Source organism: Bidens hawaiensis, unplaced genomic scaffold (genome assembly GCF_021521415.1).
Source record: "Bidens hawaiensis isolate Kalapana, Puna unplaced genomic scaffold, B.hawaiensis_p1.1 tig00004682_1, whole genome shotgun sequence".
Lineage (NCBI taxonomy): Eukaryota > Viridiplantae > Streptophyta > Magnoliopsida > Asterales > Asteraceae > Bidens > Bidens hawaiensis.
Genome location: NW_027491286.1, coordinates 62,879 through 134,967, shown reverse-complemented (window position 1 = coordinate 134,967; position 72,089 = coordinate 62,879). Strand labels below are relative to the sequence as shown.

General features: G+C 34.0%; 2 protein-coding genes and 1 pseudogene across 3 annotated transcripts; all 3 read left to right on the top strand.

Annotated features, from left to right (window-relative positions):
- The first annotated feature begins 53,555 nt into the window (after nucleotides 1–53,555).
- LOC143627399 (acyl carrier protein 2, mitochondrial-like) lies at nucleotides 53,556–55,056 on the top strand. The gene is made up of 2 exons (XM_077097229.1): nucleotides 53,556–53,783; nucleotides 54,640–55,056. The coding sequence occupies exons 1-2, from the start codon at nucleotides 53,577–53,579 to the stop codon at nucleotides 54,814–54,816; spliced, it is 384 nt and encodes a 127-aa protein (XP_076953344.1). The 5' UTR covers nucleotides 53,556–53,576; the 3' UTR covers nucleotides 54,817–55,056.
- Nucleotides 55,057–56,471: 1,415 nt separating this feature from the next.
- Nucleotides 56,472–60,432, top strand: LOC143627398 (putative metallophosphoesterase At3g03305; annotated as a pseudogene). Its single transcript, XR_013152589.1, has 4 exons — nucleotides 56,472–56,727; nucleotides 57,541–57,782; nucleotides 57,946–59,471; nucleotides 59,992–60,432. The product of XR_013152589.1 is annotated as a putative metallophosphoesterase At3g03305 (transcript).
- Nucleotides 60,433–61,284: 852 nt separating this feature from the next.
- On the top strand, nucleotides 61,285–70,076 carry LOC143627397 (putative E3 ubiquitin-protein ligase ARI8). The gene is made up of 15 exons (XM_077097228.1): nucleotides 61,285–61,440; nucleotides 63,030–63,154; nucleotides 64,223–64,325; nucleotides 64,409–64,499; nucleotides 65,091–65,263; nucleotides 65,967–66,071; nucleotides 66,177–66,265; nucleotides 66,974–67,081; nucleotides 67,169–67,259; nucleotides 67,350–67,439; nucleotides 67,937–67,984; nucleotides 68,305–68,376; nucleotides 68,471–68,570; nucleotides 68,662–68,791; nucleotides 69,722–70,076. The coding sequence occupies exons 1-15, from the start codon at nucleotides 61,285–61,287 to the stop codon at nucleotides 69,993–69,995; spliced, it is 1,755 nt and encodes a 584-aa protein (XP_076953343.1). The 3' UTR covers nucleotides 69,996–70,076.
- The last annotated feature ends 2,013 nt before the right edge of the window (nucleotides 70,077–72,089 follow it).

Below are 72,089 nucleotides of genomic sequence, written 5' to 3'. Positions count from 1 at the left end.
AATTTGATGGTTTGTATTACAATTATTTAAACTATTTAAGTTTTTTGTGATTTTAGTTGGTTGTCAATCTACACTTTCTTTTGATTATGTTTTTAGTTGGTTAAAATTTGAAAAAGTAATTAAAAAAATTACCAAAGTTAGGACCCTCGGCAATGATATGTCGCCACAAATATATAAAAGTTATTTTAATAAATAATTAACTTCAAAGTAAAAAAATGGGGCCAACCCTATATAACAACATATTATCACTATAGGTTGGAATATATCTTATTAAATGTTCAATTTTATTTTTCAGAGAAATTGGGGCTGATTCCTATGGACGATATGTTGTCACTGTAGTAACAACCTTTAGCGACGACTTCTGTAACAACAACAATTAGGGCTTTTAGCGTCTAAGTTGTGCCGGTGGATATGTTGTCACTGTAGTAACAACCTTTAGCGACGAGTTCTGTAACAACAACAATTAGGGCTTTTAGCGTCTAAGTTGTGCCGGTGAACCCTATATGTCACAGCCCCGACCCCTATACAACGGGAGGGGAGCCGTGAACGTTGAGTGGTGGTATCGATGTTTATTAAAATAATTTGCAGCGAAATATTTCATCAGAACCGTAGTTAGGAAATTAATCAGAGTTATAAAAACACCATAATTCTTATTTCATAAACTGGGATAAAAACCCATTTTTATACAAACATAAGTTTCATAGGGATAAACCCTAATTTACAAAACACGTTTTTTTATTCTGGTGACAAGCCACTTATTTAAGCTGGAAGTCCGCAGGCATCATTCCTTTATCTCTAACAGGTCACCTGAAACATGTTTAAAAATATTTGATCAGCAGGAAATACTGGTGAGTACATTCATTTATAAATGACACATTTTACAGTTACAGCATTAAGATATTTTTACATCTGCCTGCTTACAAATTACCGAAAGGTACTTGTCACTCGACCGTATCTGTGACTGTGGTCATATTACTTATTGGCTAACACTTGTCCAATAAGTAACGTGTAATAGCCCAGTAGGCAAGTCTTGTATACAAAACCCCACAATACCAGTAGTAACCATCCCGTAAGTCTACAGAGACTTAATCACTGTAATGTATTTAAAATCGTTTGAAAATATTTGGACTATCTGTCATGAGTTTAATAGATTTAGAAAAGTATCATGACAGCATTGGAAAATCAGTTGTCTCACGCAAATGTGAGTTGTACAAAAACTCGAATGTCTCACCTTGCAAGTTTATATTTAACAAGCATTCTGATGTTAAGCACCTAGATTAAGCACAATGTAGTGTATCTATATTAGTATAAACCCATAATTATAACGATAATCACGAGACATGAAACTTTACACGATGGTACAATGTCATACCTTGTTAAGGTAGAGCTTTTGGATTCGTGATATAAGTTCCTTTCGATCGGAGAGGTACCGTTACAATTACTCGGGTATAATACCAATTTTTAAGAAGAGAGAAAAGTTTTGAACGAGTTGTGAAGTCTAGAAATCTGCCGTATTTATACTTGAATTTGAGCATCTTCGCATATCGCGAAGGAATCTTCGCGTATCACGAAGTTGCAATAGGGTTGTCGAGTCAGCCCTAGCTATGCCATGTGGCTCGACACGTGTCAGGTGACGTGTCAATACTGCGTAACTTTTACATCACATCTTCGCGTATCGCGAAGAAGCTTAAGCATACTCCTTCGCGTATCGCGAATGTGCAAAAACACTAAGTCGGCCCTTAAGCGGCTAGTGGCGATGCAAGCGTGCGCCACATTGCGCCCATCGCACTTCGCCCGAGCCCATGCCCGAGCCCGTGCGCGTCGGGTGCTTCGCACCCTCCGATAGGACTACTGGGTGTGATTTGGCACACAAAAACATGTGAACTCTCTTCCTTATAAAGAGCTTACAAGTTTTGTAATCTAGCGATGTGGGATAAGAGTTAGAAATCCTATTTATACCATGGTGAAAGCCTTCCATTTTCTTTCCTCTACCAATGTGGGATAGAATTTTCCTTTATATTTTCCATTCTTCCTTTTAATTCTTCTCTTTTCTTTCTCATTTCTTCATTTCTTTCTTTGATTATTTTATTCTTTATTATGGTTTGTTATAGTCTCTCCTCCTTATTTTAAATCTCGTCCTCGAGATCTATTGAAATAGGTGTGGGTACTTCCGCTTCATTTCTGATTCTAATTCCCAAGTATATTCTGGTCCACGTTTTGAATCCCATTTTACTTTGACCAGAACTATTCTTTTATGCTTGAGATTCTTGATCTTCCTATCTTCAATTTGTAATGGTTTCTCAACGAATTTCAATTTTTCGTTTACCTTTATATCTTGAAGGGGTACTTTTAATGATTCTTCAGCTAGACATTTCCTTAGGTTGCTTACATGAAATACATCATGTATACTGGCCATTTCTTCTGGTAACTCCAGCTGATAGGTTTCTGATCCAATTCTTTTAATAATTTGGAATGGTCCAACAAACCTTGGACTTAACTTTCCTTTCTTACCAAATCGGACTACTCCTTTCCATGGAGATACCTTTAGTAACACTTTATCTCCAACTTGAAATTCTAATGGTTTGCGTCAATGATCTGCATAACTCTTCTGACGATCTCGTGCGGTCTTTAATCTTTCCTTGACTTGAATTATATTGTCAGTAGTTTCTTGTATGATTTCAGGACCTGATAATTGTTTTCCTCCTATTTCTGCCCAACACACTGGTGTTCTGCACTTTCGTCCATAAAGTGCTTCAAATGGGGCAGCATTAATACTTGTGTGATAATTTTTGTTGTAAGAGAATTCTATCAGTGGTAAATGGTAGTCCCAATTTCCACCAAAATCTATGACACAAGCTCTTAGCATGTCTTCCAATGTTTGTATGGTCCTTTCACTTTGACCGTCAGTCTGTGGATGGTATGCTGTGCTCAAGTTTAACCTTGTTCCCATGGCTATTTGGAAACTCTTCCGAAAATGAGAAGTAAAACGACTATCCCGATCAAATACGATGGATACTGGAACTCCATGTAATGAGACAACTTTGTCTACATACAGTTTAGCTAATTGTTCCATTTTAAAAGTTTCCTTCATTAGTATGAAATGAGCTGACTTTGTTAATCTATCCACAATCACCCAGATTGTGTCATTACCTCTTCTCGTTGTAGGTAATTTAGTAACAAAATCCATTGTTATTAATTCTCATTTCCATCATGGCATTTCTAATTGTTGAAGTAATCCTGATGGTTTTTGTTGTTTAGCTTTAACTTGCGAACAAGTTATACATTTCAAAACATAATTAGCTACGTTCTTTTTCATTCCTATCCACCTACAAGTTTTCTTTAAATCTTGATACATTTTATCTTTTCCGGAATGCATCGTATACTTGGATTTATGAGCTTCTTCGAGAATCCTTTCTCGTAAATTTCCAATGATTGGTATCCAAATTCTATTCCCCATTCGGAGGATCTCATCATTTCCTTTTGTCAGTTGGTTAATTGTACCATTTCTTTTTTCATCAACAATGTTATTTCCTTCCATTGCTTGTTTTTGAGCATTTTTCACTTCATCAATTAAATTGATTTGAAGTTCTAATCTTAGAGCTCGTACTCTTTTAGGTTTCTCGTGCTCTTTTCTGCTTAATGCATCGGCTACTACATTCGCCTTTCCTTCGCGATATTGGATTTCACAATCATAGTCGCTAAGAATTTCCATCCAGCGTCTTTGCCTCATGTTAAGCTCCTTTTGCCTAAATATATAATTTAAACTTTTATGATCTGTGAATACAGTAAACGTACTGCCATACAAATAATGTCTCCAGATTTTTAGGGCAAAAATTATTGCTCCCAATTCTAAATCATGTGTTGTGTAATTCTCTTTATGCTTCTTCAATTGTCTGGATGCATAAGTAATAACTTTTTCACGTTGCATTAATACACATCCCAATCCTGACTTGGAAGCATCATGACAAACTATGAAATCTTCAGTTCCTTTTGGTAATGCAAGTATTGGGGCATTTGTTAACTTTTGTTTCAAAGTTACAAAAGCTTCTTCTTGCTTATCTCCCCATTCGAACTTAACATTTTTACATGTTAACTTTGTTAACGGAACTGCTATTCGGGAAAAGTTTTGAATGAAGCGTCTATAATATTCTGTTAATCATAAGAAACTTCAAATTTCTGTAGGAGTTTTATGAATTTCCCATTTAATGATCGCTTCTATTTTGGCAGGGTCAACATGAATACATTCCTGATTAATCAAGTGACATAGAAATTACACTTCTTGTAACCAAAACTCACACTTTGAGAATTTAGCATAAATCTTCTCTTTTCTCAATTGTGTTAAAAGTGTATGAAAATGTTTGACATGATCATCACTAGTTTTGGAATAAATAAGTATATCGTCTATAAAAACGATCACAAATTTATCCAAATACGGTTTACATATCCGATTCATCATATATCCATGAATGCAGCTGGTGCATTGGTTAAACCAAACGGCATAACTGTAAACTCGTAGTGACCATATCTAGTTCTGAAAGCAGTTTTAGGAATGTCTTCTTCCTGTACCTTTAATTGATGGTATCCTGAGCGTAAATCGATCTTTGAAAAATAGCGAGCTCCTTGAAGTTGATCAAATAGATCATCAATTCTCGGTAAGGGATACCGATTCTTAATTGTGACCTTGTTTAAATCTCTATAATCGATACACATACGCATCGATCCATATTTCTTTTTAACAAACAGCACCGGTGCTCCCCAGGGTGATGAGCTTGGTTGTATAAAACCTTTTTCTAGCAAATCGTCTAACTGCCTTTTCAATTCTAACATTTCTGTTGGCGCTAAGCGATACGGCGCTTTAGCAATTGGTGATGTTCCTGGGATCACATGAATTCTGAATTCTACTTCACGATCAGGCGGTTGTCCCGGTAAATCTTCTGGAAAGACATCAGAATATTCTGATACTACCGGAATTTCTTTTAGCTCCCTTCCTTTGGCGCTAATGATGACAAAAATCATATATACTATACCCTGCTTTCTTAAGAAATTTGCCGCTTTCATTATCGATATAAACTTCATAGGTCTAAGAACTTTGTCTCCTTGAATTGTAATAATCTCTCCTGTTGGCGTACGAAACTCAACAGAATTCTTATTACATAGGATTCGAGTATGATTGGCTGCAAACCAGTCCATTCCTAATATAACATCGAATCCGACCAAATTCATTGGAAGCAAATTTGCTTTAAACTTGTGACCTAATAAGTCTATATTTTCTCCTTGAAGTACGTCATAAATATAAGTGGAATTTCCATCGGCTGTTTCTACTATGCAAACTTGTTTAAGTTTGGTTAATGGTTGGTTTAGGACTCGACAAAAATTCTTGTTTATGAAACTTTGATTTGCTCCGGAATCAAATAGTACTTTAGCGTAAATGTCATTAATAAGAAACGTACCCGCAATGACGTCTGGAATCATTGCTGCCTCTTGTGCAGTAAGCTGAAAAGCTCGTGCGTTCCTCTTAGGTCCATCCGTATTCTTAGCTTTGCTGTCAGGCACCTTTATCAACTTGGGATATTCTGAACGGATGTGGCCAGGTTCTCCGCAATTATATCAAACACGGGTTTCTTTTCTTCTACACTCTTCATCTGTATGACCAGCCATCTTGCAGTAGTTGTAGAATTTGGTCTTTTTAAAAGCACATCTTCCTGAATGCCTCTTTCTGCAGACCTTACAGAAAGGCTGAGCATAGGATTGCCCTGCCCCTTTCTTTCGGAATTCTTGGGAAATCTTCTGGGCTAAATCCTTCTTTTTTGTTTTCTTCCTGTGTTCGGATTAATCCGTCTATCATGGTATTGGCTAGTTCGACTGCTTCCTCAATAGTTTGAGGTTTAGCCGGTTTTACCAGATCACGGATTTCACTTACTAATCCCCAAATATAACGAGAAATTAGTACTGTTTCTGGCGAAGCCAGAGCCGGTACCATTCTTGCATATTCAAAGAATTTTGTCGTATACTCACGACATTTCACACCTTCCATCTTGTGGTTCAAGAACATAGTAGCAATCTTTTCTTTTTCATGTGAATGACAAAATTTTGTTTCTACTATTTCTTTGAATTCACCCCAGGTCATAATGTAAACTATGTTGCTTCCTTTTGCCTGGAGGATTGTATTCTACCATTCTAATGCATCATTAATAAAGAGATTAGAAGCATATAATATCTTATCTTCTTCAGCACATTTACTAATTCTTATAATAGCTTCTGTTTTCTCTAACCAGCATAGTGCTGAAATAGCTCCTTCATTTCCAGAAATTTCGGTTGGCTTACAGGCCAAGAAATCTTTGTAAGTACAACCATTAGTTTTTAACTTTTTAGGTTGTTTATTTTTATTTCCTCCATTCACAATATTACTAGCTTCAGTGTCAGATTTCCGTTTATTGCTCTCGGTTTTATATCTAATGACAGTTACTGGTTGTCTAATAGCTGCAGCAATTTGTGGGATTGCTTCAGCAATTCTTTGAGCTCGTCAATAGCATTCATATTCAGAGCATTTTCTTGATTGGAATTTTCATGATTATTTTCACGATTGTTAACAGAAACTTGATTTGACATCTGAATTTCAAACAAGAAGGAATATTAATATCATAATTAAATAATAAAATAAGCAAGGTATTATCCACACATAAGCACAAAACATGTTAACACATAGGCACAGAATATGTCAAAATCGTCGAGCTTTGCGACATTTAGGGGTGTTCTTCGGGTTTTTTTTACGGGTTTCGGGTTTTTCGGTTCGGGTTCTTCAGGTTTCAAAGTTTTAAATCTTGACTAGAAACCCAACCCAAATCTCTCACGGGTTTTTCGGGTTTGGGTAATTCGGGTTGGGTTAATCGGGTTTCGAGTATACTAGAAAACAAACAAACAAAAGAAAAAAAACACAAAAACACAAAAAAATTTAAAAACTACAATGCTAAAATTAAAACAACATATACTTTTTTGCTTATAACACAAATAATCAAATAACAAACCAATATAACTTGATAAAACAATTCAATAGAAGAGTAAAACTAACTCACGTCTTAATCGTATTCAATCGGGTGTGATTTGGTTGTTCGATTTCGGTTGCTATTAGTAATAAACGAAAATCATAAATTAATAATAAATAAGTTAGAATGACAACAGTCAATTAGAGCTAGATTATGATAACTTTAGTGGCTAAGACTTAGCTTATTACACCTAAAAATATATTTAATTTTAAAACTAAAAGTTTATTCGGGTTTTTCGGGTTGACCCGAAACTTATAAATCAAACCCAAGAACCAACCCAAATTAATTCGGTTCGGGTTAGGGTTAGTCTTTTATTGGGTTTGGGTTCTTCGGGTCGGGTTAGTTCGGGTTCGGGTTTTTTTTGGTCGGGTTTCAGGTAAAAGTGACAGCCCTAGCGACATTTACTCTTTATATATATATATATATATATATATATATATATATATATATATATATATATATATATATTTATACATATGCGTCACTTCTATATCTAATCTATATATATGCATCACTATATTTTATACAACACACCATATTTTTTTTTACAAAGAGGAAATTATGGTAATTAACATATATATATATATATATATATATATTATTTATATTATATATAGGGTTCTCTATCGTAAAAGCGCCAGATCATGCTATCCCCGATGTTTCTCAGTTGGTTGGCGGTTTCATTAAGTTCTTCCCCGTAATGACGGAGTTGTGTGGTCAGCTCCGGTGTCATTATGGGGTAGTTGGCAGTTTCCGGCTAGAATGGTGCGTACGAGTTTGTGGTCATTGTGTGAAATTGCCAATCGTTTGTCCACCATTCTTCAAACTGAGATTGGTTTATGAGGTCATCAGGGGGAAGCGGGTTTTCTTGGTTTTGGTTTGGGTTGGTCGAGGTTCCTGCTCCCATGTTGTTAACTATTGGTTGGAAGAACTCACACTGATGTAGGCATTGGCCTAGCCTTTCTTCCTAGGGAAGTTCAGCAATGGGTTGTGTTGGAGGGGGTTGTGGTTCAGTTGGTGGTTGAATTTGTGGTTGTGGTTTTGGTACTGGAATCATAACTTTTCTTTTTTGTTTTCTCATTCCTTTTCTCCAGTCCATATATCGTTTTCTTCTTTTTGGTTGATTTGGGGTTGAAGTCGAGGACTGGGAAGTGAATACCATTGGTTCATTTGGTTTTTCTTCAGTTGTTAGGTTTACTGTCTCCATCTCTTCCGTACTGACTAATATGTTCTCAAAAGCCTCTATAAGCTCACTCATACTGTTTAGGCAAAAACAATAAAACAACAACTTCCAAAAGAAAATCATATTATTTATATTTATGTGTAGTTAAAATTTAATCCATAAAGTTAACACATAGGTTAATATATTTATTTCCTAACACTTAATTAGGTATTGTTAAAATACCTATATTGCTTAAACTAATGGCACTGATACCACTTCAGCTGTCACAGCCCCGACCCCTATACCCCGGGAGGGGAGCCGTGAACGTTGAGTGGTGGTATCGATGTTTATTAAAATAATTTGCAGCGGAATATTTCATCAGAACCGTAGTTAGGAAATTAATCAGAGTTATAAAAACACCATAATTCTTATTTCATAAACTGGGATAAAAACCCATTTTTATACAAACATAAGTTTTATAGGGATAAACCCTAATTTACAAAACACGTTTCTTTATTCTGGTGACAAGCCACTTATTTAAGCTGGAAGCCCGCAGGCATCATTCCTTTGTCTCTAATAGGTCGCTTGAAACATGTTTAAAAATATTTGATCAGCAGGAAATACTTGTGAGTACATTCATTTATAAATGACACATTTTACAGTTACAGCTTTAAGATATTTTTACATCTGCCTGCTTACAAATTACCGAAAGGTACTTGTCACTCGACCGTATCTGTGACTGTGGTCATATTACTTATTGGCTAACACTTGTCCAATAAGTAACGTGTAATAGCCCAGTAGGCAAGTCTTGTATACAAAACCCCACAATACCAGTAGTAACCATCCCGTAAGTCTACAGAGACTTAATCACTGTAATGTATTTAAAATCGTTTGAAAATATTTGGACTATCTGTCATGAGTTTAATAGATTTAGAAAAGTATCATGACAGCATTGGAAAATCAGTTGTCTCACGCAAATGTGAGTTGTACAAAAACTCGAATGTCTCACCTTGCAAGTTTATATTTAACAAGCATTCTGATGTTAAGCACCTAGATTAAGCACAATGTAGTGTATCTATATTAGTATAAACCCATAATTATAACGATAATCACGAGACATGAAACTTTACACGATGGTACAATGTCATACCTTGTTAAGGTAGAGCTTTTGGATTCGTGATATAAGTTCCTTTCGATCGGAGAGGTACCGTTACAATTACTCGGGTATAATATAACGATAAGCACCTAGATTAAGCTCATGTAGTGTATCTATATTAGTATAAACCCATAATTATAACGATAATCACGAGACATAAAACTTTACACGATGGTACAATGTCATACATTGTTAAGGTGGAGCTTTTGGATTCGTGATATAAGTTCCTTTCAATCGGAGAGGTACCGTTACAATTATTCGGGTATAATACCAGTTTTTAAGAAGAGAGAAAATTTTTGAACGAGTTGTGAAGTCCAGATTTCTGCCCTATTTATACTTGAATTTGAGCATCTTCACGTATCGCGAAGTTGCAGTAGGGTTTTCGAGAAGTGCGCCATCAAAGCGCCACATTGCACCCATCGCACTTCCCTCGAGCGCGTGCGCGTCGGGTGCCTCGCACCCTCCCCTAGAACTACTGGGTGTGATTTGGCATATAAGAATATTATCATGTGAACTCTCTTCCTTATAAAGAGCTTACAAGTTTTGTAATCTAGCGATGTGGGACAAGAGTTAGAAATCCTATTTATACTATGGTGAAAGCCTACCATTTTCTTTCATCCACCAATGTGGGATGAAATTTTCCTTTATATTTTCCATTCTTCCTTTTACTTTTTCTCTTTTCTTTCTCATTTCTTTATTTCTTTCTTTGATTATTTTATTATTTATTATGGTTTGTTATACTATAGCAACGACATGTCGTCGTTATAGGTTATGCCAACGATATAAAATGGTGTGCCGTCGCTACAGGGTCGGCATATCAGATAAAAAATCTTGTAGTGCATGACCATTCTAGTTTGATAAGTTGAGCTATGGTTTACATAAATAAGAAATGAGTCATAAGCGGTGTGTTTACAAACACCACACCCCGTTGAGTTATTCGATCACGACAGTGTTGTTTTTCTAACGTATAATTAGATAAGACTAGCAAGATGAAAACAGTGACAATGTGACACGATATCGTCAAGTATTTTACAACCTTGCATGCTGAAAATGGTTTAGCTTGTGTAAGAGAATCACGTCTCTTGTAAGAGAAAACAAATGATTGACCATTTTTTTTTGTTAGATTTTATGGTTGTTTTGCTTGTATGCAAGTATATTCAAAGTTTTGTTCTTGACATAATAGTTTTTCTTTATCATAGTATATATCTTGAATACGTATTTAGTTTTCCATAAAGATGATTCAGTTATAACCGAATAACTCTTACACCAACTAATATATAATATTGTATGTTTTACTCATAAAGAACTCTATTTCAACTAATAATTTTTCTAAAACTTTTCGACATGTTCTGAAAGTTCATATATCTAGTAGAAATAATACACCATACACACCCCATACATACATAATATCCCTAATTCATTGCATAGCACAAGAATAGGATTGCATTGTTGAGTTGGACATAAGTCGATGTCAGAAATACAGCACCTGCTGCCACTCCCTTGCAGAGAGAGAAAAGGATACCCCCATAACCATATCACATTTCAAACATCCTCCCTTCGCCTTTATTCTCTTCTTATATTTTATTTAAGACATGAATTAGTAGAAACAATGATAATAATTAGATACTTTTAACGCATTTTTTTATTAAACAACACTAAAAGCTACCTAAATTACAAGGATATACATAGAGATATTATCGGAGTATGTAAAAGGTACTAAATTAAAGTACCATTCAACTATACCATTTTTTTTTAAAAAAAAACAACAACCTTTAGACTAGCAGCATCAAGGATTAAAGAAAACTTTGTTACTCTATGGGATTGTGTGTTCAAGTTCCGTCCTTGTCAAAAAAATGTGTAAATTAGAAGTAGAAGTGGAGGGTATCTTAGTTAACGTTTAAAAAAAAATCAAATCACGTGCTGAAACATATCTGCAATGACTTTATTATTAACTAGGTTAGATCCCGTGTTACATACGGACGGAAAATATAAATATAACAATGAGATATAGTTAGAATTTTTATTAAACCGCGCATTTAGTTTAGCAACAATATAATCCAAACCTCGTGACTTAAACCACCATTTCAATTCTAACATACAGTCCAAACATTCATCAATTTTCCCGAAATCCAAAAAATATAAAATAACAACGTATCAAAATTAAAAAAATAACAATGAAAACAATGAATTGTCTTTATTACTCAATATATGATGATTATAACAATTTATTTTGAAATTTTCTCCAACTTAGAAGTTAATGTTTAAAATTAATGTTCAAATTAACATGTGGAAATTATATAAATAAAAAATTGATGCATTAGAGGCCAATGTGGACATACTAGTTAAATGCCATATGGAAACCTTGTATTGCTTTAATAGTATAGTAAGAAGTAAAATATATAATAGATTATTTTCTTTATTTTTCTAGCGTACCTCATTTAAACCCTTCTATTAAAAAAAGGGTATTCTAAATTAACCACGTTGCTCCCCTCTATCGACTACACAACCACAACTTCATCATCATGACCTTTTGATTGTTGTTTGTACATATCAAGCTCTCTATTAAACTGTATTACAAAAATAGGTGTAACCCCTCGATTTTTCAGCAGTATTGAATTTGATTTTAACGGCAAACTAACCTTATACCCTACTTTGTTTACTATGAAACTTAAACACTCACTATTTAGGAGAGACTCCATGTTATTTAACACCTTATTACATTGGGCTACAAACCATTTGGTTTGTAGTAATGACTAGTTGAATTGGTAATCTCGTCAACAGGAGAAAGAGTTTGATGACCTGACCGTGTAAAAGTTAAAGCACCATGTCTTTTTAAACCAAAAATTATGAAAACATAAAGCTTTAATAAAATTCTGAATTTAAAATGGAATTGTGGTAGCAATCTGCAAAAACAAAAGCAATAATACAAAACAATACATGCATCAATTTTGACATATTGTATTTGGATTCTAGAAATGTGATACACACATAATTAAGTATCTACATGTATGTATCTACTATTATAATAAACAAAAATATTGTTGTGTCAAGTGGCACCTATTTGGCACATCTTTATGACACTTGGCAAAACATTATTTAACCACCTTAATTAATATCATTTAACCACCTTAAGTATTTTTCATTTTTTTTTTAAATTTGTCTTCTTTTGTTTACAAGTTCTCAAATTGAAATTAAAAATTATTATTGTTTTCTTAAACTATCTTTGTTAATAAGTATTATTAAATAAAAAATTAATATTATTTTTATGATTTTAACACCTTTGCTTAACATGATTTTATCCCTAATATTTAATTTTAACTAAAAGAATTGTTTCTTAATGGGTTCCTTTTACAATATTTGTTTTAAATTTTTAATATAACATTCCTTTGTTTTTTACGATTTATTGACTTGTACAAGATAATAGTCTTTTTTTACTATAATTATAACTTCTATTGTATTCCATAAAAAAAATTAATAATAACATGCTCAAAAGCTTAGAAACTAATTTTTATGTAATCTTACTATCCTATGTTTTTTTTATTAAACTTGGTTTATTTCACATAAAAAACAAATGTTTAAGTGTTATAAGTTTTGGACAACCATCCAACAACAGTAATTTTCATTATCGGTCATGTGAAGCTTTCAGGAAAAATACACGTCACTGTGACCAAAATATCTGACGGTTTCTACTATCCAAAACCTATAATGGTTTAATGTTTGTTCGGGAATGTTGTGTTGCTTTGAAAAAGTGAATCCAAAATATCTGACGGATGCTACTATCCCAAACATATAATGGTTTAATGTTGTTTGGGATGCTTTGTTGCTTTGAAAAAGTGAAGCAGTTATTTATATTTAAGATAATGTTTTTTATGTTTTAAAGTGTCTTTTCAATTTTTGTGGATCAACATTGTTTTAAACTCTTAGAATCCGGTGTGTCGCTTATCTTTGTTTTAAATCATTTCAATTTTATTGCTTTATAATATAATGTTTTTATTTTAAATTTGTGTATTGTTTATTTAAGTATTTGTATGACTTGTATCAATTTTTTTAAACACTATTTTTCTTAAAAAAATATAAATCCCTATATCAAATTAATATTAGTACTAAATAATTTATGTTTTTAGTAATAATCGTGTGTTATTAGTAAGAAAAGTTTGATTAAATAAATTTTAAACATTATATACAAGGACATATTTTAGAGATTTATGTCACATTTTCTATATTAAAACTTGAGATAGAGTCAATCTTTTAATATTCGATGAAGAGGGTAACTAAAAATGTTGTATATAAAGAAATTTTTAGAGATTAATTAAAATTACCATTAATTTTCTTTTTCTTTTTTTTTATTTTATTTTATGAAAATTTTATTTTATTCAACGTTGTAAGACATATTTTTTATTTTATGAAAATTTTATTTTAGTTTTATGATTTTTTTTATTTTATTCAACGTTGTAATACATTTTCATATTCATTCAACTAATACCAAATTAGTACAAATATTTCATATTGTTTTATTCTTTTGTTAATGTAGTTTGCTTAACCCGTGTATACATGGGTATTTAACCTAGTGTATGTATGAAAAAAGTAAGTGATTTAAATAAAATTAAGTCAGATGAAGTAGGTTTTCATCAATTATAATGTAAATCAGCATGATGGAAAAGAGAGAAAGTCAAATCTAGAGAGAAAGTCAAATATCTTCTTGCATTAAAAGAAAAACCAAAACAAATTTTGATCTCCCTCGTTCTCTTTGTTGGACTCGGTATGCCCAAGACACATATTATTATTGATGTGGCTAGTACGTTATGATCCAAGTCGGGTCATACTCAATAACAAGCTAGACAAACACCAATAATATTTGTTTATATATGATATGATCATAAAAAATAAATATTAACACTTGAGTTATTTGGAAAGGGGTTTCTAAATACAATATACTTGTGAAATAAATAAATCATATGGATGATTTATACTTTGAGAGAGAGCATTCCATAGTGTTATTTAAGATGGTTAAATAACAATATGTGAAAATGGTTACCAAGCATGTTACCTATATTGTGTTATGTTTATTTTGGGAAATAACACAATTGAGTTTTATGATATAAAAGAAAAAATAATAATAATAATGATAAAGGAAGAGAGGGTGCCCCCCCCCCCCATTCTCTCCTTCTCATGTTATTTTATATTATTATTGTTTTTAGTGGGTACATGCATTTGTTTTGGTTGGCCAAAAGATGAGGTGCCATTTGAAAGACTTAATTTTTGGTCAATCTTTCTCTCATAACAATAACAACACAAGTAACAAAGAAATACATTCCTCTCTTCATTTTCTCTCCCAAATTTTCGGCCACAAGGAAGATCATCAAAGAGGAGTTGATTTTTCAAGTGAATCCTAGCTAAACAAAGGTGTATTATCGAAGACTTGGGGTATGCAAGCTTGACGAACTACCTATTGAAGTTCTAGCCTACTTTTCACCATCTCCTTCAAACGTTTTGGTTTACTTGAAAGGTAGTATTAACATGCATGAACTTATAGTGACATGCATGTGTTTGATAATATGTATTTCGTATTTGGATCCGGGATTAGGTTTTGCATGTATAAAATTAGTTTTATACACTATATACTAACAAGATTTAAAACTTATATCCGCTGCGTTTTTCATAAAATTGGGATTTTATGACTTTGATAATCTTGTTAAAACCCAACAATTGCATCAGGAGCCGCTTATACGAATGCATGCTTCATTAGACCCAAAAATTTTCGGTTTTATGGTGGGGTTTTACCATATGGCCGAAAATTTTTAGGGGTTTTGGTTACCCATGGTTTTTCAAAGTTATACTTTATATGCATGTGGTAATCTTGAAAAACTAAGTCATTTGGATGATTGTTTATTTTGTTTGGACAAAACCCGAAAACTTTCGGTTTGGTTGTTATTTGGGCCGAAAGTTTGATGGAAAGGGGAACCTATTTTTGGGTCTTGGATTATTGCATATTTGGATGTGTAATAGATGTTCATAACCTAGCCATGGCCTTGTGTTTGGTTGAATGATTGTATTGATGTGTTTGTTCATTCAAGTGGTTGTTTGTTCATTCAATATGGTTGTAATATTTATTTGGGTTTGTAATCTATTTATTCATTTCATTTGGTTTGTAATAATAAGTAGATTAGATGCATTTCTTTTACTAGAAAAATGTATCAGGATATATTTTTGTAAAAGAAGATGCAAGGATGAAAGCCCAAATAAAGTGGAGACCACAACATGGGGGTGAACACTTGGAGCATTTGGATGCGGGATCAAGTGGGAGTTCACCGACACAACATTATGTCCTTTCGGGTCCCTTAGGAGAGACTTTTTTGACACACTTGTCTTCGGTCAACAAGTGTAGTCAACATTAGGAGGCTATGGTTATGAACTTGTGGTTGTTTATTTTATTCTTGTGTGGTTGATTTACTTTTGTTCATGTTATAGCAATATGGATTGTTAACAACTTAAAATCAACAACTTGCATAAAATTGGTTCCTTAGAAATCGTTAGGTAATAAAATTGGTTTTATTAAGGGCTAATGATTTCGCAATAAAATGGGTTTTATTAATAGGAACTTTAATCAACAACTTGCATAAAATTGGTTCCTTAGAAATCGTTAGGTAATAAAATTGGTTTTATTAAGGGCTAATGATTTCACAATAAAATGGGTTTTATTAATAGGAACTTTGAAAATGGGTTTTTCAACTAAGTACCATACATTTGAATGCATGCAAATGAAAGGTACATAAAAAGTTTTCCAATCTAGAATTTAGAAAACTAAAAATCCCTTTTATAAAATAAGTCGAACACCATCCTTTTATACAACACTCGAATCACTTGGGAACTCGATATAGGATAAAGGTCACCTAACCATGTTGGAGGAAACTTGTGAGTTTGTGGAGGGTTTATTATATTTGTGGGATAAAGGTCACCTAACCACTTGTATCTGTAAACTCACATGTGTAGGACGACTTAAATTGGAAACCATGTGAATAGGGTCACCGAAGCATGGTGTACAATGGTGTTGATGGGATTAAACATGCCGACTAAACATAAGATGTTTAATCGATCCCATAAAACTAGAAGTTGCAAAGGGTTGCAATCATCAAACGTTGACTACCTTGTTAATTTAAATAGTAGGATAAAGGTCACCTAACTACTATTTGAATGTAACGTTGGGTTCTAGATTTTAATCATTAATTGTCTTGAAGACATAAAGGGTATTAATGATTAAAATTAATTGATATCGAAAATACTAAAATTAAGCCTTGTTATATTTGTAGATGGCCGCAATCAACAATCCACCTAACGTTATTATTCCACCCGTCAACAACCTATCACTAAGATCTATTCTTGATAAGGATCGTCTAAACTATACCAACTTTATGGATTGGCATCGAAACTTGAGAATCATTCTCAAGCAAGAAAAGAAATACTACGTAATAAACGAGCCTATTCCCGATGAACCTAGCATTGATGATGCCGAAGACCATAACAATTGGGTTAAGCACAATGAGGATTCAGTAAAAGTTTCTTGCCTCATGTTGGGAACTATGATTCCCGAAATTTAAAAGGATTTTGAACTTCATGGGGCGTACGACATGATCACCCAACTTAAGGAAATGTTTCTTACACAAGCTAGGGTAGAATGCTTCGAAACGCTTCGAGCGCTTCATGCATGTCGTATGGAAGAAACCCAATCGGTCTCAACTTATGTACTTAAGATGAAAAGCCATATTGATCGTCTCGAGTGCCTTAATTGTCGCGTCTCAAACGAGTTTGCCACGGATTTTGATCCTAAACGGGCTAATCAAGAAATTTGAGACTTTTATTATGAATTATAACATGAATGGGTGGGACAAGAGCATTGGTGAGCTTCATGCAATGCTCAAGACGGCCGAGATGGGAATGGGTACAAAGGTTTTACCCGTTCTCACGATCAATGAGGGAGGCAATAAGAAAAGGCATCACCCGGAACCAAATGCAAAGGTTGCTAAAGGTAAGGGACAAGTCAAGGGCAAGTTCAAGGGAAAGGCGAAAGTGGAACCACCCAAACCAAAGAAGCTAAAGGTTAGCTTGGAGGATCCATGCTTTGGATGTGGGGAGATTGGGCATTGGATGAGGAATTGTCCAACCCGTCTCAAAGAGTTGAAAGCTAAGAGGGATGCGGGGCAAACATCGGGTACAACTTTCATGATTCATGTTGATCTTAATATTATTTTCTCTAATACATGGGTATTGGATACCGGATGTGGAACTCATATTTGCAATTTATTGCAGAGGTTCAAAGAAAATAACGGATTCAAGAAGGGAGATATTAGTCTCTACATGGGCAATGGAGCAAAGGTTGTTATCGAAGCCCGAGGGGATTACACATTGAACCTTCCAAATGGTTTGGAAGTTATTTTGAAAGATGTTTTATATGCTCCTAGTTTCACTAGGAACATTATCTTCGTTTCTTTGTTAAGACAATATGGGTTTGATTTAATGTTTGTAGACAATGGTATTTGTGTTTTCATGAATAATGTCTTTTATTTTAAAGCAGTGCCCTCTAATGGCATTTATGAATTACTTCATGATAACACATCCTTAGATAACATGTTATACCAATCAAGCACCAAGAAACTCAAAATGGATTTGAGTAAGACTTATCTTTGGCATTGTCGCCTTTGTCATATAAACAAAGATCGCATACATATATTTCAAAAGATGGTCTTTTGGAATCAAGTGATAATTCATTTGATAAATGCGAGTCTTGTATGTTAGGAAAGATAACCGAGGACCCCTTTAGTGGAAAAAACGAAAGGGCAAAAGACCTATTAGGTATCATACATTCGGATGTATGTGGTCCTTTTAAGGCAATGATGTCACACCCCGACTAGCACAATGCTGAAGCGTAAAACGGGAATGTAACAGACACCTCTGGTATCAACACATTGTTTATAAAGAAACATTACAAACTAATTTACAATATATTACATTTCTTTGTTCTATCATTGTTTTACAGTCTAGGTGATACAAACAAAACTAGTTCGTTAACTATACATTCTTACTACTAACGCCTTTGCTTCTATTCACATAGCATCAACCACACACCTCAAGCAAGTAACAGTTCACCAAATCATTCTGCTTTAGGTACACCTGAAAAGCAGTTTAAAACGGGTCAACTACTAGAGTTGGTGAGTTTCACAAGTTTCAAGAAAATAGTAATGAGTATTCACAAGTCAACACTCGTAATCATGAAATAAGTATGTATGTATGTAAATGATGTATGTGATGTAATTATGCTAAGCTATAGTAAAGCCTTGACTGTATATGCTGCGTGCATCCATTTCCCACGCTCAATCAACCACTGTGGCCCCTTTCCGCCCACAACATGCCCCGGTAGCTATGTCTAACACTACATAGCCTGTTTGTATAAATATGGTCATGTGCAAACAGCGTATGTGACACGGCAAACAAGCCGATTCCGTTTGGGTTTGTCAAACCAAGAGTACTATTCACAAGCCACCGGAAGTTAATCACTGTGATCGTGGGGACTTTCGTGTGTTAGCACTTAGATAATTCACATCAATACACGTTCTAGGTATGTATAATGAAATCAAACATGCTTTTCACCCCAAAAGTTCGTAAAACTGTTTAAAGAGTGGGGTCATGAAACTCACGGTTTAGTAGATAATCAGTACTGTATCAGCTCGTGGTTTGTTTGGTCCGCTATCAGTAGTTCCTATAATCAATATTATAATAATATAAATATTTTAATATTATTATAATTTCAATACTAAACTGGGCTGTATAACTAATCTGGGTATAGCTGGAACGCCCAGAAAGTGGCAATAGGCTTAGGTTGTGATGTTGTTCAATTTCTAATACTTAAAACTGGACTTGGCTCAGATTCCCGTTTTCCCAGCTGGGCCAAGTTGTTCGTTTATGCGTTCAGAAAGCAGTTATGGGAAAATAAGCTTGGGTAAATGTATTGGTTAATAAAATGATTAAGTTATAAAGAAGGATCACATACTTGGGTCCCGAATTAGCCACGGGGCCCATTTCCGTTTATTAAGTTTGATTTGAGAAGAAACGCGCACAATCCACCCGGATTGTCCAGGTTTCTCATAGAAAAGTTCGTTTTCACTTAATTAGTCCAAAAATATGATTTTTGATCACTCTTGGTGTTTTGATATTCCTGCAGATTCGCTAGTAGCAAACTTGCCGGTTTTTATAAAAACTGAATTTGTTTAATATTCAAATTAGTATAATTAATTAACCGTTATTCATTAAATTATGAAAATTTAACCACTTATCAATTAAAATATGTATATTTTTATAAAAATATTTCTGGAATTTATTTACTGACTTATTAATTTATAAAAATTCATTTTATCAGCTATATTTCGCCTGAAAATCGTTCGTTTACCCCAAACAATTTCCAAAACTTCCACAAAAATTCCTGAATGCTCAATTCATGTCCCAAATCAACTTGTATCAATTCCAGAATGTAAAAAGCTCATGCGATATTCTTTTCGGCCCAAATTCGACTATAAAAATTCACACGAACGCAAATAAACAAAACACCTTTAAACTTCTTCAAATGATCTCAAAATTCATATGTGATCAAAATACATCAAATCTAAGTTCCCAGAAAAATTTCATAATTTTTGAAGTATTTTAGCTATTTTTCCCAAATAAACGTCCCAATTCGGTAATAAATTCGCCAAATATTCTCGGAAGGTCAAAAAATTACCAAATTTAAACAGGGACTCATTGACATGGTCGCTGATGTCCCTGCAAAATTTCAAGGTCTAACAATATGCACATCACAACCTTAACCTAAATAGCCCGTAAGCGAGTGTTTCGACATTACCTTAGCGGGTTTGGCTCGTTTCCGACTTTCTAACCAAGTTTTCAGGTTCTTGTGCTTCTATGAAAGCTAAATACAAGTGCTATATCACAAACCAAGAAGGTTTCATCAATAGAACAGCCCTTTAACTTAGGGTTTCGGCTAGTGCACAAAAACGAACTTTTAAACCGTAAAAACGCCGTTTAAACCATTTAATCCGTGTTTATGGCCAAAAAAAACTATCAAACCAGGTTCCCTACCATGTTTATGATCCAAACATGTATATGGACCATTTTTAGGATTTTTACACGGTTAGGAACGATTTTTTAGTAATCAAGATATGTTTAAACGAGTTTAAACAAGCCGAAAATCGATTATTTAAGACCTCTTTACCTTGTTTCTTGCTGGTTTTGGCAGGAGGAAAATGATGTTAGAAATATCTTATATCTAGTTTATATGTGAAAGAACTAAAAGGGGGGGGGGCTGCTGTTGCGATCGGGATTCACATGGGCCCACCTTAGGCCCATTTTGGCCCAAGTTTCTGATTTCTCAAGCCCAAATACGAAAAGCCCGGTCCAAATTTAGTTCGGGTTTGGTTTTTGGCACGAAAAACTTATCGGGTGCATTAAACAGCGCGAAAACGAGTGTTTTTCGGCTAGTTTTGTGTAAAATTATAAAAACATACTATATGTTTGTAAAAATCAAAAATATTTTCACGGATCGCTTAAAACATTTCAAATAAGTGTTTGGCAAGTCTTTTTCGGCTTAACGGATGATACAATGCTTGGTTTGTAACTATCTTTCGCGTTTAAATCTATAGCGGGTAGTTAAACGAGCATGTTTTCGTTTAACTTGTTTGCTATCAAACTAAGGCCATATTTCTAATATTTTAGCATGTATAGATCGTATATCACTTATAGATGGCCCCTCGAGATATCTGGGTCATAACCCGACCCGTTCGGTTAATCGTTCGTTTGTTACGCAAAAGGCGTTTATTTGCTTAATCGGTAAATACGTACTGAGGTGTACCTTGTTTTGACTCAAATGTCACAAATGACAAGGAATGGTGAGAGATACTTCGTTACCTTCATTGACGACTATAGTCGTTATGGGTATATGTACTTGTTAAGACACAAAGATGAAGCTTTTGAAATGTTCAAAATCTTCCAAAATGAAGTACAAAATCAACTCGATAAGACCATCAAAGTACTTCATTCGGATAGAGGAGGTGAATACCTAAGTGATGCTTTCCAAAATCATCTTAGAAGTTGTGGGATCATCTAACAACAACACCATCCGAGAGGAGAAATCGAACTCTATTAGATATGGTTCGATCTATGATGGCTAGAAGCACATTGCCTCTATCATTTTGGGGTTTCGCTTTGCTCTCTGTGGCCCGTATTCTAAATATGGCCCGAACCAAGAAAGTGGACAAGACACCTTTTGAAATATGGAATGGAAGGGCTCCATCTTTATCATATTTAAAGGTATGGGGTTGTGAGGCTTATGTCAAGAATAACACCCAAAACAAACTTGAAAGTCGATCCACTAAGTGTATTTTTGTAAATATGGCCCCAACCAAGAAAGTGGACAAGACACCTTTTGAAATATGGAATGGAAGGGCTCCATCATTATCATATTTAAAGGTATAGGGTTGTGAGGCTTATGTCAAAAACAACACCCAAAACAAATTTGAAAGTCGATCCACTAAGTGTATCTTTGTAGGATATCCCAAAGATTCTATGGGATATTATTTCTACAACGCAACCAAGCAAAAGGTATTTGTTGCTCGAAAGGCCGAGTTCGTGGAAACTAAGTTCCTTATGGAAGGTACTAGTGGAACTCGAGGAGGATCGAGAACCACAAGCCGATACACGTTTGGTTGATACTAACAATCAACAAGAGGTTGTTGAGAATGATCAAAGGGTTGATCAAGACACACAAAACGTTCGCAAGTCCGATAGAATTAGTCATCCACCCGAAAGATATGGATTTTTCATGGATGGATGCTATGTGGTAGATTCGGATGAACCCACCACATACCGAGATGCAATGTCACAATCCGATTGTGACAAATGGCTAGAAGCCATGAACGTTGAGATGCAATCCATGCATGACAACCAAGTATGGGATTTGGTTGTACCACCTCTTAATTCCAAACCGGTTGGAAGTAAGTGGGTTTTCAAGAAGAAAACTGATATGCATGGAAACTTGGATACTTATAAAGCAAGACTTGTAGCAAAAGGTTTCACTCAAACTCATGGGGTTGACTATGATGAAACTTTCTCTCCCGTAGCAATGCTAAAGTCTATTAGGATATTGTTTGTCATAGCCACACATTATGACTATGAGATATGGCAAATGGATGTCAAACCGCTTTTCTGAATGGGCATCTTGAGGAAGATGTCTATATGGTTCAACCCGAAGGTTTTTTCGATTCACAACATCCTAATAAAGTATGCAAGTTAAAGAAATCAATCTATAGATTGAAACAAGCATCTAGAAGTTGGAATAACCGTTTTGATGAAGAAGTTAAGAAATTTGGATTCATCAAGAATGGTGATGAAGCTTGTGTGTATAAGAAAGCTAGTGGGAGCATGATTAACTTCTTAGTATTGTATGTTGATGACATACTACTATTTGGGAATGACATTCCAACCATGGAAGGTGTAAACACATGGCTTGGAAGTTGTTTTTCCATCAAAGATCTTGGTGAAGCCGCCTATATTTTGGGAATAAAGATCTATAGGGATAGATCAAGGAATTTTGATAGGTTTAAGTCAAAGTGCATACATTGACAAAATCTTGAAAAGGTTCAAGATGGAGAACTCTAAGAGAGGTTTGGTACCTATTCAAAGAGGAAGAATATTGAGTTCATCTCAATGTCCAAGCTCAAAGGAAGAGCAAGATAAAATGAATGGAATCCCATATGCATCGGCTATTGGATCCATCATGTATGCAATGGTATGCACTAGACCGGACGTGTCATGCGCTTTAAGCATGACAAGTAGATTCCAACATAATCCGGGAAGTAGTCATTGGATGGCGGTTAAGAGTATATTGAAATACCTTAGAAGGACTAAGGACATGTTTCTAATATACGGCTCGGGTGAGGAGAAACTCGTTGTGAAGGGTTACATGGATGCGAGTTTCCAATCCGATCGAGATGATTCTCGATCACAATCGGGATATGTTTTCATTATGAATGGTGGAGCAGTCTCTTGGAAGAGCTCGAAACAAGATGTGGTAGCATTGTCTACCACAGAATCGGAATACATCGCCGCCTCATTGGCAGCTCAAGAAGCTGCGTGGATTAGGAAATTCATTGCCGACCTAGGGGTGGTCCGTACCATTCAGGACCCTCTAGAAATCTTTTGTGACAACGAGGGTGCGATTGCTCAAATCAAGGAACCCTGTAAGTCCCCCAGGGGCGTCGCCGATCGATACGAGATCCGCACGAGGTCTAGGAGTGCGGAATCCTCCTAGACTCGTTTATTGGTGTAAAGATGAAGAACACAAACACGTACACGAACAAATACACGAACAAATACAAGAACGGGATAATCAAATCTGCAGATTCTTATATAATAATCAAAACACGTTACATACCGTAACCAAACAGAAAACACGACTGACCCGAGGTGAGCTCTACCTCGGGTCGTCTCACACGACTCTCCTTGTCTCTTACTCTCTCTGGACAAACAAACTGCTCAAAACACACACTAATTTCTGGATTCCCTAAACCTAAACAAGACACACGTATATATATATATAAAACATTCTCGGGCCTGGGCTTCAGTAGGCGAAGTTGTTATAACTTCGCCTATGGCGAAGTTACTCTAACTTCGCCTATGGCAGAAGTTGTTACAACTTCGCCTACGAAGTTGTTCTAACTTCGTACTTCGTTTCCGCTGATCAGAATTGCATAGCGACGGTCACAAAATGCACCAACAGTCTCCCCTTTGACCGTTGCTCTCAATTCTAACAAATACAAAAGATCATCTGTTACACGAGATGCACCAACAAACCCCGTGCTCATCAAAAGACGAGGCACATTGAGCGGAGGTTCAACTACATAAGGGATGAAGTTGAGAAAGGAAAGATATGTATTCGCAAAGTTCACACCGATCAAAACATTGCGGATCCACTCACGAAGCTCCTTGAAAGGCCAAAACATGAGGGTCATACTTGTGCCTTAGGACTTCGATATTCTAGTGATTGGATATGATCGAATTTTGTATTTGGATATCGGAACAATTGTTATTTTGACTCATTCATATGATTATGGTTTATGATTATGACATTTTGAGTTATGTTCCATTTTAGCATGTTTAAATCCATGAATAAGTTACTGTTCTAAATGTCCGTAGTCGCTCATATTTGTCGGAACAAATATGAAAGTAAGACTATTATGAACTTGGATTGGTGGATATTCATAAGGAATGAATATAGAGCAAGGGTTGCTGCCAAGGTTCATAGATATTTATGGGATATAAATATTGGATGACCCGCTCTCAAATGTTACTACATGGAATCTTTGTGATTGATCATAAGTAAATTTGAGTAAAGGCGAATATCATAGTATCCTCCGACCTGAGATACAAATTGGGTCTTAATATTCACCAAATATTATACTTTGACTTAGTTCTTCGCTGCTCTGAAATATGACAGTACATAAGTCTAAGATCAGGTATGGTGCTAGGTGATTGTGAGAGACGTATGTAATCAAGAGGGGATTTGTCTCTCTTATTCGTTGAGAGTGAGATGTCTAAGGCCTGCAAAGTTAAATCAACAGAGAATGATCACTCTATGTCTCTGGATTTGACATGACATCTGTGGCAAAAGGATAAATGATAGATTCACCTAAATCATTTCAAGTAAGGGACTTGAAGGAGATGATGTTTTTGAATGGCACTTCGTCATGCGTATTAGGGGTAGTAAACCGTAGTTAGGCGGTATTTGCTACTTGCATCAATCTTCTAGGTATCTTGTGCAAGTGGGAGATTGTTGGACTCGGTATGCCCAAGACACATATTATTATTGATGTGGCTAGTACGTTATGATCCAAGTCGGGTCATACCCAATAACAAGCTAGACAAACACCAATAATATTTGTTTATATATGATATGATCATAACAAATAAATATTAACACTTGAGTTATTTGGAAAGGGGTTTCTAAATACAATATACTTGTGAAATAAATAAATCATATGGATGATTTATACTTTGAGAGAGAGCATTCCATAGTGTTATTTAAGATGGTTAAATAACAATATGTGAAAATGGTTACCAAGCATGTTACCTATATTGTGTTATGTTTATTTTGAGAAATAACACAATTGAGTTTTATGATATAAAAGAAATAATAAAAATAATAATAATAATGATAAAGGAAGAGAGGGTGCCTCCCCATTCTCTCCTTCTCATGTTATTTTATATTATTATTGTTTTTAGTGGGTACATGCATTTGTTTTGGTTGGCCAAAAGATGAGGTGCCATTTGAAAGACTTAATTTTTGGTCAATCTTTCTCTCATAACAATAACAACACAAGTAACAAAGAAATACACTCCTCTCTTCATTTTCTCTCCCAAATTTTCGGCCACAAGGAAGATCATCAAGGAGGAGTTGATTTTTCAAGTGAATCCTAGCTAAAAAAAGGTGTATTGTCGAAGGCTTGGGGTATGCAAGCTTGACGAACTACCTATTGAAGTTCTAGCCTACTTTTCACCATCTCCTTCATACGTTTTGGTTTACTTGAAAGGTAGTATTAACATGCATGAACTTATAGTGACATCCATGTGTTTGATAGTATGTATTTCGTATTTGGATCCGGGATTTGGTTTTGCATGTATAAAATTAGTTTTATACACTATATACTAACAAGATTTAAAACTTATATCCGCTGCGTTTTTCATAAAATTGAGATTTTATGACTTTGATAATCTTGTTAAAACCCAACACTCTTTTCAAGATCAATTCCACCTAATGACATGTGTTTTTTGTCATCATTTGGAAAAGGTTTTGTACATGTCATAAAATACTTATTTCTCACAAACAAAATGAGAACATAGTGACTACAGTGATAAATAGCACAATCTGACTTTAAACCGACCATGGAAACTATGGCGGATGCACGATCCTTCTTAGGACATGGTGTACTACATCTGGATAGATTTGTGTTCTCTCTACATTTCGTTGTTTAAACATCACTCTCTTCCACACTTTGACTCGAACTCTTGAAAAGCCTAAAACTAGAAAATGTATCATTCTTCAATGGATATTTTAATCATAATCCAAGCAATTGGAGTGAAGTAAAAGAACATGATTAAGAGCAAAAGCAAGAGATTCAACAAGGTGAGTATGTGTGATCGTTCATTCAACACACATATTACCAACTTCTTATGTGTAACTTAAAAGGGATGAGATCACTACCCGGCTAGTAAAATGTGTATAGATGATCACTAAGTTCAATAGTGAGATGTTTAATGATTAAACCGATACTCGTTTAATGAGACATTAAAGGCGTGAACACTACTTGATCAGTGAGATGAATGTAAAGGTAATCACTACTTTCTTGATGAGACGTTGCAACGTTGATCTCTACCGATTTAAAAAGATGATTTTGGTGGAAGACAAACTCTCAGTTGATGATCGACAAGTGGACGTTCGGTTCATTTGTTAACCTTAACTAGGCCCCCTATATATCCCGTGTTATTTGTTTTGTTTGATTCAAATGCATAAACAAATTATAAATTATATGTTGGAACAAAGTATGGATAAATATAAATTTAAAAAAAAAAAACCCCAAAACATGAACTTATTTTAAATAGCGTACACCCTATTACACACTAGTAATTGCTTCCAATCCAATACCAAAAGAATGGTTCTTTATTCCTCATTGAACTTCAAGAAGATTAGTGGTGGTTTGGATGCGGGTCACCCCGGATCCATGATCCAAGAATAGAGTGTGCTGGGATGTTGATTATAAAAGAGAAAGGGTGAGATACATGGCATAGGGGGGGTGACACCACCCTTGTCTTCCGCTTCTTGGAACTATTTCTTCCTATGGATTTGGTGGACAAATTGCATCCGGATCTTCACTCCTATGTCGACCACACTAATTTCCACTTACTTATTAAACATATTAAACACAACCATTACGTGTTTTACGAATCTACCATTATAGAAAATTAATTGTTAAATATATTTTGTTGCGACATATATTTTTTTTATCTATATATTATTATTGTTATTATTATTATTTTATCATAATTAATTTTATTTGAATCAGCATGAAGTCTATTTGTTTTTAAATAAATTTCAAAAACAAAAAAAAAACATTTTGTAGGCTTTCGTTCGTCCAAGACATCCAATCAATATGTATGATGTAGACATATAGCCGTCAAGAATGGAGGCAGTAGTCCTTGTATTCCGTTTCTTGAGCCTGTTACACATTTACACTGTGCAAGATTTAGGGACAAATTAGATTAAAACCTTCAGTCTTTACCAATACAAGTTAATTAATTAACTTCTATTTTAACCATCAACTTTTAAAATAGTTTTGTTTTGCACTTTGCTGGGGTGGTAAGATACTAAGGCGTTTATGGTGTAAAATAGGAGGTCAAGAGTTCGATCCACGTAGAACGTAACAATGTTAAGTCATTAAAAAAAAGAGCCATAGGGAATGAGACTGGCTTGGATCGAGCTAAGTATATATAGAGTCAAAATTTGAGATCAATAACCTTGTATATAAAACCTTAAAATTAAAATTGCAAAACACACCATGTCACCATATATATGAGGATCACAAGATTAAGATCCATACAAAATAACTCAAACCATCGTATCATGCAAAGTAATTACGTGGCAGACTAATTAATATTGACAAAATAACCAAATATCCATTGCTATTATGGCATTTTTAATGCAAAGTAAAGATTACACAGAAGTTACAACCAGCTATATACGTACTAATTAAGATACATTTGCCTTGAATCAACATGACTCGTTTCAACTTAAAACATGCACCAGATTCACCTTAATTTATCTACTGGACGACGAAATTCATAGACGGACATACCATATGATGCTGCAGTTTTTTATTTTTATATGTAACATATTTTATGAATTTTCAGCTTATCCCTGAGATTTTTAAACGCCGATCCTCGGCTTTTTAAACTTATGAAAATATCAAAATATATATGAGTTTCAAATTCGTTTTATCATTTATTCTTTCTAAATGGTTATTACGCAACTTGGTTCGCTTTCATGCATGATCACACCAGGAGCCGTACTCCGCATAATAAGCATTATGTTCAATGTTCGATGATTGGTTTTGGTAACAGCAAACACACAATGGGCAGCTGAATTATAGAAGCCAAACACGGAACAACTATCTAACAGATAAGATCAGATTACATGCATGTGTTTTGGTTAACCCTATTTAAACAAATCGGCCAGGAGCGCGAAGGTCGTTATCACAACAATATAATCACAACTGCTTAACCGTCGCTTGATAAACTTCCACAACGTTTAAAGGACTAACCTAATCTAATATTCAGTTCCCAAATGTTTGTTTTAAGTCGTATCCGACCCATACATAGGTTTAAACACAATATTACTTTTATCAAATGAAATGAGATACCCTCTATTATCAACAATTTGATTAGTGTTAAATCGTTCTTTTACCAAATTTTAATGTTTACAAACTGTTGGAATATATCTAAGTTCAATTTGTGATAAGTATAATAAACAATTTTATGTTTTAGTTCTAATTCTTTGCCCGTTTTAGTTGTTAAGGAGGGTTGGATATTTGACAATTTGGGCTTGGACAGCAGCTGGTGGACTTGGACCATGCTTGTGCCCGATAAATATTGAAATGCACTAAAGCGTTAGGAATTTACAAGTAGGGCAGGTACATCAAAGTGGTTAATTGTGGGTGCTTGTGTCCGATAAATAACGTTAATTTTATTACCATTATGTTACTATGTGCAATAACGAAAACACGAAATATCATTTGGGTGGTTTACACACTCCGGTCTCTAAATCTGTTTCAGAACTAAATTAAAATATCAATCGGTTTGGTTTCCGACAGATTAATTTATCTACTTTTCTTAAAAACTGAAAAGACCAACTAAAGGATGTTTAAACCAATAACGCCAGTGGTGCAAACATGTTTTCACACCACAATGGGTAACTTGAAAGTTAAAAGTATATGTTTACTAATTGGTAACTACAAAAGGGCATATGATATGTGTTTTGGATTCTTTATGGTAAAAAGATCGAACAAAAGAAACAATGCATGTGACCATTTTGACTTTTGACCGTCTTTTGATTCCTTTTTCCACGGTCAAAGTTTTTAATAAATATTATTTTAATCTATTTTATTCCTTCAAGATTTTCGTTTTGTTTTTTTCGTAATAGCAAATTTCACACACCACATGTCCGTACTACCCTTCCACATTCACTGCTTTTGCTTCGTTTCACTAAATTTTGCCTTTCCATACATAGAATAATGTTGCAACTTTGATTCATGTCTGGATCATATAAAAATTATTGGCTTTTCTTGGATTCAATATTTTTATAGGTGATCAGGATTCAGGATTTCTGACTGGTGTCATTTTTTTTAAATGATTGATGGAATTGGTGTCACTTGATTGTTTGAAACTATATAACACATATCACATCTATGTAAATCCGGCCTTGAGATCAATAAGAGAAACCAATAGTACCTAAGATACATTTTGGTTGTATGGTGTTTTCCTCTATAGTAGAGATCGATGATTCAAATCCTACAAGTGATTAATATGAGAAACTCAATGAGAAAAATCTTTAGGTAGAGATCTCAAAAATATATGTTATTAAGACCAGAGCTTGTGTCATGAACTTCAACCATGTTTAATTCACATCAAAGTAGAGTTTGTCTCATACTGCTGTGTGAGAATTTCTCGTGCATTCACAGAACTTGTGGGGTTCGACCAAATTGCTCTAGTGCATCTCATAATTCCTTAGCAAACTTGCAATGCTTTAACCCTCTATAGACTTCATTTGGGGTTGCCATGGCAAGCATCGCATGAGTTTTAGCATCCAACTTAAATTTTTGGTGTCTTTATCAGAATAATCATTGGGATCCTTCTTGATAGTTTTGTTACCATCTAATGGTTTAATTGTTTCAGGAGAATGAGGCCCGTGAACAACATACCTGCAACAACTAGTGTTTTGGTTGCATAGATGATGAAGCATTCTCTAAGCCCATATGTTGTACTGGCCTTGTACCAGCATGGGTGGTTCTGAAGTTGAACGATGTTATGAGGATCCTATGCTATCAACATGATCTCACTCTTACTGATTTTCACCAAAATCAGAATACACAACAAAGTTTTGCTTAATACTTGATTCCACAACTTGAATTATCAAATTAAGCTTAGAATTTTGTTTATAAATTGATTGTTAGATCATTGCAGAGATCCAAAGCTCTGATACCAATTTTTGGGATCATTTTAACTCAACTCAATCAATGAACATAATAAAACCATCAATTAAACAGTAAACAACTGATCTAATCCTTTAAATGAATTAGTATCACATTAATTGAATTCATATTGAATTATGAATCAATTAGTATTATCAAAGTGAAATAGCAACGGAATTAATCAAGCCATATAAGGTTTCATATAAAATAACAGTTTTGTATTAATTATAATCAAATGATTGCAACCTACTGTTCCCCCTCAACCTTAGCTCATTATTCACTGATTTTTGAATATGCGATGGGTAAAGTATTAATGAAGAAGAGACTCTTTTCTTTATTTTATACAAGTGCTAAACTATTGATGAACATAAGAGGGAAAGCGACATCTAACAAATTTTGTTACAAACTACTAATGAACTATTCTAAACAACTGACTATTAAAGAATCCTATGAGAACTACTGATCTTGTTGAAACAACTGATGTTTGATCCATTAGTTGTTTGTCTTCAGTTTTGGATCTTCAATAATTAGACGACCAGTTGTTTTGTCTTTAGTCTTATATCAGTTGTTTGACTTGGTCAAATGTTTAAGAGCAGTAGTTTGGTAAAAACCATAATGAAGAACAACTGATGTTTGAACAATCAGTTGTTTGGTTTCTGGCCATCAGCTCTTTGCTAGGTCCCATATGATAATTCATGGTTAATTAAAAGCCCCAAATTTATTCTTAACATAAGCCTTAAACGGGTTTTGAATCAATTCAACTTGAAAACCTCTCAATCTATTGTAATTGAATGAGGGCGTTCATTACAATAGTAATAAATAACATAAAGAAGTTCAAAACATACCTGGAAATTAGCTAGAAAATGTAGAGCACCCAAAGCAGTTGACTTTAAAAGTTAAAGTATAAAGAACAAAATAATTATAGAACCCAAATGTAAATGCAAATGAAATTGAGTTAGGGTAAACATTGAGTAAGAGGTAGACATTGTTTACATAGGTTTAATTGAAACAAAATCGTTCAATTGGTAATTTAGACACACCCCAACCTAATGACGGAATATGCTGGGGCGCGACGCAATTTGTATAACTACTCAAAAGACACTAAAAAATACAGTGACAATAACAAATTAATTTATTCAAATTAAAGTACACATTGTCTCAACAAGGAAAACAAAACCACAATTACATCTCCAAAACCAAACATTTTTCTTTATTTTTAATTTAAAACCTAAGGTCCCACTAGGTCTTGCATCTTCCATTATCTCAAACAGTGACATGTGATATGCGTAAAAACAATATATTTTGTCAACATAAAGTTGAGCGAGTTACCACAATTTTATATATGTATAATATATGAAATAACAACTCCTTGCGATATGTGAATTACATTAAATAGCATAACAATAAATATAAAAGAGCCATTTCCCCACGACCCAAACATGGTGTCGAGTTACACCGACAACGTATAAGCATACTACAAGGATAAGATACCAACCAACCAAAAAACAGTAAACACATTGTCACAACACAACCTACGGCGGAACATGCCGGGGCGCGATATAATTGTATCATAGCTCAAAGACGCTAAAATAACAATAATTATTAATATCTAAATTTATTTATTCACAACAATCGTACACAAATAATTCAAAAGAAAGGAAATTAATACAACATTTAAACTTGTATAATTATTTTTAGCCTAAAGTCCAATCTACGTTCTCCACTTCAAATCATCTTAAATAACAATCTGCAAATATGCTTAAAAATAATTTATAAACAACATATGTTGAGCGAGTAATTCACAATTTTGTGCAATAATAATATTGAGAAATAAAGCAATTCCTTACGTTAGTGAATAGCATCAATTAATATAAAACAAATAGATGTGTCATTTCAACATGCCAATAGATTCGGACATGTGTACTCAGATAAGTTCACAACAAAAAGTGTGTCTTTTTGAACATGCCGCTGGATTTGGGCATCTCTACTGGGATGACATATGATCATACTATGAAGATGAGGATGAGATACTCAGATACCAACCAACCATAAAAGCAGTAAACACAAAATCATATAGCATATAACAGTTAATCGAGCAAGATTACAACCACGCAATTACTGGAACTGTGTTTTGAGCATAAATATATATTAGTATACAATTTAGTACGCATACTACCCCCAAAACAAAAATAGGAAAAGGAGGATATGATTACTCACCTCAAATAAATAAAGGCGGAAACGAGAAGATTGGTAAAACAGACTAGTCAGTTCCACAAGAAATCTGACGATTTAACCTTAATTTAAAGTGTAAAAGAAAATAAATATCAACAGATTAAGACACGAGATAATGAGGTTATAACAGAATTGACATTGATAAGACGTTAAATATATTTTACCTTAATTTTATAAAGTTGCATTAAAAATGTAAACACTTTAAATATTACAATATCTTTTTGATTGTAAAATTCTAATTTAATATTATGTATGCATTTCTTTATTTTTTATTGAAAGCTTTGTTTTTGAAAATTTAGTGATAATCGATTCGTTTAGACGAGTAAAACTATTTTAGTTTAATTATCTCTTTTAAAAGTTTGACAATGTTTGGTTCGTTAAACGAATGAGAATATTAGTAATTATGATTTAAAATAAAAAGAAAATAATTAAAACATGAGAAAAATTAAAAAAATCAAAACCGGGCCTGGGGGTACTCGAGTCTGCGGCCCAGGCCGGTTCAAACCTTAAAGAGTTTGCACTTACCACTGCGACAGGTGTCTTGCTTGTTTAAAATATGAAACAAATTTAATATATACGTAGATCTAAGTTTCGGCTCACTTTCAATTTTTTAAAAAACTTCTTATTTCTTTCAATATTTAACAACTCCATGTTTATAACCACCTATTTATAAAAATATTTATTTACCATGTGTATATTATCTTTTTTAATTTATGTCAAGATTAGAATACTACTACTATATTATTTGTGTAGAACACCTTAGATCATATGTAGTCATAATTCATAACCCTTCCAAGAGTGTTTTGCAACACGTAGCATCACATTCAACAATAGTACATTTTATAAAAAAATAATAATGATGTAGTGATAAATGCCACTGCAATCATTACTCAATTAATTTTTTTTATTTTTGTTTCTAATTTTTTAATAAAAATAAAACAAATAATATTTCATTAAATAACTAAAAATTACATTAAAATTTAAAAATACACTAAACAAACATCAGCTTGCTTAAAAAAATATTAGTGCTCAAGCTTGTATCTTTTGTGTCATCTTTTTTTATTTGGGTTAGAGTCCGTGTATGAGGGTCGGGGTCGGTGACCTGTTTCCTTAAAAAGTCGAGACTTTTGTCCATTTGCCTCTGTTTCAGTATACTGTCAACCTCCTTATTAACTTGAGAATTTTCTTGCATTAGTTGAAGACTTTGACACCCGCACTTGCCCCCGTCAACGACGACCCAATTCCTTTGCTCTTTCCACGACTTCTTCTACCTCCTGGTCAAGGGATTTCCAAATCCTCCACGCTGATATTCATGAACTAATTATGATTAAAAGAGTTCGTAGGGCCAGGTGGCTTCTATCAAGTGCGCCAACTCCTTATGTCAAGGTAATTATCATAAAAGGGATTTAAAGTTTGGTGTGTGTGTAGGGGGGGGGGGGGGGGGGGGGGGGTTGATGGTTTTTTTAACCTAATTATCTATTAAATAATTTTACCCCCTAGTTACCAACACTGCTAGCTAAAAATATTAATTTTTGTGCTAGTTGGTGTTTGATGGTTTTACGGTGTGCGTAGCCAACTTACTCGATTCGTTTCCAGTCGAGCTGAGATTCCCATTCGACTCGATTCGTTTCCATTCGAGTCAAGTTTCTCATTCGACTCAATTCGTTTCCCGTCGAGTCGAGTTTCCCATTCGACTCGATTCGTTTCTAGTCGAGTTGAGTTTTCCATTCGACTCTATTCGTTTCCAGTCGAGTCAAATTCTGACTTGATTTAAAACTCGTTTTTCATGCCTTTCAGCTCTTTTCATTTTCCTTCGTCTCTTGAAGGTCCGGTTTAGTATTGCAACGAGTTATGGGCCATAATAACTTCATTTTCTCGCTTTAACAAGATCCGAGCGGCACTAGTTTGTCCCGACTCAACCCAAATGTGACATTTGTCAATTTCGGATCATTTTATACTTGTATTCTTAATGTAAACCCGACCCGTTTTGTATCCCGAACCTTTTGATATTATCAAAATGATGAATTTTATGTTACATATTTGTTTTATAGTTGTCGGATCTAAAAAAACACCCTTTTCGGTTCTTAAAAGGCCCCGAAAACGCTCAAAACGAACTCAAGGGACAAAAACTACCAAAATGGAGACTTGAAGGACCCATTTGTAGTTTGTGCTTTCTTGGGTCTATAACCAACTCATTTTCATGCAACACCCTTTATGAAATACCCATTCAACTTACCCTATATATACACACACATCTTCTTCATTTGTGCTTGCTCATTTCCTCATTTATCCTCAAATTCTTGAATTCTAAGGTTGTTCTTCATAGTTTGACTCTCAAAGTCAAACTAAGCTAATCTTTCATTTTAACTAACTTCTCGATACTTAAAGCTTGATGTTACAACATATACAACATATATATAATATACACTCCTTGTTTACCTTCGGCATTTCATTTCTCCGGTCTCGGCCGGTTGAAATGTCGGGCTAGTAAGGCAAGGTTACATGGAGTACTTTGTAGTCCTTGTTTATATATTTAACAAATCTAACCATATAACTTGTTATTCTTGCTTAACTTCTGAATATTTTAGTTTATTGTTCATATTTGTCAAGTTCCATGGTATTGGATATGTGGTGACTAGCCTCGGTTTCATCCCGAGTTGAGAACCGAACCAAAAACCGAACTTTTGTTTAAAAGCTTGATTGTTAACTTTTTGAATGTAAGACTTGAGTATTATTATTTATAAGTTATTTTACAAGTTCCATGGTAATTGAGTATGTGGTAACCATCCTCAGTCTTATTCCGAGTCAAGGACCGAACCAAAAACCGAACTCAACCGAATTCACTTGCTTAAGACACACAAGTGTGTTTTTAGCCACCAAAACTCATATTTTTCTTCAAGATTATATTTTAAATCAATTTTAGTTAATTTCTAAACATAATTGGCATGTCGGTAACCAACTTGATCTTATAACAAGTTCGGACCGATAAAGTCGTATACTCGCTTAACGAATGTTAAGGTTCTTCACAATAGAACTACATTCTTGGTTAAGTCTATTTTGATTTTATTGAGTTATCTCATAACATTTATTATTTTGGGAAGTTAACTTTGAGCTTGGTCAATTATCAAGTCTCGAACCGACAAACCCGAACACTCGTTTAAACCTCGTTTTGGTATTCTTATAACCAAGGGTTTTGCAATATCGCATTTTAACCCACATTATTACTTAACATAGGTTGAGTAAAAAAAGAAAAAAACTAATGAATAGAATACCGAGACCCGGTTTCGAGTAAACTTATTTTACAAAACTCGTTTCTTTAATTTCTCAAATATTTACATTTTAAATCCTAAACTTTATTTATTTACTTTATTTGTCATGTATTTTATTTTAAACCCTTCCAAGACTACCTACTAACACAAGACCCGTTTAATATAGGTCTTGCTCGTTAAACCGATCTCTCCGATTATTCACGACACTATCTTTCAAGTTATTTGTTAATGTGAGTACTTTTTCATCCCCCGTTTTCTATCTTTCGTTTTGGGGGTGGCATTGCATACTTATTCAAATTCAAATGATTTATACTTGAGTCTTAAACCACAACACGTATTGTATATGTTTACTTAAATAAATGCTCGATTTGGTGTTATATGCTTTACATGATTATGTGCAAATTCTTGAATGCTAAGGCGGGTAGCCTCTTGAATGCTAAGGGGGGTAGCCTCATCAAAGTATGATCATACGCTAATTACGAGTATATATGGTATCCCCATATAGAAAGGTGTCGTCAATGTATTCTTATTGACGATTTCATTATTGTCGTCAATGTATTCTTATTGACGGTTCGTCAATGTATTCTTATTAACGGTTTTATTATCTAAATTGTTGCTATTATTTATTGTTTTCATATACTAGTTGTGGATTTCATACTATATACTTATTGTCCAAAACTATGAAAATTGCTCACCAGCCTTTGTGTTGACAAACTCTATTTTATGCAATGTTACAGGTTTGATGTTAGCTTGATTAGATTACTTGAAGAAACTTATCATCTTGGCTTTAGGATATTAGAAAATGAAAGAACAAGTTATTTGTTTATCTATCTATTTGGCATTTTGTATGAACAACTGTTGTGTTATTTATGATGATATGGATTTAAATGAGTTGTTTAAATATTGTAAATTTATAGTGTCGTTGTGCAATGAGCAATCATGTCGCGCCTCGACGTTTCCGCCTTCATTGGTCAAGGTGTGACACCAAACAACTTGTTTACTAAAAATTTTATGCTTTTATTACACTATAAGGCCTGATTTGCCTTCATATCAAACCTTAAGACAAATCGATGTCTAAATTCTAACCTTTATATCACAAACATACCTTTTAGGTTTCGGTTCGGTTCAGATCTGGGCCAACACGTGATCTGGACGGGTTCTTGTTGTTTGGTGATGCTTGAACACGAAATATATCTTTCCTTTACCCTAGATTTGAATCCGAAAAGAGAATGGCGTGTTTGTGTGTATGGAGGCTAAGTGGTGGAAATGAGAAAGTTAGGGTTTTAGGAAGGTTTAAGTAGTTTAAATACTCCAAGCCAATGGACCTTACGCCCGTAACCATTTTCAAGTCCATATATTATTTCTAAGTCTACTACTCAATCCAGTTATTATTTAACATACTTAAATAACAACACATATTTTAATAATAATACTTTCTTTATTTATTATTCCAAAAGACGGATGTTACAGGGTATTATTAATTAACTTGAACACGACTTGTATCACAATAATCTAAGGGACCTAGGATAACTCACTCCCGTGTAATTATTACCCAAACCCACAAAAAAACAAAGATGACACAACACTAAATTGCATTCTGGCCTCTCTAGAGATAGAATAATAAAATCTAATCCGCTCTCAATAATTATTCCTATGAATATTTCGACCATAAATCGCAAACAAGTTGAAAACACAAAGTAAACAACCTAATCATGCATCTAACATCACCAATGACTATCAAGCACAATTGGAATAATGATTAGAGCAATAAATCTTATTTTATTACTCATATATATCATGAACAAACAATTAAAAATTTTACCATGATATTAAATCAACTAACACCAAATAATAATTTGTTAAACCATCCATCAGTCTAACATATTACTCAACCAAAATCTAGGTAGTATAATAATTTAGTTACTCATAGAAAAACAAGAAACAAAATTAAAATATATGTTTTACTGTTCATAAAATAAGGTTAAAATAATTGAGCTACTGGTAAATAAATTCACATGCCTGTATACTTCTTTTATATTCAACTACAGCCTTTTAACCTCTAGCTGCTTTCCGAATTATTTTTCCTCGGTTTCTTGCTGTCTCACGAGCTGCTCTAGAAAGAAGATTATTATTCTTGGCCAGCAACAAATCTTGTGTCCACCTCCCTATACTTGCGGCTGATTCCTCCTGCTCCCAAACCCTCAAAATAATATTTATATTGTTGTTTTAGGGTTTTTTTTTTCTAAATTGCCGACTCAACACTTTCCAATTATTTTTCTTTTCTTCCAACAAGCCTCCTTGATTTCCTTTGTAATTAGCTGACAAAGGCCATCAAATAAAAATCCGAAAAAACTTATCTCAGCACAAAACTAATTCATTTCTTTCTCTTATGCGATTTCTGGCTCCAACCGACCAACTTCATACATGTGACTTCAAAATAATTAAAATGACTATAAATAATATTCATACAATTCAACGATGGTGTGTAAAAATAATAATAATAATTCGCATGACTGTTTGGTAACACACAATATTAGTTAAATAGTTATTATTTTTTAAAGAAATTGAAAATCATAAGTAATAAAACTTGTAAAAAAAAGTTTTGTTGGTCGGTCTCAAGTATAGTAAGGGTACCTTGTTTTAGCTCGTTGTCTCTTGAAACTTTTAAACTGTAAATATAAACCAATTGGATAAAATACTTAATGAAAACTAATTAACTCAAAACAACTTAAAAGTGTAGAGACTATTTATATAATATTAGTATATTTTAGACCATATCAATGAGTAATATAAAATAAATATAACTAAAAAGATAATGTGAACTTTTGGTGGTTTGAACATTAACTAACTTGTTAAAATAAGTGTTCGGTTTTACTCGGTTTTTATCCGAAACTCGGGTTGAAGCCAAGATTTGTTCTACATTTCTCGGTCTTTGACTCAGTATGAAACCGAGGATGATTACCACATGTCCAATACCATTAAACTAAAATATAAAGGAAAACTCAGATCTAGAATGTTTCATGCAATATGGTTGCTTAAAAGTTAATTAAAGTATTTAAGCAAGTGTTCGGTTTGGTTTGGTCTTTGACTCAGTATGAGATCGTGGATGGTTACCATATGTCCAAAATCATAGAGCTAAAATAATGTAAAGTTTCCAAATCTAAACTCAAACAAGAAAGTTAAGCGAGTAAACTTTCCGAAAACGACCCAAACGGGACTAAAATGCATAAATACGTGTTTGAAGGTCCAAAAACCTTAAACAAAGATAAAAATGTTTTTTTTAACATAAATTAAATTAGAACAACTGAAAATATCAAAAACATATACCCAAAACGGGTTGAAATGCAAAAATTGGTTCCATTGACTTTTAAAGTCAAACTTAAGCAAAACTAAATAGAACAACTTGCAAGATCAAACACTTTGAGAGAATGAGGTGGAAATGAGCAGGAGAAAATGGATGACATACCGGGGTATTTATGAGGGAGGATTAGGATTTGAGGGGTTGGATAAAACCTTTATCCAATAGATAACCAGTACACATTGATGCTTTATTAAAAAAAAAGAGTTTTGATTTAAATAAACTATAACCAGAGATAAAAACATGGTTGTAGGGTTTTAGAATAATTATGGGTTAAGTCTTGGTTAGTTTGGATGGATACAACACGAGTTCGGGCCTTAAACGAACCAAAAAACGTTAATTTTTTTTTTTGCTAAAACGAACTGTGGGCTGCTGCGCTGCGGGCCGAGGCCAGCCTATGCGTACGTGAGGTGGGGTTCTCGACCGAACTTTGCTTTTTTGGCAATTTTAGTCCCTATAGTTCGTTTTATGTCGTTTTGAGCACAAAATAAACGTTTTAAACACCATTAAAGACTTTGGAATGAAACGCCAATTATGAAACATGATTATAACATAAAATTCTTTGTTTTATTAACATCCAATGTTCCGAAAGCCAAAACGGATCGGGTTTTCAATACAAAAACAAGTACATATGCGAACCGAAAATGACGAATGTCACACGAGTCCTTCATGCGTATTGCACAAGCATCAAGATGTCGACGTCAGGTTGTTTACACCTTAGTTGACGTGTACCTTGTGTGCGCAATACATGATCCCGTGCCACCCATGTATTGGACCACGCGCACAAGGTTAAAAAGTACAAAGGTGAGTTACCTTTAAGTTTTCCACTTGTGTCTCCTACTTACGAAGTAATTTACAAGGAATGCTCCTCCTTATAAGCCTCTTTTAAGTTTTATCCTCCCATCAATGTAGGACAAGACGACAAAACCTCAATTCATTTTGGACTTGGTTTGGTTCGTTGTGATGTACTCATTGAACGTAAAACACAAACCCGTAAATAATAATTATTATTATGATATATAACTATAATTAGCACAAGATTAGTGAAGTAACTCTAGAGTACTTATACTTGATGGTGCATTTTTCACATTATCATCGAGGTAGTATTTATACAACAAATACGTACAGTGTTTGATTGGCAAAATTAACTATTTAGGAGACAACTAGGAAAATAATTTTTAGTTTAGGATTTGAAAATTTTTCATCCAATAATTCTTGATTTCCTTATATTTATATAAATCATATATAAATATAATTATTAATATTATAAGTTTGAAAACTCATTTTTAAAATTTTCCAACATATTTTATATTGCAAAATTAACTATTTAAATTTTTGCATGTATTTTAGATGTTCTTAAGGTGATTAAATTTAAATGTTAGAAAAGAATGAGTAAAACTGCAAACTCATTTCAACAATGAAAAACTGTTGTTGCCTTTTACTTGTATCTTCTATCATATTCTATTACATTGTACTTTATTGACTTGCACGACTCCCATCATGCATTGTGTCAGATTTTCCACATGAAACTGCCTGCACCTCCACTGATCATAATCTATTTCACCGTCTATATATATCACAAAGCTTGCATAGCGTCGGTGGCAATATATGGCGGCAACCACGAGAACCTTAGAGAGGACGTTTATCGTGTTGTTTTGTGTGATGCTAGCTGCGTTTGCTCCCTTATTTCTTTTCGGTGACTTTGTATCTTGTTTTGACGTGCATTCAAGGTAACTTACATCTATACCCGATCTTATCTTCTCTTGATATTAGTTAATGATACATGTCACAGCAGGTGTTATTCCTTTAATTTAGCTATTAGGTATATATAAAGCCCTTCTAGCGTTACTCAATGAACGATATCAAGCGGGCTATCAGGTAAATAGAAGGAAAAGGTTACATGGTTTCGTTTTTGCAGAGGCTTTGCATATGAATTATACTTAATCTCTTCATTGCCAAATGTTCAAAAGAGGCTTATAGTAGGGGTGCTAACTTATAACATTGATTAGGTTATAAACCCGTGTGGTTAAGATCACAAAATCTTGACTTTAACACCATTAATTATGGACACATTATCAAATAACATGATCGAATAATATATGAATGAAAACCATCTTATAACTTAGATAAAAAAGGTTATCATTGTGCAATTAACCACATGCTGTTAATTGCATCTAAAACATCTAAAAAACAATTTACAAGTATTTGGGATGATCACATACTGTAGGTCCCGAAACCTCGAACAGCTTTGTTCTTGATAGGTGCTCGAGACGGGTGCGGTGAAAACAAACGACCGAACAAATATAAAGATAATATAAAGTATATGAACGATTTCGTTATCGGTTAAAGATTGATATATTAAACACTAACCGACCCACCCAAAGTGAGCTCCCCTTGGGTGGTTGTTTACACCATAGAAACACACACATAAAACTAAACAAGTGCTCTACTTATAACCAAACTAAAAACATTCTAAAAGCTCTCCTCCGTTGAAGCTAAACGTGCGTCCCGAAGCTCTCGTTTCGTGTCCGGTTTTGCTGGCCGACATTAAATATTATTTTGACCATAAATATATAACTGGTTTCGTAATTTGATATCGCAAGTCACATTTTGGCCTTACACATACGTAATACGATATATCTTCGTTGGATTAATATTAGAAAACCCAATTTATGTTAAGTCAAACATAAGTAATTATTTTCTTTCTAAGCCAAAATGCATCCAAATCTGTACTACTACTCTCTTAGGTGAATTTTGAATTAAGTTTAACCATACACCACAATTTCAAATTCACAGACAACTTCAAAGCATTCATAATATCCATTACAGGTTTTGGTTTCTTTGTGAATTTTGAATTAAGTTTAACCATACACCACAATTTCAAATTCACAGACAACTTCAAAGCATTCATAATATCCATTACAGGTTTTGGTTTCTTTGTGAGTATATCTATTTACATACTTGTTATGTTACATCTTTAAGAAAGTATAAGTGACAATTCAAATACAAATTAATACATAAAAGACACAAATAAGAGGTTTTGTTGTCAAAACCCAGTTATATTTATAATAAATAAATAAAATTTGGGTCGTATGTTCTCGTACATAGATGGCACAACAAACGGGCTAACACTTGCATCTTTTCAGATAGTTCAACTCATGCCCCAATCAGCACCGGTCCAAGATCCCGATCCAACATAAAACATAAAGTTACATATAGTTTTAGTCCTCGTAGTTTGAACCAAATGATCGTTAAACTTTGACTTATTTAGTCTAAAAATTATATTTTTGTAATAGTTTTGCCTAATAACCCCATCCAAATTTGCTGCCTATTTTTTTATTAAAAGACTGTAATACTCTTCGCGTTCGTTTCACAGAATTCGTGGAAATTCAAAGGAATTAGAATTAAAATCCCATGGCATGGAGTGTTCGTTTTGCTGGAATTGAAATCTTAATTCCATTTTGGTGTGTTCGGTTGTCAATTCATGAATTGGAATTGGAATTCAAGTCCTTCAAACTCCTTTAAATGAAGGGATTTCAAATGTGAAGGATTTCAAGTAAATTCATTGGAATCTTTTCTCAAGGGTTTTTTTTTTTTTTGAACGAAGACAACGAATAAAACATTTTAGTTCTTTTTACCTTTTTTGCTTTTGAATTATGAATTTTTTATTATTATTATTTTTGAATATTTTTTGAGGGGTTGATCTTAATAGAAAACCCCTAAAAGAATTCGAAAAAAAATAACAAAAAAAATTATAACGCAAAATATAAACAAAAAACAAAAAATCTAAAAACACAAAAATATTTCCGCCGTTATTCTCGTTAAAAAAAACAATTTCAATTCATTTTTTGTGATAGATTACAATTCATTTGTCAAACGAACATATCAAGAATACAATTGGATTTTAATTTCTTCTAATTTCTATTGGAATGTTCAGATTTCAAATCAAATTCCTTTCAAATCCTATGCAAATTCCAATTTCAATTTCATTTAATTTTGTGAAATGAATACGCTCTTAGGTTATTTGTGTTACTTAGTTAACGCCATAAAATCTTTGGATCCGCTTAAAAATAAAATATATTAATATCATAAGTGCAAAATATTAAGCAGAATGTGCAAGTTTGTATACTAAATAAAAACATGGCATTTTTGTGATTTGATTCATTTAATGAAAAATTAAAGTAATTAAGAATGTATAAGTTTATTTATTACTAGGTTTTATCCTCCGTATTACAGAGGTTGTTTTACATTTTTTGTTTTTAAATATTTACTTTTTAGATTTTAAAAAAACCCATAAAAATAAAAACTAATTTCTTAGGTTGTAAAATTCGCGCATCATTTTACTTGTCGTTCTTTCAATAATGCAGCCTCTTCGGTAAACCCGTTTGAGACGAGGTATTCGTAGTCTCGTCCCATTTGTCGCAATTCAAATAGACCGGCAAATCAATCGTTGGTTTCTTTGCTAGTTGAAAGGTACCGAAACGTTCCACGTTTTGGGTTTCGAAACGACCGAACATACCGTTTAATCGGTCCAGTTCTTCATAGGCCCCCACATCGCCTCGTGTGACGATGAACCCTCTGAGGGCATTCTTTCATCCTTCAGTTCAAAGCGCCAACAAGAATGGCTACGAAAAACGTAAAGCATTTCTTACTTCCAAACAAAGTTTTAACGTTATCTATCAAATCCCAAATCTAGCTGTTTTGGTGGAGTTTTTCATTGTCGGCCTGAAACTCATGTTGTACAGCCAAGTGGAAAAACACCGAAGCACATAAATTAACGTAAATAAAGAAAAAGGGTTTTATAGCTAATCGTGGATGGGTTCGGAAGAACTGAATTTGGTTTTTTTTTATACCATACCCCGATGTACCGAAGCCCCATGTAATGCATATAATAACTACAAGCTGTTGTAAGAGCTGTTGCGCGAGTACTGTATCACGAACTAACAAGAAAGGAACTACGAGCAGAAATCAGCAGTCACAGTCACTCTTCGACATTTTTCCTTTTTTTTCTTCCTCTCCTGGGGGTACGAGCCAACTCTTTTGTCATCGTCCCCTAAATTAATCGTGTCTTCCTCGTCTTCGTCAACGGGTTGAAGTTATGAGCCTCGGAGGGTGCTGCCGGTGTGCTCGGATTTGTCGAAGACGAGGTCTTCGACCTTTTGGAGACCAAGTTGATGCTCGGGATGATGTCCAGGTCGTTTAGCGACCGGAACAGTGGGTGCCCTGTTCCATTCAAATGTCTTCTCTTGCCGCCATTCAGGCTGCCTTGAGTTTGAAAGTCGGTTAATGTTCAAGATTGGATGTTGGCTTCGTTTTGCCCGCTACTCCAACCGGTTCGCTTCAATCGGTTGTATATCCCAACATATTTTTGCCATTCTTGGTTTATGACCTTCCAATGGGCTTGAACCACTTATTTACCTCGGTACTCAACCAGTTTGCCAATTATGTGGAGCCAAACTTCACAAATATCTTCTTCCAAAATATTCCGAAGTACATGCTTAAGTTTGGGTCGGGAAAATGAAATGAATAGTTTAGATTCGGTTGGTTTCCGGTATTCGGGAAGTTGGTTTGTTGGTTTTGCCCAGTAGGGTGTTGGACGAAACGGGGCCATGGATAGTTTAGGCTCGGTTGGTTCGGTTGGTTTTGTGGAGCATGGTATTGCCCGAAAGGGGGGAATGAATGGTTCAGGTTGTTTCTAGGATTCATTTTCGTAGGTGTTTTGGATAAGAGATTTGGTATTTTTGTATGAAAGATTAAAAATGTTGGGAGATGAAGTTGGAGAAGAAGAGGGTGGGTGGGTGTGGGTGGGTGGGTGTGATGTTCTAAATTATTTTTTACCTTTTGATCATTCAATGGTCAAAAAAGTTAAAATAATAATATTTTTAAAAAAGGTAACGTCGACAAATGAATGCCCCCCCCCCCCTCTCCCTTGTCGGCCCTCTTATCGACTGGGGGAGGGGGGGCTCATCGCCCTCGTCGTCCCTTATTACTTATTTTTGTTGCCCCACTACATCGTGTCTTACGATTTTGATAACAAATTTTAATGTTGTTTTTTTCATTCCCAGATTTCAGTCACAATTCTTTAGTTTTCTATTGATGGCTCTCTTCAAAAGTAATTTTTTTTTTATTATTAAAAACTTAACCGCAGAGAACTTATACAATTAAGCAATAATGAAGAAATGTTTAAAAAGTTATAAAACTTGATTGCCAACGTATTACTTATAAGGGTGGCTGTTGTGCCTTGGCACCATAGGCGTTATATGGCCACCTCACCAACATTTTGCTCGTTAAATCACGCCGACCAAATCAAGGGAGCATCAACATGCTAGTGCCACCCCCTCCTAGTTATCGTGATGGAGCTAAAATGGCTTAAAGAGTGGGGACCACCTTATTCCTTTTGCTTTTAACACTTTTGGTTTCCTCGCACCTGAAGCTGTGGAACTATTTATCCGTGTTCAGCGGGTCATGCATAGTAATGTTATGACTCCAAGATCAGCAAATGTAGTTTTTAAAAGATTAGGTTTTGCAATTCAAAAGGGGGTAGCGGCGCAGCTTGTTGCCCGCTTGCCTTCTATTTCGATGTAATTTAAACATTTGCTTTTCTGTTTGAAATTAATGGAATTTTATGTTTTGGTTTAAAAAAAAAGGGAATTAATTGTTTGAAAAATTGGACCAATAAAAAAAACCCACCTCACCTCACTTTACCATTTTCTTTTTTTTATTATTTAATTTTTTAAATAGTTTAATTGTTAATTTAATAGAATAATGGCTAGTTATCCCATAACACTTAATGTAACGAATGGCTAGTTAATGGTTATCATACGTGACAGTAACGTGACGCGATAACTAGCTTTTGCTAGTTATCACATAACACATCGCGTAACAAATGGTAAGTCTATAAAGAGCCACAATTAGATATAAGAAAATATTCAGACCATGACATTGACAACAATGTTTGTAATTAAACCGGTGCTTTCCCAAATAATTATTAAAATATTTTGAGGTGAGACGAGAAAATACTTAGGTTTTAAGTAAAAAGGTATTTTATTCAATTTAAATAATTAAATATTTAAATATGTTTATTGAGTTATGATTTAAGTTGTGAATTTTTTTATAATTTAAAATAATAGGCTTAAATAAGTTAGGTATTTGAGTTTAAACATTATTAATACATTTTTTTTCACAAAAATATATAAAGTTCTTTTAAAAAAAAAATTCGGACCTACCGAGGTGACCGGGTCGAAAGTTGTTGCCCTCTCCGTCCCCCATCAAAGCCAACTCTGAATTTAACCATCTACATTATTATATATAGCATTTGGGAAGTTTGGTGCCATAAGACTGTAATTGGTTCACGTGACGACACCAACTTCTGACACATCATCCAACTTTTTTTTCTTTTTTTTTTAATTTTAGTTCCAATATCGTAACGAATGTTACCGAAACCACCCAATTCAAATCGATTCTCCGTCGTAATGTCTGGGTTTTACCGGCTGTTGTATTTTTCTGTTTTACAACTATAACAAACATCATTGGCCCACATGGCGGCACCAACTTGTGACGCATGATACTTGATTATTTTTTAGTTCAGTATCATAACGAACGTAATCGAACCCGGCCCAATTCGCATCTACCCGTCGCCGTAACGCCCGAGTACCGACCAATGTTTTGCTTTGTTTTTAGTTCCGAGTTTTACCGACCCAATAAGCATCGTTTAAAATGAGTTATTTTTTGGTATAATAAGTCATGCAAGTATTATGGGTATTTGCTAATTTAATATTTAAGTTTGTCAATTTCAGAACGAAGTTAACCAACACTAACGAAATTCAAGTCGCTTTGATCATAAGTTGTATTTGTTTTTTCTTTAATATGTTAATTTTTTATATTATAAGTTATACCAGTATCACTACTGTTTTCTACGTTGACAGATTAATGTTTTCAATTTAGTATTGGTATCATAATGAATTCTAACAACCTAATGTACGTTAATGTACCATCGCGATCTTAACAAATTTCTACCAACCGAATGCATGTTAATGTATCGCCGCATTGCGGTGGGTACAAACCTAGTTAAATATAAAGACGCACTCAAGTATTTACGTCAAAGGAATATATATCAACAAAATGAGGTTAGTTTAGCTTGCAAAAAAGCGAACAAATAAGAATGAGAGTATGAGACGTCTTCATGTTATCGCATTTAACTTTAATGGAATAAATGAACTGACACGAATAATTAAATGAATAAATTTTTTGTTCGTGTTCCTTAATTAAGAAAATGAACATGTTTATTTATATTCATTTGCTTGAATTATAAACAAGTGGTTCATAAACTTAAACAAACACAAACGAAGAAATAAAAAAACAACTACAAAAGTAAACGAAAATCAAAACATAAGTTCTAAACACCATTGTAAATCAAGCATTTCAATAGTAAGCAATACTCCCAAAGTTTTGAAAAATATTTAGAGAGAACTTATTGAAAATATTTGGAGATAGATTTTTGTAAAGTACACATAGTCACATATCTATAGAAAATTACAAAAATTCATGTTGCAAAATTAAAGTCAAAGTGGGCCGAAAGAGTTTTGGAACTACAATTTTTAAAGGAGAAAGTGAATACAGTACTGTTAGCCGTGGAATAACAAATTAATTTAACTAAGATCCCATATAATAAGGCAACATTTTGTTAATTTGTTACATGCCAAAAAAAAAAACAAAAAAAAACAACCCCAACGTCCATGTATCTTTCTTCATCCATGTATCCTTCTTTATGTAATCCACTTTTCTTGATGTGGTATCATCTTTTTATTTCATTCAAAGTACAATTGTAATTCATCATTCACATGAATTATACACACTAGCAAACAACCAAAAGCTTTTCCCAAATTTGATAGCTTTTAAAATAGTTGTGAAAATCATTTGAATGGATTGTGCACAGACTATCAAACAAAGTTTTTCTTTTCTGAATTCGATATCTTTTAATGTAATTGTGAAATAAGAGCACTAACACATCAAAACAAATCCATTTGAACCACCCTTTGAAGCTTCTATGATGGCTACAAATTCAATATTTTTTAAGTTCGTCTTTGATTAAACCAATCACTAGCTTATTTTTGAATCTTTATCTCACACAACTTTTGTTTTTATTTCAATGTTTTTCCTTATTTAGCCCTAATATTATGCAAGTGACCGTAGGAATTAGGATGAACGATGACTCAAGCACGTCCAAATACCCCTTTTCCCGAATAGATGTAACTTAAATGAATGGATTTCATGAAAATTATGGTCAAAACTACGTAGTTTTGATGGGTTTTGCGTGTAAGCTTAGACGACGGACAGCATCGTATTAACTTTCCCCATTTTTAAAATTCCCAAGGCAAGGCATGGGGTTTGGCCGTTTGGGTGATAAACTTAATTTGTTATTCCAAAGCCAGGCATAATATTTTTGAAAAGTTTTCTATTTCTCTATTTCATCTTAATTTCTTTGTATAAGCCATTTCTCTTTTTCATTTTTCTAATTAAACAATGCATAATAAAGCACCGTTGTTTACTAAAAGATAGGGGCAGTTTGCAAACTTCTAAGAATCTGGTTATGAATTTGTACATATATCTAGCTTGTACTATTTACTGCTAGCTTTCTCAGGTGTGGGTGGCATACAAGGAATCAAATTGGGCTAGTGCTTTCTTTTGGATTGCTTTGCTTATATGTTTTAGAGGGTAAGCAAATAACTCACCATGATAAGATCTTTAACTCCTTTGCTCATAACTTAATACACAAGCTCATTAACTCATCTTCTTGAAACTCTATCACAGTATTACTATATGTGCATACGTAGTGCGGGAATTGTTCTACCTCTCACCTCAGCTGCCCGCTTCCTTAATAATAGTCAAGAGCGGAAAAAGGCAAGTACTTCAATGAACCCAACTAGTTTTTATACTTTGTGCCACCATAGGTGATGTGCAAAAGAAGATCACCTATTTATCAATGAATTAATCCAATATGTTAAATGATCTACCCACTGAAGAATTATGTGTGTACACGTCGCATCCTTATGGATAGAAGTGATTTATACACCACTAATTATACTTAGAGAAAGTATATTTTAAATATTAAGTTATACATGCAAAGACGAGGCAATGAAGCATGTGAAGTGGTTTGACAAGGAATTCTAATGGTATATAACTAGATTCCAATGCTTTAAAGAGACTCGATCTTCAGTGGTTGTAAAGTAGTAGTAAAGACTAAAGACTATAGTATAGGTCATCTCATCAAAATGATGATGGTTGAAAGTTGAAACCTTGGGAGTGCCATTTAAAAAGGAAAAAGAAAAACCAGATTCTACTATAGTATAGGTAAGCTATTAAAAAAACACGACTTTCAACATTCCGTTGTAGAAAAATATCATGATATGAAGTGCAATCATTTTAGGGCTGTTTGGTAACCTCTTAACAGTCATTAAGAGGTTAACTCGTAATGGCTCATAGCATCTTAATATATGGTTAAAAGGTAGCTTTAAGTCTGAATAGTTAAGAGGTAACCATTCTGTTTTGTAAACTTTTGTGACTACCATAAGAACTAACTTTTGTTCAAGAACACAATCCACTGTGTTAAAATCATGGTCTCACCATGCTCTTTTGTAATATAGACCAACGAAAACACCCAGAAGATATTTAAATAGTTAATACAAATTATAAAAGGTGAAAACAAAAATAATATAGATGAGCATACTAATATGTGTGTTCATTTTGACAATATTACTTGTGGACTTTTGACTTTGAATTAACATTAACTTGAATACATCCATGCACAGGATTGCTACATTTTAATTTGTTTAATTACTCACGAGCTCTAATAAGATCGAATTCTTTGCTTTGTATTTTTATTTCTTTGTTTTGGGTTAAATTTTAACCGTGCAACCTTTTTCTTGTAGAGATTTGCATTCCAGCTAGTGATCCACCGTTGATGACGCATACCACAAGATGTCACAATGGTTTTGATTTACTTTTTAACATGTAGTGGTGTTGGAGCGCCGATAGACTATAAAATGTCGTATTGTTTTGCTTTTGCTTCAATAATTGAGATGTCGGAATTATACCGGGAGACTATAAAATGTTGTAATATTATCTTTTGTCTTCAATAGTTGTGATGTTGGACGACTATGTAATCGTGGATCCCTCTAGGAATCAAGTATAATGTTTGGATGATAAAGAAAGGAGTAAATGTTATGTGATTTTCTTTCTTTTCTGCATGTAACGGGTATACTAGAGTTTGTACATGTTAATTTCTTTCTTCTCTACATGTAATTAAAAGTGGCTCATGGATCAACACATTTTTTTGTTACAAAGGGGGGTCCCGTTATATAGGGCGATAATTGGCAACCACGCGTTACAATAATGTAACGAGTTATACGGGGAGATAATTGGCAACCACGCGTTACAGCAAATGTAACAAACTACATAAATAATATAGTTCGAGTGATCGTGGAGTGAACGGTCAAACTGGTCTTGAAGTCTTAGAAAAGCTGCCAAGGAAGGTCCTAGACGGAGATATGAAGATATCTGCATATTGGAAAGCCGAAGGACCATGTTGAACCGATTTCTCCGAGAGATGAACAAGAGAAACATTATCACAATAGACAATAGTTGCCTTCTAAACATTGAAGCTCTAGCAGAAGATTAAGGAGCCAACATGTCTCGAAAATTGCATTAATTAGCCACTCCCTGTTTTAGCCATCCTCACTGAAATGAGAAATGGTGTGCTATTGTTTGAATACCATGAGATTAAGTTGTCTCTCAAGAAAACACAATATCCGGATGTGAATCGTTGAGAATTCGGACACTATCTCAATCAGCATCAGAATAGGAGGTTAGGTACCGAGATGGAGAGACAGAAATCCAAACACCATAATCAAAAGTACCCTATAGACATCCAGGGATACGTTTCATAAAGCAAAATGGGATAGTAAACAGAGTTTGAAACATGGATTCGAGTATGAATATGTTCAATTAAACTCGAAATCAAAAGATACAGATGGAATCGATGATGATACCTATTAGGGTTTGAAGAACAGGGTGGAAGAAGATAGGATTCTGATATATATATATGTCAAAAGACGACATTGTCCTTTATTGACTGAAAAACAAATGATACACAAATTGGGGGATGCAAGAAAATATAATAGCATAGAGCATTCCTTTAACTTGGTCAAGGGCACGCACGGCTGTATGGATTTTACCCGGCCTCACGCCCTGCCGGTGTAATGTCGCAACCATATCAAATTGCTTGTCTGACAATTTCCTAAGTTACGCGTGCCCCTCCTCAAAGCCAATGACATCATAGTTGTGTGTCTCGTCTTTTACATCCAACTTCCAAGAATCACTTGGTCCGTCGTACCTCCTTACAAGTTTAAAGGGACAACACCTTTTAATACTCCTGGTACACCTGACAGTGACCTTGCTTTTGTGTTCCCCACCACAATTGCATGCAAGGTCTACACCGTTTTTCTGTAACCGTTTTACCACAATAACACACACATGCTTCTGTCCTCTCTTCTTAGCCCATTCCTCCAACTCCTCACGAGAAGAAAAAAATTGAAACAATTATTAGGTCATATTTAAATTGTGTTTGAAAAGAATAATAATAATAATAATAATAATAATAATTAAGTTAAATAATATAACTGACGTCATCCATACGAAATCGTCACCTCGCATATATAATCATCACCACCTTCATATCCTTTCAAATATACGTAGGGCTCGTTGTCTAAGTCATCAGTCTCTGGAAAGGTATCGTGAATGTAATTCGGTTCTGATTGTGACCAATACGAGGGCCGAGGGTTGTAAAATGGTTCTTCTACCGATAACTGGTACAAAGGCTGACTTCTGTAATACCAATTTTCTAAGGACAAATGGTATGAGGCCCGATTGCAAAGTGGTTATGGTTGTGACGGGTACATCGGCTCACCCTTATTTTGGATGTGTGTTCCTAGCATGACCCAATAAGGGGGTGTTTGGGAATTCTTATTTTTACCTCCTTATAACTTTTCATTAAGTTAATAAGTTACAACATTGTAACTTATGAAACTTTTCCTCTCACAGTATAATCAATCCCAAACACCTTATTACTTTTCAAAAAGTTAATAACTTAGAGGGGACGGGGTGGTCCGTTATACAAGTGCCATCACGCGTGATGGCCTCACGAGCACTGCCGCCGGTCCCCCCATCACGCGTGATGGGGGTCCGGCCGTGATGGCCATCACGTGGTGAATTCCAAGATCAAATTCAACTCAAATTAAATTAACAATATAAATTAACAACCATTTCAATCCAACTCAAAATCAAATCCAACCATTTCAATCCAACTCAAAACACTCTCAATCTTCTACTACAAAAACCTATTTCTTCACCACTTCAATTCAAAACAAAAAATATGGATTTTCCGAGCAACTCGTTTCCGCTAGACACCGATAGCTCTTCGTCTTCGGACAATGACATTGTTGAATGGTTCCCGTTGTTATATAACGAACTTGAAGGCCCGAGCCGTCCAAAGAAAAAAATGGTGGATCGTGATCGTATACATGCCCACGAAGTGCTAATGAACGACTATTTTGTGGAGGAGCCGAAATACAATGACGAGACGTTCAGGGATCGGTTTCATTTGCCGAAATCTTTATTGTTAAAGATTGTAGCGGACGTCGAAACAAGCGAAGAATTGTTTCAAGAATTTTACGACGCGAGGGGCAAACGAAGTTTTACTGTGCTTCAAAAATACAAAAAAAAAAAAATTCTATCACACCACACCACCACCCCACCAAAATTCCATCACTAGTGATGGAAAGTGGTGGGGTAAGATGACACACTTGTATTAGTTGGAGTAACTAATGGTTTTTAAACTACCCCACCCCCAACCTTGATGAAAATAAGCGATCCCAAACACCTGGTAACATATGAAGGCTCAAATCATTTTAAAACAAACAAGCACCTTATCAGTCTATATCAGATCGGTAAGGTAGGGTTTATCAATGGCGGACAGAAATGCACTCCTGAAGCACCTGCGTGTGAATGTTTCAGCTCAAAACCCTAGTAGAGTACTCGGAGGAGGAGGATTAATCCAGGTATTCCGCCGCCACTTCTCCGAGGAAGTCCGAGGATCTTTCCTCGACAAGTCAGAGGTGACTGATCGAGTGGTTACCTGCGTCAAAAATTTCCAGAAAGTTGACCCGTCTAAGGTAATTTAAATTAGGGCTGAGACTATTGGAAAATTAAATCAAATGTGTATATTTGATTGATATGGCCCAAATTAAAGCTTCATGTACAAGGAATTTAGAAATTTATGTGGGATAGTATTTGACAAGTCATCTTGTTTCCGATATGAATTAGGATCAGTCATATGTTGACCAGAGTGTTGATTTGGCACTATGACAGAGCTGATAATTAAATGCTTTTGGCATTGTCAGTAGTTTATTTATAGAGGACCTGGTATGAATCGCCGAATCAGGCAAGCTAATAGTCAATGAGAGTCTAGATAATTTGTGTATTTGACAAGCGGCTTTAGTGATAGTTTTAAGTATTTAGTTTCTTTATGTTAGTTTGTTTTCTTATAGTTGTAATATATCTTGGTATTTAAATGCATGCATCACATGATGCAGTGATGAAATTGCATCGCGCGATGCGTTTCCATTTTGCTACGTGATGCGGTCTTATGTGTACTGCGGCGACTTATGCAGTTGACCAGCATTTGAACAAATTGGGCCATTGATTGCAATTGCCAATGGGTCTGAGTTTCTTAAATCTGATTGAACAAATTTGACAATTGATTGAACAATGAGTTTTAGTATTTGAATGAATTGGACTATTTATTGAACGGATCTGACTAGTGATAATGAGATTATCTTGTATTTCTCTGTTTAAAAGTCAGCAAGTTCAAATATCATCTATAAATAATTTTTTTAACAAAACACGAATTGCATACGTGATGCGTGTGCTGATAATATTCTAGTTTGATTTATGTGTCAAAACGGGTTAACATTTTACTTTATATTCAGGTATTAATTGAGTTTGAACATATATTCTCATATTTTGCAGGTTACATCATGTGCACACTTCCAAAACGATCTTGGGTTAGACAGCTTAGATACAGTTGAGATTGTAATGGCTCTTGAAAAAGAATTTGGGTTCGAGATTCCTGATAATGAAGCAGACAAAATTAGCTCCATTGACCTTGCGGTTGACTTTATCACGTCTCATCCTCAGGCTAAGTAAGGAGTATGAGTGAATGACATCGAAACTATATTGAATTAAGAAAATGCAAAAATCATTTGCATCTCGGCTTTTTTCATTTTTTTCGTTGTTAGTTATTTTTGGTATTACTTTATGCTTACACACTTTTCATCATCTTGCATGCTGCTTAAATAAGTGCAGTTGTGGCTTGTGACTGCAGTTGGTTCATTTTATTGGTCTTGTTGAATAGACCAAAGAAACTTTATAGGTTTTCTCTTTGTATTTGATTAAATCTAGATGATGATAATTTTGAAGCGGCTTTTTTTTTCTTTCTTTCTTTCTTTTTTTTTTTTTGTTGAAAATGATGGTAGGAAAAGTTTTTAAGCAATGTTCAATGACTCAATTCTATGAACATTGAAGCCATTCTCATTTTTGGTTCAAAATTGTACAATCTTGTGATCAGTTGTATGAATCTATGTGGAATAGTGTTTTTGTGCAATTGATATCTTTGTAGACGATTGTCATGTTGACGCAGATTACCCATTGGGTGTTAACTTTAATAGTTGATAAACGAGCCCGAGTTTGAGCTTGGCTTATGTTATTTATTAACATTTTTATTGTTATATATTTTGAGGAAAAAAAACTTAAATGAGCCAAGCTCAGCTAGACTTTGCATTGTGAAATTAATGCATAAAAGTGTAAGAGTTAAATGATCTTTTTCATACAAGACCTGAGCTCAGACTTGATAACTAAATGAGCTATATTTGGTTTAGGCTTGGCTTGGCTTGGCTTGGGCTTGATAAGACTCGGCTTGTTTTAAGGTTTTTGTCAATTCGATCTCAAGAAGCTCACGAGTGCCTCGGCTCACCCTAGATAGTTGACTCTAGCATTGACGTTTGTTGACCACCATAATCTTTGTTTTCATCTTCGGTGCTTGTGGTGGCTGTCACATTCACTTTCAAAATTCTTGATTTTTATATCAACAAATTTTCTTTCTCGTTCTATCAGTTACCTTTAGTCGAGTACACAATTAACTTTTGTTTTGATTTGAAAGATAGAAAAACATGAACAATATTGTTCTTTTAATATCTTTTACATTAAAGACCAAACTCCACAATTCTAATTCCATTTTTCTTATTGTGTTCTGAAAATCTGATTAGATCCATGTCAAAAACTTGCTAGTGTCGTTCGTGATTGACTCCTTTCTTAGCCAATCAATCGGTTGTTTATACCGAGTAAACAAGTTGTCAAAGCTGATAGTTTAATAACTAGTCCAGTATTTTAACCTTGATTATTTTACCTTTGGGTTTAAGTTGCACCTGCGATAAACAGTAGGGGTCAAGATTTTTCTCGCATATGTCCGAGTCCGGACTAATTGGGCGACTGATGTACGAGCTTCCTTCAGCGCCGTGCTAGCCTTGTATACCACGGTTCCATATTTAAAAAATAAAGATGATCGGGTGAGCCAGCTACCGTGAAAGATCCAATTGCCAAAAAAAAATGTAATAGACAAAATCCTAAACTAATTTTGAAACTTTTATGCGAGTTACAGGTTTCACGCATTAACGATCGTCACTTCATCGAAACTACAGGTTGTATGATTGAGATTGACCTCGGCTCTAGCGGATGGCCGACTTAAATCCCCAAATAAATATAAACTCCCACCAAAACCCTAAAAACACGAATTATTCGACACAATGGATTACAACATTGTTATGAAACTGTTAATCCTCTTATTGCTGTGCTGCAATTGTATTGGTATTGGTAGCACGAAGAACAGAGAAATTATACAAGTAAAAAATAGTGAGGATGACGTGGTGTGGATCGTTCAGCTATCTGATCTTCATTTCAGTGTTCATCATCCTGAACGAGCTTTGGAGTTCCAGCAATTCGTCAGTTCTACTCTTTCGATGATCAATCCGTCACTCGTCTTACTCACCGGCGATCTTACTGGTATTCTCATTACATTTTGACCTGTTTTCGTAATTCAATACAATACAAACATAACCTGATTTTATTTAGGTTTTGGGATATTATTTGATGATTTGAGTTCGGTTGAGTTTATTTTGATGATGTCGTTTGAGAATTTGTTCATTGAGTGATTAGCATATGAATATGAATATGAATGTTTGAAATAAACACCTACATAAACTTGGTAGGCGGACCGCACCGTTGACACTGACCTTTTCGGTTAGCTAAAGCTAAACCAAATAAAACATTGTTTTCATTGATAAAAGGTTAACGGACAAACACGAACAAGGCCTTGTTTGCTTCGGTTCGTGTATAGCCCTAGTGATTGGGTTATATATGGAACTATGGGGTGTTTTGAGTGCATGTTTTTAAGTGATTATTCCACTTAAAGAATTAGGGATGTTTGGATGTGGTTTTTGAAACTGATCATGCATAACTAGTAGATCAAAGTTTGTATATTCACTTATTTAGGCAATTTTATCTTCTTAATATCGAAGTGTAACAATTATAATTACTTATGATGATTCAGAAATATCAGATATCTAATCACAAAAAGAATCAAGTAAATAACTAAGTACAAATTGAACATGAACTTAAAATGTGAAACAGTATACCAAAAAATGAAAAATTTTTAATCTTTAAACGACTTATTTCTCTGTAATAAGATATAAAGTATAAACCTTTGGTGCATCTTTGATAGTATATAATCATTTTGATCTTCATTTACATGCTACTTGAAGAATAATAATAACATAATCAGTTGATTAAAAGTTATTATTTGTATAACTCTCACAGATGGTAAAAGCAAGGATCATCTGATAATGAAGCAGAATGAAGAAGAGTGGGTTGAATACAAAAGCACAATGGAAAATGTTATTAAAACAAGTGGCCTTGATAAAAACATCTTTTATGATCTTAGAGATAATCATGATAATTTTGGTATCCCCAATGTTGGTGGTGCATTTGACTTTTTTTCAAACTATAGTATCAATGGTCAACTTGGAAGAAGCCAATCGGTCAACAGTGTTACTCTGCAGGTTAGCTTTTCTTTCAACCTTTTTTTTTGCACATTATTGTAATGTTATATAAAACTAGTTTATAAAAACATCATAAAAATTAAAAGTTGCATCATATTATTTCTTTGAATGTGATTCATGCTTTGACTTTCATCCATTACCCAACCTGTTTTGACTTTGATAGACTAGCAGCCGGAATCTTCTATTTGTTTCATTTGACAGCACAATGTCTACCGGCTTACGGGGCCCCACAAATCTTTTTGGGCATCCAACTGACCAACTGTTAACCGAAATAAACTCTCATCTCTCACAATGGGATGCCACATCAGCAAAATCATCAACCAAGATCGCGTTCGGCCATTTTCCCCTTTCGTTTTCCGCACCCACAAATTCTAAAAGAACCCTAAAACAAATTTTTCTCAACCAATCCTTAACTGCTTATCTGTGTGGCCATCTTCATTTAAGATTCGGTAAGAATCTAAAACGCCATCACGAAACGGATCTTGAAACAGGCCGTAGCCTTATTCAACTAAACATGCATCAAAAGGGTAGTTCATCCAGTATCCAAAGTTGTCAAAAAGTTGGTCAAAAAGTCAATGAGTTTTGGGAGCTGGAAATGGGTGATTGGAGGAAAAGTCGAGCTATACGCGTTTTGGCAATCGATAAAGGTCGTGTATCGTTCATCGACACCGATTTAAAAACCGGTTCTAAAGAAACCTTGATTTTACCAACTTATCCATTAGATTCCCGGTTTATATCAACAGATATGTTGAACAAATATAAATGTCAATCAATGGAGGATACATCTCATATCAGAACCCTAGTTTTCTCTTCAACAACAATTGCATCCGTTAAGGCTAAAATATATGATTCAATGCATGGGGATCTTAAGATGGTTCTAGAGGCTTCCATGAATAAAAATGATAACTTTAACTTATACACTGTCCCGTGGAAGTCAAAAGCATTTATTGATCCGTCTGTCAATAGATATTGGCTACAAATCGAAGCAGTCGATATTAACAATAAAACAGTTTCAACCAAATTAATACCTTTTTCGTTAGCCGGGTTGCGTGCTGACCTGTCATGGACATGGAAGGAGGCTTTTGTTATGGGGATTCAATGGGCCGAGTTATACTACCCGATATTTTGGTCGTTTTATTTTACTGTTTTCATCATTCTTATTCTACCAAAAATCATCATTTTTGTTTGGAAAAACCAGTATAGTTACAAATACTTCAAGGCGAATAAAGGGGTTATAAGTTTTTTGACATGGGTTTTTGCTGAGGTGTACAATATCCAGTTTTTGTGGAGGTTAATGCTGGCATACTTGTTGTACCTCATACTATGTCCATGGTTTTTAGGTCAAGTTTTCACTAAAGGTGGTGATAGGGGATACATGACATATAAAGGGTGGGTGGTGAATTTTGATGATTTGAAAATTTTGGAGTTTATTGGATTTCCAGATGTAAGGTGATTGTCATTCCTCATATTTATTTTGTGGTGTTACCGGCTGTTATTATTATTGGGACGGTGGTTGCTGAGAGAGCGATGTATCAAGATCATGTTTGTTCACTTTCTGGGAAGAAAAGAGATGATGAAAGAATTAAGTCAAGTGAGCATATAAGTGGTTGGGTTTTGAAGATGCTGAGGAAATGGGCTAGGGTCATTCTTGCAATTTTGTCTATGGCGGTTTGTTGGAAGCATTTTAAGGTGAGTATCAATGATCTATTACTATTAGAGGACGATACCAATATATGAGTAGTGCATATAAGCATAAAGAGCGTGTGTTGCCCGTGGGGGTTTGGTTTTGGGGTGGGGGGGGGTAAGGGATTGTAAGCATCTTTTGTCCATTACTTGAAAGCTCTTTTCTATAAAGAATTAATGAAATAGTTATGCATACGAAAAACATATTATTTCTATACTAATCTAAATCTTTCAAAAAGTTAACTATTTTCTATAAATAATTAATGAGTTAATTATGCTTACCAAGTAAATACCAATATAAATCTTTTTATGAGAACGGTTTATGAGGTTGTATGCATACATTATAGACGTTAAGCAACTTTCAGCTCATCCGTTAAAGCGTTTTTATTCATAGTTAGATTATTATTATTATTATTATTATTATTATTATTATTATTGTGACCATGTTGTTTTGTACTAATAGTTTTAGCGCGTTAATTATGTATAAATTTGCCATTAAATTTCTGCCTTTTATTTTTGGATGCAGAACTGTTGGTCTCTAATGAAAGCTTATGAGATGAACCCGTTTGTGCATTTTCCGTTTTATAGCTTCTCAATCCCGCTGTTATTGGCTTATGTTTTCTACAAGACGAAAAGACTATGACACCCTTTGCTTCTTTAACAACAATACTGTTAAGGTTGATAAGAGTTACTAATGGCATACCTATGGGATGGATTTGAGGTCCCCATAATCTTGATAATACAATATTCTAAATGCAAATCGCCTCTAAATAAACTAGTTTTCTTTGTTCAAGGATAAATTATACATGGAAAACGGAACTAATGGGCATTTATGTAAGTTAGTTGTACCTTTTAAGTTCAGTAATGTTCTTATAGTACTGTGTAACAAGTCCTTTACGTCTAAACAGAGGCAAATTGGTTCCTTTGGTCAGTTTTACATTGGTTAAGGTTAGGGACTTTATATATAAGTTTTATCTTTTATTATTTTCGTCATTGCTACTCATTCACCTTTCATGATGCATGTTTAACAAAAGGATGTACCGGTTCCAAGTTGTTTAAAAAAAACCACACTTCCGTTCAAATTCAACATGTAGAGAGACCAACATGCAAAATACTGTTTACGGATTTTTGTGAGAAAAAACAAAAAGTATGTTTGTTTTTTATGATATTTCCCTTGACAAAGTAATCATCTTTCATTGAAAGGTTGCAATTATTTTCTTCAATGGGTCATTCAATTGATTTACCACGAGTTCATCTTTCAATACCTATGTGTAAATGTGATTGCACCTTGTCTAATGTCTATACTAAACAATATCTAAAACTGAAATATAACACAAGTATCTCTAACGGACTGCGAATCATATTCTTGGAACTGCAACAATAAAGCCAACCAAAAATTAAAAACTCCACATGACAAGACTTAGGTGAAGTAGTTAACTTAAACCACTAAAAGTTGGTCAACAACATATATACATATATATTTTTTAAACAATTAAGTTTTAGTGATGAAATCCAAAAGTTGAAGGACTTAAAATGAAACTATCCCAACCTCAGCTGGTTAAAGTGTATGTAACATGTATCCAAATACGTATCCGTTGTTGGATCCACCAACATCACAATAATATTCTTTCCCCTTCGATCGATCTCAATAATAATAATAATAATAATCGGAATCTCCGGCCAATTGAGCTTACACGCATTCACACTGGGAGAATTAGGGGAAAGAGATATACGATCGAATTGGTTATCAATTAGTTATCTGCATTCAATTAATTAGGAATTTGTGGTCGAATTAGGTTATAATTAGGGCTGTGTGAATATGGACTCGGAAGATGTTTTTATTTATGGCGGTGAGTCTGTTGATGATGATGACTTCTACAGTGGAGAGACTGCCATGGACTCCGATGCAGCCGGTTACGACTTCATTGATAATGAGTCTGATGATTCTGATGACCTCTATTCTCATCGTAGTCAGGTACATTGTTATTATTATTATTCGTACTGCTGCGAAATTCGATTGCGAATATATAATTTTAGGTTTGTACTAATGTTGATGGTTTATAAAACTTTCTTAATAAGCAACATAGAAATGAAGGAATTCAATGTTCATGAAGCTGCTAATAAAGGAGATAATTTATGTGATTACTTTTTTTAATTTTTGTGGCCGGTTTGGAGGTGCGAGGTAAATTAGGATTCTAGAAAACTTAGGGTAAATATTGTATACCTTTAATTTTGGTGATGCTGTATGAAAACTACTTTTTACATGATATTACTGATTATTTAAACAACCGAAAGATTAATTGAGCTCACTGAAAGGATGATCATGGTACATGATGATGCTCTGTGCTTGTGTGAATATATGAGTTTGAGTTGAACATAAATTAGAGAATTTGTGCATGGAAGAGGAAGAAAAACACTAGGATATGAATTACCACTAAAAGTTCATAAATTAGTCGATTTGAGTTGGTTAGCTCGATGTCTTGCAATTGTGTTTGGATTAGTCGCCACTAAAAGTTTGACGTAAGTGGACTCATTTTTATTAGATTGCCATATAAATGCTAGTTTTGGTATGATCTCTATGAAGATACCCAATCTAGTGGTATTTCAGCTTCTATTGCATTGAGCTGCCTTCAATTGTGTTGAGCTTTAGCTTTTAGTTTAACTGAGCGAGCTTTGATGTTTTGGTCTTTGTCTTTTAGACTCACAAGTGGGCAGTCTTGTAATTGAAAAAGATGTGTTATTTTTCTTGTTGTATTGTGTAATCTTCATTTTTTCTAGTATTAAAAAAGAACAAAAGTTAGTAGTTTTGGAATTGAATATAGTTAGTAAGTAGCAGTTCTGGTTCATGGAATCCATGCCTTCAACCCTGAAAATTCTTCTCACTTTCATGTAATTAATGGGGATCTTCCGCATGATAGCGGCCTATATGATTTGAACAATGTTGTCAGTTAGCAGATTGCCATCTTCAAAAAGTTGTTACATGACTGAATTAGACTAGTTGATGTTGCCGTTACCTTTCCATTTTGTATTATTGAAAGTGAATTCCCTCTGAGATAACTACTGCGATACACGTGTCTGATTTCACGTTTTAGTGAATGATATTTATTTGCTTTTAGACAAAATGTCATATCAGAAAACTATCATCGTGTGCATGCAACAACATACTAGCACTTTAAAGTGTATGCAATAGCATAACATGTTTACTTACGTTAATTTCTTATGATTAGTATATTTTGATTTTTCTTTGTTTTAATAAAGTAATTTTTTTTTATTATATATGTACTCACACGGCCATCTATACTTTCTTTTGAAAATTGAAATTTTTAAACTTAGTTTTGTTAAATGTATTTTGATTTTTAATTGTTTTAGCCAAAATTTTTTTTTATCTGTCATGATGCGTGTGGGGGTGTTTGGATTGCTTATTAAAGCTGCTTACGCATTTTGAAATAATCATCTAAAAAGTTGGGATTAAAAAAAACTCCCTGACTGAATATTTGAAACTGCTTATATCATCCTAAAAACTCAGATAATGCGTTACTTAAAAGTATTTATGGCTTTTTCCAGCAAAACTATTCCATTTTGAATGAAGCTGATATTCATCTACGTCAAGAGGATAATATCAATAAAATATCATCTATACTTTCCATTTCCAATGATGCAGCTGCCATATTACTCCGCCATTATAACTGGTAAATCTGTTGTTTCTATATCTCCGCTCTACATGAACTGACTTTATAAATTTATGTCTCAAAAGTCAAAACAGTGGTGTCTAAAATCTAGCATGAAGATAGATATGATATTTCTAAATTACCATTTTTTTTGTAGAGATTGGATAATTCCATGTGTTTAGTTTGTACTTAATCTTGTCTAAACTTCTAGATTATCATCATGTAAAAATTTCTTTCAATTGACTTGGTAATTCCTAATTCATTTTTCAAAATTTACATAAAAATTCCCACATGATATTGAAGCTTAGAACATAAAGATAGTTAAAAGGTGTTTCTTACCGTGCTTGCACTTATTATCATTAATATCGAGTTGCGTTTTTCAATAGAATCAAACCAACTATTTATATATTTTATTCGTCTTAGTTGTATGCTTATAGGGTGAAAAGTCAAGAGGTTCTTTTTGTTGGTGAAAATGAGGTGGAAACTTAAGCTTTAGAAGTTGGACTCTTTTATTGTACTCTAATTTTTCTTTTTTGTAATAACTCTTTTAAGAATGTTTGTTAATTATTGAGTATGCATGATATAGTTTCCTAGAAAGGTAGCTTAAATTCTAAGGTGGACCTAGCCACCCAAAAGTTCTAATTGCACATCTTGTATAGTAAGCTTTGGGCTTTTGCAACTTGCTCTTTTGTTGTATATGCGTGCATACATAATTACACACACACACACAGAGTAGGCGCTTATGTAACCACCTCTTGTATAACACAAAGCAAAAGGTACAAGAGCATTATGGTTCTCGCAGTTGTCAACATTTTTGGTTCTGTTTTGAATGTCTCCCTATATATGTATGTACCACATACATACATATATACATATGTGTGTGTGTATTATCCATTAAATTTTGAAAGCTATGGGTACCACTTTCTTATTTGATTATATTCTTTTCAAGTTCTGTACACAACGTAGCATATAATAGCTATACTGTCATTGTTTATTGGGCTTAATCTTCTAGGTGGTAACAGGAACGGTGTCTCAATCTCAATCTCAATCTCAATCTGCTGAATGAATTTCAATATTTTGAACATACAGGAGTGTCAGCAAAGTCAATGATGAATGGTTTGCTAATGAAGAAAAGGTTCGCAGGGTTGTTGGATTATTGGAAATACCACATGCACTTCCCAATGGCAAAGAGGTAATTATCTACAATTTTTAAGGACCATTAATTGTTAGTATCCTTGTAACTTTTAGTTTTAATACTTCACTCATAATTGGCAGTTGACATGTGGGATTTGCTTTGACGAGTATCCTTGTGATAGTATGAGTTCTGCTGCTTGTGGTCATCCTTTCTGTGTTACTTGTTGGCAAGGTTTGTGGTGACGAACTTGTTCCATATTATACACTCTTAACAAATGCACACATATATGAAAGAAAAATATTTTATTGTATGTCATCAATAAAAGGATATAAATGGTATAAGTTTTATAACAGAAGGGGTGTGCATATAAATTATTGTATGTTATCTATAGTATTTTTGTTTCTAATAAGATATTTCGTTTGTGATGAAATTACAAGTAATGTAAACATCCATAATATGTTGATATTGAGCTTATTTTGGAAGTACTAAAGAGAACATTTAAATGATGCAATTTGTTAAAAACATTACATTATTTGCTGCATATACATTCATAATATGATAACATAACTAATATAAAAAGAGGTAAGTGATAGCTTTTTGGTTAGTTAGTAGACAATAGGTTTATATAGGAATATTGAGTCGTCGCTTCATAATATGAAAGTGTATTCATGTTGTTAATTGAATACATAACATCATCAATTTCTAATGAAATGCCATTTAACCTTTAATTGAGACATTGAGTGACATTGTTCAGATTAGAGAATTGCTGATGTCATATTTATCTGCTTTATTATATATAAAGATTGCAATTAATGTATGCAGGATACATAAGCACTGCCATTAATGATGGCCCTGGATGCTTGATGTTGAGATGCCCTGATCCGTCTTGTGGTGCAGCTATTGGTCAAAATATGATTATTTCGTTGGCTTCAGATGATGATAGAGGAAAATATCACCGTTACTTCCTAAGATCATTTGTGGAAGACAATAGAAAGGTAAGTTCACACGGTGATTTTAATTGATGTGTATTTAAAATGGTTGTCAACAAAGTAAAATTTGAAATTATTTTTCTGAATGGAGGTAATAGACAGTTATTTGTAGAGATGGTAATAACAGGTTGGTTCATAAGCACTTCTTTTTCCATTTTAAAAGAACATTATAACTCTTAAAAGCATTATTTGTTCTCGTAATAAAATTATTACAATATTAATCTAAATCTTTGAATAAAACAATTCAGGATTGGTGACTTTCAACCTGTTTAACCCATTTGACTCATTTGCACCACCCCCTTATATTTATTTTTATATTTGACCCAGTAATGATCAGGTGGGTTGAAATGCGTCATTTTGTCCACTTATAAAAAAAGTTAAACATCGTAAACGCATTAAATATGATTACAAAAAGTACTTTTACAATATTAATCTGAATCATTGAATGAATTGTTTATATGCATTAATAGTGGACTTTGGGCGGCTTTCAATCTGCTTGACTCATTTGACTTGGTATTCCTCTTTCAGCTAATTTTTTATTTTACCCATTTGAGATAAAATAATACACAATCCAAGTCAAACCATTCATTATTTTGCCTATATGAGATTAAGATAGAAACAATAGTAGTTTGTCTCATGCATCAAATAACTCTACTTATGTATTTTACTAACCAATGTAAAGATATCATTATTATTATTATTTTTATAGACCAAGTGGTGTCCTGCCCCTGGTTGCGACTATGCTGTGGACTTCATTGTTGGTGGTGGAAGTTTTGATGTTACTTGTCGCTGCTCATATAGCTTTTGTTGGAATGTATGTTTCATTCATCAAATACAATGTATTATATACTTCCATTTAAAGTTATCTGTTATACATTAACCAAAGCAAGTTTTTTTTATTGTGGGCCCACATTTACAGTGTACTGAGGAAGCTCACAGGCCAGTTGATTGTGAGACAGTGTCAAAGTGGGTGATTAAGAACACTGCAGAATCAGAAAACATGAATTGGTATTACAAACATATAAATCTACAATTTTTTAATTATGTAACTTATTTCCCGCTCATTCAGTTATTTTGGGCCTGATGGGCAGAAAAAAATATCATCAAGAAATGACGGGTCGCTTTAAACCGGAATAACTGAACCCAAACAAAGACTGATGGCTTGATTTTTATGTTTTCATAAAAACTGAATATTGGTTCGGTTTTGGTTTTGCATGTAGCTAAAACCAAAAAAAATTGACCTGAACCGAATTTATGGATTTTCATATTTTATTTTGAATGTTAAATAATTCATATAAATTTAATAAATAGTGTAACCCAAATATTTTAGCCCAAATGTATAATAATTAATCAGTAATTAACAAAAAGATTTAGGCCCAAATTCATTATTTTGGACCATATTTTTTTGGCCCAAAAGTTTCAAGCCCAAATGGTTTGAACTTAAAACATTAAAACCAAACTGTTTTCAGAAACTCAAAAGCCAAATTTTTGTTTTTTTGGCTCGGTTTGAGCCTAAATCTGACCCATGCATACCTTAGATTTTTGGGAGTTGAGGGTATATTATATTATCTTGTGGTTTTAATTTGTTAAGACTTAAGAGGGCGGTTTTGGTCAAATAAAAATAATATTAGATTCGCTAGGTCTAGGTGTTTTTATACATAATACTTGAGGATTGATTTAATATCTAAAAACTATGAAACCGCCTTGATTTTCCAGGATATTAACTAATTCAAAACCATGCCCCAAGTGCAAGCGACCAATTGAGAAAAACCAAGGATGTATGCATATTACATGTACACCACCTTGCAAATACGAGTTTTGCTGGTAAGTTTATTCATGTTTTGTACCATTAAACATTATTATTACTGAAAGCATGTGAAATTTTCTTATATATGAAATATGATTTACCAGGCTTTGTCTTGGTGCATGGTCTGATCATGGTGAAAGGACAGGTGGCTTTTATGCCTGCAATCGCTATGAGGCTGCAAAACAAGAGGGAGTTGTAAGCTTTAGAGATGTACACTGGAATTATTAGGAGAGTAATGTTTCACATGTATGCATATTACATGATATTATATTTTATTGCTTGCAGTATGATGACACGGAAAAGCGACGAGAGATGGCAAAGAACTCTTTAGAAAGATACACTCACTATTATGAAAGATGGGCTACAAACCAATCGGTTGGTTTTTTATTCTCTTTTCCATGAAATCGAAATAACCCCGACCCATAACCGAAATAATTGAGCTCAACGCGAAACTGACGGTTTGGTTTTAGTTTTGCTTGTACCGAAAACCGAAACGATCTGAAAAAAATTAATTTTGAATGTTAAGTAATTTATAAAACAAATAATAAATGGTGTAGCCTATAAGTTTTAGGCTTAAATGTGTAATAATCAATTAATCGTTAATCAACAAAAAAGTTTTAGGCCCAAACCCATTAACCATTTTCCCGTCAACTCATCAAGCAAAACAAAGTCGCCCGTATTTTGAATGCATGAGGCATCCTGAATAATTATAGTAGAAGAAATATATTTTCATTCAAATATTATAATAATATCTGGCATGTAATTTTATAAAAGAAGTTGTATGCGTTAGGCTAAAAGTATGTTCTGGCCCGTTCCAATGACTTGTTTTGTCTCGAGCCTGCTGATTTTATTTTACTGTTTCTGTATTGCAGTCTAGACAAAAGGCTTTGGCAGATCTTCAGCAGATGCAAAACGTGCATGTAAGCAAATTTTCTATATGATTCTTTAATGTTTCAACTATGACTATAACTGATGGTATAAACCTATTTCTTCATATAGCATTCTCGCAAGTGCTTTTTTATTCTGTGTTTTGTTAATATTAAATATGTTTATAAAAGTGTACTATTACACAACAGTCTATAATTGTTTAAGCAAAAAATCTCTAGATTTCTGGATTCTCCCACCATGATCCTATCAACTGCTCTGCTTTTGTTGGATGTTTTAATAAATATTAACTATGTAATGAGTGTATATATCTATGTATGCATATGTATAAAAAAATTCTTTTTTCTTTGTTTAGCTTGAGAAGCTGAGTGACAAGCAGTGCCAGCCTGAATCACAGCTTAAGTTCATAACCGAGGCCTGGCTGCAGGTGATGTATTTTTCCCCATTTTTCTTTAATTAAAATGCAACTTAATCTACTTTTGTAAATTATAATATCTTTGTGCTTATGGATAATTTTATAGATAGTTGAATGTAGACGGGTACTTAAGTGGACATATGCTTATGGATACTATATACCTCAGCATGAGCATGCCAAAAGGCAGTTCTTTGAGTACTTGCAAGGTACTTCTCACATCTAACAACCTATCAATTCCACATTTTATAAAACTCGATTTTGCTAATTTAAAAACAAACTTTTCTTACATATTTTTAGGTGAGGCGGAATCTGGGTTGGAAAGACTTCATCAATGTGCAGAAAAGGAACTACAATGTTACCTCAATGTTGAAGATGCTCCCTCAAAAGACTTCAATGAGTTCCGCATGAAATTAGCTGGGTTGACCAGGTGATTAAGTCAAACTTGCGCCTTTTTTTATATTTTTTTGCTGATATAGAATATATTGGATTTTTTTGTGTTTTGGTAGGTTTTAATTACTTTGGATAAGGATAAGTAGTGTTAGAGGGACATTTAATATTCTTAGGAGAGTTAATAAATAGGGATGCGGAGGTTAATCATCATGCTTATCATCTTTTCTAAATATATTAACCCCAGTGTTCTTTTTAGTTTTTTTTTTAATTTTACCGTTTTACTCTTTAGAGATAAAACATAACCCCGTTGATGAGTCAAAATTACCACCTAACGAGAACATAAATCAACGCTCAAAATACAGCCTGTATGGATGTATCTTTATGTATATGGGGGAAGGTTAGCGTACAAATGAAATTAACGTGCTAATTGTGAGAATCAAGTAGAGAAATTATATATGCAAGTAGAGTAATTATGTAATTACATCGTAGAGTAATTGTATACATAATTACTCTACTTGATTCTCACAATTAGCACGCTAATTTCATTTGTATTTGATCCAAACCCTAAGTGTCATCAATGAGAATATTTTTATGCATTTATTATTTCATATGTATTTTTAAATTTTAGATATATATGCCTTGAAATTACACATACAAAGTTTCTATGAATAGAAACTGTATGCGTGAATATCTATTAATGTTTATATGCAGATATAATTATTTTTACAATTATAAATTTATAAATCTAAATATACATCATATATATTATTTAGTTATATTTATCACAATGATACGCATATTAAGATCTTTTATGTATACATAAATTATAGGCTTGTTTCGATTAGAGCTTTTGGCGATCCGATTCGGGTAGCTTACGAGTGGCTCAGATCGTTTAGACCCTGTTCTTAACTAATCTTCATTATTCTAACAAATTTTATCTTTGTTCATCTTGTACGAATGAGTATAGTGTGACCCGTAATTACTTTGAGAATCTAGTTCGGGCTCTAGAAAATGGTCTATCAGATGTGGATGCCCGTTGTGGTCCCAGTCGAACCAGTGGTTCAAGGAGCTTAGGAGCTGGTAGCAGCAAGAGCAGAACCAATAGGAACAAAGGAACCACACCTGCACCCACAGCTAGATCTAGAAACATAGATGATTCTGGTCGCTGGTCATGTGAGTATTGTACATTCGCCAATGCCAAGTCAGCCACCGTGTGCCAAATGTGTCAGCACCGTCGATGACTTTAAATTCCATTTGTTATATCATTCGGCATTCTATACATTAGTATTTATCCTTCTAAAACATTAATGGTATCATATTTATCCATTTAATAGTAAATAAAATAAGTTCAATTATAAAGTAATTGATTTTATTTATTTACTACAAAAATGTGTGCATATGGTATTTTTGGTGATTTGAAGCGATATTATGAAATTTAAAAATATTGAATTCTTAGAAAAGAAAAGGAGTCTGCATTGTAATAATTCGTTATTGTTATATGTATGTACGTATATGTTTTCTACAGTTAATGGAAGATTTAATTTGGTCATTTGTTAGACAAATTTGCAATCAGTGACTTCCGTATGTTCTTCATACCATCACTTCTAAGAGGGCAAATGCAACTTATATATAAAGCGAGAGGAAGGTAATTTTACTTTTACTTTCATCAGCCTCAGTTGTGAAGAAAATGGACGGGTATGGGTAATTCTAGTCTCATGCACGATTGCAGAACTGTGTTTCGTATTCGGCCCAATACTTGTCAAAAGTATCCAAAGAAACTAGAAGTATAAATGTAAATAAAATTGTTTAGTGTATTACAAAAGTACAAATAAAAATAATAAATAAAAATTGTTATGGTTTGAGTAAAAGGATAACGTTTCTAGTAACAGTTCATTGTTATAACCAATCCCATACCCGGCACATACTATATTCATCCTAGGGATGGCAATGAAACCAAACGCGATGGGAAAACCCGAAACCTGACATAAATGGGACGGTTAATACCCGACCCATTAGGGTTTGGGGCGGGTTTGGGATTAGAGCTTTGAATTTTTTCACGGGTTTGGGATTTCTAATATACCTGATAACATAGGCCCATTTACCAAATTATATACCCGATATAGCTTATTATATATATATATACACACACACACTATATTTCAAATAAATTATTTGCGAAACTTGTTTATGTCAGTTATTTGAGGTATTTTACCTTTTTGGTAACCATCTTTGTAATCGATTAGTTATATTTTGTCAAAACTCAGTAGAAACCCGACGGGTTTTGAGCTGGGTATAACCGACGGGTATTTTATCAAAACCTGATAGGAAACCCGAAACCCAACGGGTAATTACCCGACTAAAACCCGACGGGTTTGGGACGGACTTTTATAACCGGGTATGGGTTTGGGAATACCTAAACCTGACCCAAACCCGACCCATTGCCATATCCCGAATATTTTTGCTTACCCAAGAGAGTTGAGTTTGTTTACCTAAGCTTGACAAATAAAGTGGAATAAGTGATACTAAGTGATGGGTTGATTTTGTAATAATTGTAATTATAGGGACTAGTTTAAACAGATTGGTAAGATGGTTTGTTAGTCGTATTTATAACCAGATTACCTAATGAAGCAAACTAGCTAAGTGTTTGACGAAGCTCTCTCTCTCTGTTCTTCTTTCTAATTTTCCTTAGCTATTAGTGATATTAGAGTGGCATCAAGCATTTGTTAAGTACAGAGGAGGTTCAATTGCAGATATGCAATGGCCTGTTTGTTTACTATCTTTATCAACAAAATTTGTTGCTACCTCGAGTCATCAAGGCCGGCTCAACGTCTTTGGAGGCCTAAAACTAACTAACATTTTGAGGCATTTTTCTCTTCTTTTCTTTATGCGTATAAGGCTAGAGAATATACAAGAATTATAGAATTTTGATGATATACAGTGATAATGGATATGAAGTAATCCTATTTAACTTGTGGCACATCAATGAGTTACTAATTCTGAAAGAACTCTACTTCAAAATCTCATAATAAATAGCTCTTATTTAAAATAGAGGCCTGACCTTATTTAGCTTACCCAGGAGACGGCCCTGCAAGTCATGATGCCATGGGGGCGTTAGCTTCTCTCAAACAAATTGGAACTCTACAAGAATTATGTCAAGAGTTTGATCTCTTGATGAACAAAGTAACATTTGGTGATGAATATGCCATTAGTCTCTTCTCGAGGGATGTGAAACTTGAAATCGGTTAGCTGGTAGTATGATTAATAACAATCATACTACTGGATCTCATACAACTAATAGGTATAATAAAACTGTTACCATCGTTTTTAAAGGTGCA

Bases quoted from the DNA above. Each gene is read 5' to 3' on its own strand.
- LOC143627399 (XM_077097229.1), top strand. From the start codon at position 53,577: ATGGCGGACAGAAATGCACTCCTGAAGCACCTGCGTGTGAATGTTTCA. The intron at 53,784-54,639 runs GTAATTTAAATT...CATATTTTGCAG, and splicing joins AGAAAGTTGACCCGTCTAAG to GTTACATCATGTGCACACTT.
- LOC143627397 (XM_077097228.1), top strand. From the start codon at position 61,285: ATGGACTCGGAAGATGTTTTTATTTATGGCGGTGAGTCTGTTGATGAT. The intron at 61,441-63,029 runs GTACATTGTTAT...GGCTTTTTCCAG, and splicing joins TCTATTCTCATCGTAGTCAG to CAAAACTATTCCATTTTGAA. The intron at 67,440-67,936 runs GTTGGTTTTTTA...TCTGTATTGCAG, and splicing joins GATGGGCTACAAACCAATCG to TCTAGACAAAAGGCTTTGGC.